Below are 72,089 nucleotides of genomic sequence, written 5' to 3' on the forward strand. Positions count from 1 at the left end.
TTAGGTTAGGTTCTTATTTTAATGAAGATATAGAGTATGTGGTTGAGGACTTAAGACCAAGTCATCCATTATAAGGTCTTGTTTTATATTCCAACTCTCCATCATTGTTTTCTTTCCATTCATCCAAATGGCAAAATGACCAAGTCAACCATTATAACATAGCCTCAATTTTCCATCTCCTTTGTCTTCTTCTAACAAATTGTCTACACTCATGTTTTATATGCTTGTCCAACACTAAGATATTATATAATTTAATTTGGAATATTATAAAGTGGAACAAATATATATAAAGGCTAAGCTAGTAGTACTACATAGAATAGAATCATATAACTAAAACTCTAAGAGGATCATGAGTCAAGCACTAGCAAGAAAGATATCATTCTCATGGGAAAAGAAACCAGGTATCTCTAAGGAAAGTTTTAGTACTCATGGTGAAAATATGATTATTCAAAGAGAGAAGGATTTGAAGGCTAAGTTACCACCTCCTCCAAGTTCATTAGATGGATCAAGTACTCCTAGGAATCTTGGTCATGATTTTCAAATTCCACTTCCTCCTTGTGCTTTTCAACCTCCTTATTATAGAACTTGTTCTAAAAAGGGACTTGATGATGATCCTTTTTTGGCAGCTTATAAAGAGTGTACCAAGAGTAAGAAAAGTGGTAAGAGGGACAAGAAGTTGAGTAAAGGTGGTGGTAGTTTTTGTGTATTTAGGTCTTTTTTCTCATGTAAGAGATCTTGTCATGTTTATGACAATAATTTGGGTAGAATCTCTCATCACTCCCCACAAAACATAGATTGAGGTTGACATGTATGGTTTAATTAATCACATATGTAGTTACTTTCATGAACTTGTGTTTTGTTTAGACTAGTCAAACAACTCTAGTGTTATGTTCTAGGGGTGTGAATAATAGTTTCTTAAAATGTTATAAATGATAGTACTTATGATGCCTCTAGTTAACAAGGTAAAAACCATTTCAATCTAACTTAGTTTTTGATTTTTGAACGAAAGGGGTGATATTTGGAGTTAAGCCAATTTAAGCCCCCTTAGACAAAAAGGTATGAAATTTCTTTACATTTCTCACACGCTTTTATTTATTTAAAAAACAAAATTGGTTTAGGATTCTAGAATTTAGGACGTAATTTTAGTTTTTAGAATATACAATTTGAGTATGACTAAAATCAAGAAAACAAGACATCATCATACACAGATTATTAACAGATTATTAAACAATAATATTTAATACATCAACAACAACAATATAAATATAAGGGTTAATAGTAGTTTACCCCCTGTAATATGAACGTGTTTTGATTTACCTCCACCGTTGTCAAAGGCAGGTTTTGGCAACAATTTTTTTGAAAAAACCGTTGCCAAAAGGTAGGGAGGGGGGAAAAGCAAAATTCGCTAACATTACAGGGGGTGAATTACTATTAACCCTAAATATAAATCAAATGATAGACGAACACAACTTATCTAGAGGGGTGAATAGATTCTTTGTTAAAAATGAACTAGTGAAAATGTTTAGATCAATTCCTCTAATCTAAACCGTTATCAAAAAACTCGGATATGCGTTAAACATACATTATATGCAATGATAATGATAAAACAATAGAGACAATATATTTCAACACGTTTAAATATGATTACACTAGTAATGTGTTTCCAATAAAATATAAAGCAACAAACACTAAGGCAAATTGTCAAACACTTGAGGTGAAATCAATGTTGATCAAATTTTTCTTATGGTTTTGTTGATTTGAAATTCAAATACAATCTTATAGATTGTAACAAATTCAACCAAACAGTTTTGAAACGATAACAATTTTATCTAATTGTGTCGATTGCACAATCAACAAATTCAACAATTTACAATTGAAAGTAAATGAGAGAGATGGATAGAGAGAGAACACAAGATTTGTTTAGGCAGTTCACAAATCATTCTCGTTATGACTCCGCCTGCCTTCAAATCCAAACAAAATTGAGATAATCAATCTTACTTTGCAAAAACCATTTACAGAGAATAGTAGCAATCCAATCCTACAAACCCTATGTTTGATGTTAATTCTAACTCGTTCACTTTCCTTGATCTTGAGCTCGATCAAGTCACCTAACAATACCAATTTGATCCTCCGATTACCGCTACTCCTTTGATTGAACCACCACTCTTCAAAGCTTTCATCCGGTTGAATCCAAATTGCGAATTGTTGTCATCCGATAATACCAACTGATCCTCCGGTTACCGATACTCCTTCGACAGTATCACCTTCTTCGAAGCTTTCACTCGGATGAATCCAATTGCAAACTATCATGACCCAGGATTTCCAAATGATCCTCCGGTTACCGTTACTCCTTCGATAAAACCACCTTCTTTAAAGCTTTTGGTCGGTTGAATCCAATTGCGAATTATCGTGATTCAAGATTTCCAAACGATCGTCCGGTTACAGTTACTCCTTCGATAAAACCACCTTCTTTAAAGCTTTCACTCAGATGAATCTGAATTGCGAAATCTTATGCAAAACCCCATATCAACACCTTGATCTTGGAGGACAAACCCTAACTGGTTTTCGCAATGAAACCCTCAAATATTCTTAACCCAATTTATAATTCAACAACCAAAATCAGACGTTATCAATCTGAATCTAGATGACACCTAACAATAATGATTATGTGTAATTATTGGGTGTATGCATAGATGAGAGATTGGAGATGAAGATAACTCTTTGTATGTTTATGGTTTTATCATGTTTGAAATGATGCATGTATGAGGTATTTATCTGTGTGCAAGACGGAGGCAAAAAGAAAACTAGAGGTTTAGAAAATATTACAGATTTTCAAAAAATTTAGCACATGTGTCAACAAATGTAAGTCATGTGTCGACTCATTTTGACACATGTGTCGACCTGTATAGGTCATGTGTCAACCCATGCATTACAGAGCCTACAGACTTTAAAAATCACCGGCATGTGCCGACTCATTATTTGTATGTGTCGATTCATAGAAGAATTTTTCTTCTATGTGTCAACCTGAAAAGCTTCATGTGTCGACACATGCATTACAGAAGCTACATGCTTTAAAAATCATCCACGTGTTGACATATATGGACATGTTTTTCACATAAAAATTGGTTTTTAATGCATAAAATCTTTTCTTAACGCACAAAACCTTTTCTAAACGTATTCTAAGATTCATAATACTAAGACGCACATTAAGACTCAGAGATACCATCCAATATACAAAAATGCTAAAGTTTTCCTAGTTTTGACATCATGCAAAACATCTCTAATGAGAATGTGCATTCACATACTCCCCCTTTTTGATGATGTCAAAACTTGCAACGATGCATTTTGTGTCTTCATGAACATGGGCGGATCTACTCTAAGCCATGGTGTGGCTATAGCCACACCATTTTTTTCCTTATATATATATATATATATATATATATATATATATATATATATATAGAGAGAGAGAGAGAGAGAGAGAGAGACTAATCTCTCATTTTTCTCTTTTAATGTTTTAAAAATTAGACTGATTATCAAATTCATGAGGATGAGTTGCTTATTTATTGATTAAATCATTGGGTTATCGGTCGAACCGCATGACTGAACTGAATAATTTAATTGAATAAACTGATCTCTATGATAAAATTATATAGTTATTAATTTGGTCAAACTAGATGACTCGATCTTTAAAAAAATCACGACACCTACCAAATTTCCAAATTTCAAAATATAATTTTACAAAGTCCTTCTTTAAATTCAAATTCTAAACATAATCATTACTCACAACAAAATAATACAAAATACAAATCAAAATAATTTTTGAACAAAGTCTAATTAGAACATAAACTAAATTAAAAAAAGTGTAATGTCTATAAATTTAATTTCAAAAAAAAAAGTTGTTCCAAATAAATTTTGAACAAACTCTACTTATTTTTTAACAAAATTTGACGTTGTTTTATCTGAGGAAATAAAAGCAAACATTTAATCCGTTGGTTTTTCGAAATCGCTGGTTGGATAATTTTTATAGGTTTTCGTCGATTTTTCAATCTCTCACTTGTTTAATAGCTTATCTGATCCAACATTCAAATCAGGCCGATGACCCTTCCGATTCACGATTCAACTGGTCGATCCGATATAATTTTTGAAACAATGTCATCACCTCTCAAGTTTCTCTCACTTTTATATTTGTTAATCCTTCATATTTGACACACAATTTTCATTATTAAATTATTGCTTTAAACACTATTATTTCTTATTTTAAATATAATTTAATTAATAATTTTTTTTATGTTTAGCCACACCAATATGTAATATCCTGATCGTGTCACACTAGTTTTCATCAGGTCAATTACAATTATGATCTCATGATCTTACCAGACTACTCTATCATCCGATCACGATCTAACCATTCGACCTACCAGAACAGTCGGAAATTTAAAACACCAGTAACAAAGTTAATCATGATGCAAACCACCCATATCTATGAAACTCCAACAAAGTACTCATTTATAAAAACACCACCAATATCTATAAACTTAACAACATGACTGTATTTTTTAGCACGCGCCTCTATCTTTAGTCTGATTTTGGATTAGTTGGTCGTAAAGACGGATACTAAGATTAAAAAAAATTGTGATAAATATAAAAGTGATTTTACCATATTTTATTATTTTTGAGTAAAATTAATTTTACTTTATTTTAAAAGATAAAATATAATATACTGAAAAGTCAATAAACGTTGTTTATTGTGTTTATCAGATTGAAATTTTTAAACTAATTGTATGAAATAATAATAGAATATTTTATACTCTGAGTATATTAAACTCTAAAATTAATTTTAATTTAAAATTAAAATTCATATAGTTAGTTGATTCTTCAACTCAAGTCACACAAATATCATTATCAAATATAACTCATTTTACTTTTAATAAAATTAATTTCCTTTCGAAGAAGACAATTCGTCACCGAAAAAACAAATAAAACCCTTTTTAAAAATAATTAAAAATTAAAACCCTAAAAACAAAATAGTCATCAGCTTCATCAAATCAAAACCCTGATTGTATCAGAAACAAACCTTCGATTTGAATCTCTCCCTTTCAACTCAAAGCCCTCCGTAACAACCAAAATCTCGCCGGAAAACGCAGCGGACTTGGTCGTTGTCCGCCACAAACAGTGCGAATCTCGTCCAACTCTTCATTTACATTTTCTTTCAATTTTTCACCGTCCGCAATTCTCTGTTGCATCTTGTCATCTCCGCCTTGCAAAAGAGAATTGCGTCTGCATCGTGATTGTATGCTAACTGATGCATCTTGTTGTTGATTTCAGGGATTGTTTGTGAAATTTTGATAGATTATATTTTATGGCCAATAATTCTCAACAACCCTCCGGCATTCAGGTAACCTATTTCGTTTTCAATTGTTATAATTTAATTGATGCAATTGTGTGTTTCAGTAACTTACTTTGCTTGAATCTGTAATAACTGTAATAATGACGACACTATAATTTGATTATATGGGGAATAACTAGTAGCTTATATTCAGATCAAAGTTACATAGCACCGACTCCTCTGGAAAAAGGTGTGTCAGTGTCTGTGTCCGAATCAAATGCTGACACTAGTAATTCCATTTAATTTATTCATTTTTTCAAATTATTTCCGGTGTCAATGTGTCGTGTTTCTGGTGTTTGTGTGTCTGAATCAAATGCCGACACTAGTAATTACGTTTAGTTTATTTTTTTTTCAAATTATTACCGGTGTCGACGCGTTGTGCTTCTGGTGTCTGTACTTCACAGGAACAAACTGTCAATTTAGTTGACGAACTATTACTCAAAACTGTTCCCTAAGATATAGATCGAGTGTTAGCAGGACAATTGATGCCACTCGAAATGTGCTTAGTGACGGAGGTCGAACTGTGCTAAGTGACGGAGGGACTAAATCAACGGATTCGAGAATAGTTTATAGACTAATCAGATGATGATTTGAAGAGTAGTTGACTGATTGTTTAGGTTGCTATAATTTAGGGATTAATTTAGTGAGAGTGATAGTTCAGGGACCAAATTGACGGATTATTCCTTATTTTCTGCACACGGTATTTTTTTCTTTCTTCCTATTCATCTTATACGAGTCAACGCAGTCCTGTTTCTATTTAATCTGCTGAATGTGGTAGCAAGTGTGATGACACCATGGTTGTCAAGATCTCGATCTAGATCTCAAAATCCTACGATTTTGCAACTTACTCACCCCTAACGATCCCGATCTTAAGTAGTATCATGTTTTGTAGCCAAATTGTGAAAAAAAAAATCCTTAAACCATTGATTATGTGCGATCTTGGCCAGTTCCGGTCATGATCGGCTGTTTTCCGGCCACCATCATTACAAGCCCAGAAGAATGGCAAGATGCGGAGGCGCAACAATTACGGTTCAACAAAGGCCATTTTCCCTAAAATACACTTGCCTACCAAAATATCATGTAAACAAAAAACTTCAAATATATAGTATTATTTGTTGTTTTAGTAATATCTTACGATTTTTGTTACGATCATATGTTTTACGATCTTGATACTCCCTCTTGATCTTACAAAACAATTGGGTAGGATCTTCTGATCTTAGTGACGATCTTATGTTTCACGATCTTACTATCCCCTTCTTTATGCAAGATCCTGATATTGACAACCTTGGATGACACCATAATATGTTCTGCTAATTCATTTAACTATGCGGTCCACTTCTGTTGTCAGATTATTAGCTTTCATTTCTGGTATATAATCCACTATGCGATGTGTATTTTGAATGACAATATTAGGATATGCGCTCAGTGATCTGGTTTTTTCTTTTATACTTTTCATTATAAGTTATTAATTGTTGATTGCCAACCATACGATTTTTTTTTTTTGTATATGATTCATATGCATTACCCCTTCTCACTTGTTTTTGGAGCCCTTTTGCTGGCTTCTATCTTCCGAACATGCTTCCTCATCAATCATACCATTCTTTTTTTCATTGTTTTTTGTTGGTGCTCTCTCACCCATTTCAATTTGTGCCAGTGTTCCCTCACTGAACCTGTCTTCTCTTCTACAGTCACGATAAGGGACATCAACCTTGTGTCTCAAGCACTCTGGAACCCCTTCAATCAGCTCTAGCCCTCAGCCTTTCTGCTGCCAAACCCTCCCGTTTTTCTTTACGAAACTGACTAGTTGGACTTTGTTTTGGGCCTCCATATGATATATATCCTCCAGTCTTTGTCATCTCTATAAATTGTGGAGCAACCATTTTTTCCTGTTTCATAACCACTATCAAATACAAATTAATTAATCATATTTTCAACATTTCATGTTTTTTAGATTTTACATTTTCAGCAGGATCTTATGATCCGTGTTACAATCACTCAACTTGTGACCTTTAATCTTCCTTTCATCCTAGGTTAACATAATCTTCTTTTAATCTTAGCCACACAATTAAAATCTAACGGCTACTATTTATTCTTTCTGTTCTCACATAAACAAGTCATTCTCACATATGCCCCCTATATTCTAGTATATGTTATTTATTTATCTTTGAACTAATCTATAAGCTATGTTGTCAATACCACGCTATAGCAGAATAACGTAGCGATGGTAGTGGTCCGCTAGCTACTGTCAACAATAGAGGATGTGTGGCAGCTATTTGCGTCCCCAAACTGCTACCGCAGCCGCTATTGAGCCCCGTATTAGAATTTTATGGATAAATTCCTCAAATTCATTTTTTTAAACTGTTTTTTTTAAGGTATAGATTTTAATTAGTAATTTTATGTTCTTGCTTCTCAAATACTCATGATGTTCTTATTCCTACTTTTACTTCAGTTCTATTTTATTCTTCTCCTCTGCTTAAGTTTTATTAATCTATAATTTATGCTTACTTTGTGTATTGTATGATGATCTTTAGTTTTGTGTACTAGTCTATTTTTGAGTATTTATGTTTGCTTTGTTCACGGGTTGTTAGTCTTTGCTATAGCGCCTATCCCGCTATCCGCTATACCGCCTACCCCCCTTCAGCTATACCGCCTACCCCCCTTTCAGCTATACCGCCATAACATTTTTAAGAGTCGGTGTTACGCAACGCTATCCGAGATCAACAACATAGTCTATATGGCCTCTTTTGACTTGATTGTTGGGTCCTCCAAAGTTTGGTTCTCCCTTATTTACGCAAGTTATTTCATTTTTCCCGTTCATGTTATTTATTGCTTTTTCATAGGGAATTATGGCTCATCTGATTCATGTAGCTAACTCTACTTAGTAGGACAGTGCTTGGTGGCGGTTGCTGTTGCAATTCCCTCTGCCCCTAATAATAAGCCTCCATTGCAAATTTTAATTATATTAAGAAAAGTTGTTGTATAGTTAATGCGTCCATTTTGCATGTGAGTTAGCAATATTAATTAGGGTTTTGTTTGGAAAAATATAATAATGCATCTAGTAATTTGAAAGGGGGCTTATATTTAGGGATGCATTATTTTCTAATGTGGGGTTATAATTAGAGATAGTGGGAGTATTAACTATTCTTTCACTTGAATATTTTGCAATCACTCACCTCTTTCTATCTGCAGTTTCGGCCAGTCATTCATGCGCAACAAGGGCAACCATTTGTTCCAATGACATCACAGCAATTTGGACATGCTGTTCCTTCGTCTAATATCGGGATGCCTGTTATTCAGGGTCAGCAATTGCAGTATTCTCAACAAATGCAACAGTTGCCTCCAAGACAAATTCAGCCCGGTCATCCCGTTTCTTCACCACAGGGTATACCTATGCCTTATATTCAAACAAACAGGCCGCTGACATCTGTTCCACAACATGCACAGCAAGCTGTTCCTCACTCAAACAATCATATGCCTGGTTTGGCTGTTTCAGGAGCACCTCCTCAATCTTCATATACTGTAAGGGTTGCCTTACTTTTTGAACTTTTTTCTCCTGTTGTAGATTACTAGATTTGTGTTTGAATTATGTATTACCTATATATACCTTTGCTTTGACACATCATTTACAATTTTTCAGTTCACACAATCTTATGGCCAGCAGCAAGACAATGCTAATGCGTTGCCCCAATACCAGAATCCACCTCAAATGCTTGCGCCTCCTGCTGGACAACCTTGGCAGTCCTCAGTACCTCAGAGTGCTGCAGCGGTTACATCAGTACAGCAGGCTGGAGTTCAATCATCTGGTACTGCATCAAGTGATACTGTAAGTGTTGTTCCCATACTTTTTGTTAAGGCATGTTTATGTTGTTTTAATTCATCTTTTTGAAATTTACATTGAAAGAGCTCTTGTTTATACAAACTGTAAATACAAGTTTGTTTCCTATGAAGTAATGTGTTTTAAATGCTAGAGTTCCATCATTATTTTTATATTATAATGTTACTTTTGATCATGGAATAAATATATTCCAATAGAATGGCCAAGATAGTGATTCTCTTGTATCATTATGGTATATAATATTTTTTTAGTTAATTTGTTTTGCCTTTTCTGGTTAATTTCACAAAAATTGTTAGGAATGTTTTTAATCAGTCCTCAGTTTGTTGCTTTGCTTGATTTTTGAAGGTTAAGTCTGCCAATTTGATCCACATTCAACGCCTAGGGGCTCTGGACTGCCCAAATGTAGTGGTATCCACAATCATAATACCTTATCCTTATAAATTATATTTAAATATACAAAGATATCTCTAAGTAGCATTTAATTTAACAAAGAAAATTTTCAAGGAAGGTTTCTTATAACTCACAAGTAGTGGTCAAAACTTAAGCTAATGATAGAAATTAGCTGCTCATAGTTTAAGGTCATTAAAGTTATAACATTAAAAACGAACAGACGACTTTGAGTTTTGGGATTATTTATTAACTAAATTATTTATTAATTAAGATAACTTTCTAATTAAATTAAAGGATTAATTATTAATTAGGAATTTTTTTTAGAAAGAAACCGAAAAAGAGACGAGTTCACACTGCACAAACTAAAACTTGAGGGACGGTTCCTGCAGGTCTGTGACTGAAGCATTACGAGTCAACTGGGAGGAAGAGTTTTAAATGTGTGAAATCGCAGGGTATTTGACAGAAACGAGATTGGTTGGTCAGATATGTTTGAGTCAGTGGAGGACTAAATTTGGTGAGAATAGAGTTACAGTTTGTGAGGATGGGGATAGTTGCGTGAGTGTCAGAGTTTGAGTTTCATATGTTGCGTAGCACAATGAGAGGGTCGGTCTCTGCCACAGATGTTGCATGAACAACGGAATGGGAAGATAGGAAAAATTAGGGTTCACTTTGGTGAGGATTCCTGGGTTGTTTGTGAACCCCAGCTTCATTGCATGTTTCTGGCTTGAAAAACATAGATCCATATTTTCTGTGATGTTTCATTGGTGATCTTACCATTATCCCATTATCCTACTTAGATGCGATCACTCCTTGAGTTGGGATTAAACACAGTGAGGACAGAGAAACTCCTAGTATAATTGCGATTGAACCACTGTTGTGAGATGATGAACAGAAATTGACAGAGGATTAAAGTTGAGAAAATTGATTCACCTTGAAGGGGATAGTGATATCTGCAGGTCGTCCAACTCAACTTATTAGTGTTGTGGGTTCCCAACTCTTGAATGATCATCGGTACCAATATAACGAGTTTTCTTAGTGACCCCTCTAGAAAACAAGTATATAAGCAATTTTGACAAACTTGGTAGCATCAATTAGAGGTTATGTAAAGATAATTTTTCTATTATTTGTCTTTACTTAGGGGTCTGTTTGGGAGTTGGATTTGGAGGGTTGCGTTTATATCTTGAAATGTGTTTGATATTTTTAAAAAGTTTAAAAAACAATATGATTTTATATGCTAATGTAGTATATTGTTTTTTAAACTTTTTAAAAATATCAAATACATTTCAAGATATAGATGGAGTACTCCAAGGCCTTCCCCTCCAAACCTCTCCAAAAACCAACTCTCAAACAGACCCTAGGGGTATGAGCAAGGATTATTTAGTTGTCATGCATATATCTTGGTAGAATGAAAGTGTAAAAGAATTGGGGACTTTGTTGTTAAGGTAATGATGTAGTTTGATGCAAATTCCTTAAGAGTAGCTATTTCAATCTTAATAGGTCATTAGTTTTTTTTTGCAATACTTCACATTATATGTGATTCAATGTATTAAAGGCGAGGTTGCCACTCTTTAAACTTTTTTTCCGGCCTTATCTATTCTATTTTCAACGTGAGACTAGAGTTTTCGCCAATACAATGGATTAAATTTATTCAATTGTGATGATATAATTCTGTTATATATTATCTTTTCTGAAATATTTAAGATTGAATAATTGTTGTTTTTTTGTTTTGACAAATTTTAGGCAGCTAGTACCACTAACCCGAACTCTGCATCTGATTGGGCAGAGCATGCTGCTGCTGATGGGAGAAGGTATTGGTTAATATAATTATATCTTGTTTTCTTAGCAAAACAAAATACCTTGTTCGGTATTTCAATTTTTGTTGATGATTTGCAAACTACTACTCTCATAATTTGCATTATTTTGAGGTGTAATAATTTTTTTGTTCTTTACCGAATTGAACCAGATACTACTACAACAAGACTACAAGGCAATCTAGTTGGGAAAAACCTTTGGAGTTGATGTCACCTCTTGAGGTGGGTTAACATTTCATGTTGTTGTTGTAATCAGATGTCATTTTTATTATCTGTTGGACATACTTTGAAAATGTTGTGTTCAATCCAACTGGTATCTAGTATGGATTTTGACCATTTCTACTATGTTTCCAATGATCATGAAAGGTTTACAATGTGGATATCCTTTTATTGTATGTACTTCCACTGATTTGTAGATATCATCGCAATTCAGGAGAAATTTTAACAACTGCTCTATATGGTCACTGTGAAGGCTGGGGCTGCACTTTCTCTAGTCAGGCAACAGTTTGCTATTTACGTTATTTGTTTATTTAAACCTAAAATGTGAGATTGGTATATAACTTTGGTTCTGCAATGCCATTAATTGATGGTTGACTGCACCCTTCCATTACCCTTCCTCTAGTGATTTTGTAGGATGATCTAATTAGGATGGGTGGGTGTAAGATATAAGCTGCTGTGCATTTCTATATGCTTATTTTCTTGCTTTATTTTCATTTCTCCATCTATTAGTTTCTTTTTCTCAGAATTTGGGTTGGGACCTAACTTATCCCTACAAAACCGGCTTGTAAGGTCAAGGTGAGGACTGCCCCCACTTATAAACACAACACATGCCATAGCTCTAAGCAATGTCGGACCAAATCCACCCCTTCAAAGCCAACCCAATGAAGGTGTTAGGCGTTGCGATGAGCCAAGCCAAAGTGCCGTAATTAAGGCGACTAGGGGCGGACCGCAAGTAAGGCGGAAAGTCCAACACACCCCCTCATGCTTGGGCCTCGATGAGCCCGAAGCGTGGACGATGCGGGAAGCCCGACAATGAATCTAGGATAGGCTCTGATACCATCTCAGAATTTGGGTTGGGTCTAACGCATCCCTATAAAACCGGCTTGTAAGGTGAGGATTACCCCCACTTATAAACACAACACATATCATATCTCTAAGCATTGTGGGACTAAATCCACCCCTTCAAAGCCAACACAATGAAGGTGTTAGGGGCTGCAATGAGGCAAGCCAAAGTGCCGCAATTAAGGCGACTAGGGGCGGACCGTAATTAAAGCGACTAGGGGGGACCGCAAGTAAGGCGGGAAGTCCATCACTTTTTTATTTTGCCCCTCTTACAAATGCAGTGTTTACATATATTGAATTATTTATGCGCAGGGATATATAAACTACTGTTTGTTGTCTCATTCTTATTAGTTTTGACTTTTGACAATATTATTGTATATCAATTGTTAGCCTCTTTAGGTACATTATCTTCTTTCTTTTATTAGCTTGCTGTTACATATTACTTATATAATAATCTTTCTTGAATGGTTTACTTTGAGCGTTTTCAAAACCTACTAATTCTGCTGGATGTGACAGAGGGCTGACGCATCAACTGTCTGGAAAGAGTTCACTGCTTCAGATGGAAGAAAGTATGTTTTGTCTAGTTATTATATAATATTATTTACAAAATGTACCATATCTTTTTTCTGTACCCTTCCCATGTCATTAGTTTGTAATAGTTAAATTAACTGTTTTATGTTTTGGCTGTGACTTGCTGCAGGTATTACTTCAATAAGATTACTCAGCAATCAACATGGACAATACCAGAAGACCTCAAGGTTTATGGTTAATGATGATGTTTGTAATTGTTTTTCATTATTTGCCCGACAATTTCTTACCTATTTGCAAAATTTTCATTCAGCTGGCTCGTGAGCAGGCACATAAAACTATTAGCCAGGGAATGGTGTCAAATGCAAGTGATACATCCAATGCTGCTGCCTCCTCTGCTGCAACACCAACACCAGCTAATGCAGCTAATTCCAACACTTTGACATCTAACGGTCTTGCTTCAAGCCCGTCTTCTATTACACCAATTATAGCCACTGATCATCAACGGTTGGTTTCTGGTTTATCGGGTTCGGTAGTTACTTCAAACACCACAGGAGTTGAACCAAGCACTGTTGTAACTGTGAGCACTGCACCCACAGCAGTCACAGGAAGCTCAGGAATAGCAGCCAACTCACTTGATTCAAAAATTCCATCCATGTATAAATTAATGTTCTGCGAGTTCAATGTTTTCTTATAACTTCATTTATCTCTTATGTCTGGTTGTTTTTTCAATGATAACTTATATGTTGAAAGTCTCGTGGTATAGTGTTGAAAATCAAGCAACTAATGATTCTACTTCTTCTGTCAATGGAGCTCCTCTTCAAGATGTGGAGGTATTTTCTTTCTATTATTTAGGATTATTGGAATTGTAATCACTCTAAAAGTATGGCCTGTTTGGAGATAGATACCAGCAGTGTATATTAATCCTAGCATACACATTCACACATGCCTGTAAAAACAAAGCAATTGATGAATAAGAAAAAATAAATACTTATAAAATTCTATTTGTAGTATTTTAATCCATAATTGTCTACTTTTGCAACTTGGTTCATTCATATAACACTAGGAGAATCTTAATTGGTTGTTGTTTATTATTCAAATTACCTTGCAACTCTTGTAGGAAGCCAAAAGAGGATTTCCTGTAGTTGGACAAACTAACATGACTCCTTCAGAAGAGAAAACCAATGATGGTGAAACTTTTGTATATGCAAATAAGCTGGTAAGGATTCTTTATGTCATGGATAATCTCCTCTATTAAAACTTGGTAGGTCTGTAAGTTATATCATTCTTCTCCATCATCTTTATCACCTCTTTACATTACTCTTTCAGGAAGCAAAAAATGCATTTAAAGCGCTTCTGGAATCTGCGAATGTTCATTCTGATTGGACGTGGGAACAGGTAGATGACACACCTTGAGTTTTTCCACTCATTCTTGTGTTTCAAATGATAATTATTATATTGAATTGTAATTCAGGCAATGAGAGAAATCATCAGTGATAAAAGATATAATGCCCTGAAAACGCTTGGTGAGCGAAAACAAGCATTCAATGAGGTGAGAGTCAAGCCTCATATGAGACTTTGCATATCTGACCTTACATCATACCCTTCAGTTTGCATCAAGTGAAATATTTCAGTGTCATTCTATTTGATTGGGCTTTTGACATTGGTCAATTTTATCATCCATTCAGTATTTGGGCCAAAGGAAGAAGCTAGAGGCTGAAGAGAGGCGCATAAAGCAGAAAAAAGCCCGTGAAGAATTCACGAAGATGTTAGAAGTATGTTGAACAGAATACATGATTAATTTGTGCTTTTACTAGTTACTCATTACAAACATTCTCTTTTCAGGAGTGCAAGGAGCTAAAATCGTCCACTAGATGGAGGTATAATTTTGCATGTTTGATGAATGATTTGTTTTTTATGTTCCCTTTTGGCTGAACTGACCCGTCTTAAAATTTCTAATTAACCATTTACTGAAATCAGCAAAGCTATTAGTATGCTTGAAAATGATGAACGATTCAATGCCGTTGAAAGACCCAGAGACCGGGAAGATTTATTTGAAAGCCACATGGTGGAACTTGAGAGAAAGGTGATACCTTGTTACTATATTTTTACGTATGAGCCTTTGTCAGCATGTCATGTCATTTAGGTCTGTTGTTGGTTGGTACTCAAGGAGGCACTGCATAAACATTTTTCTTTAGGGATGTGTGGATTTTCTTACAATGCTCAATTTGGGGATAGTCATCCTTTTGCTATAAAAGGATCTGTTGTGAGTCTTTTAGGCATCCGAGTTTTGAGTCTTAGAATTTGGAATACTCTATTTGCCAAACCTTGTAAGTATTTGCATAAAGAAAATCATTTAATCTCTTAAACAATACTTCCGCGTTTACTTTTACTCTTATTTTTACTATTATCTCCACTGTTATGTTTACTGTTATTATTATTATTACTATTATTATTATTATTATTATTATTATTATTATTATTATTATTATTATTATTATTATTATTATTATTATTATTATTATTATTATTATTATTATTATTATTATTATTATTATTATTATTATTATTATTATTATTATTATTATTATTATTATTATTATTATTATTATTATTATTATTATTATTATTATTATTATTATTATTATTATTATTATTATTATTATTATTATTATTATTATTATTATTATTATTATTATTATTATTATTATTATTATTATTATTATTATTATTATTATTATTATTATTATTATTATTATTATTATTATTATTATTATTATTATTATTATTATTATTATTATTATTATTATTATTATTATTATTATTATTATTATTATTATTATTATTATTATTATTATTATTATTATTATTATTATTATTATTATTATTATTATTATTATTATTATTATTATTATTATTATTATTATTATTATTATTATTATTATTATTATTATTATTATTATTATTATTATTATTATTATTATTATTATTATTATTATTATTATTATTATTATTATTATTATTATTATTATTATTATTATTATTATTATTATTATTATTATTATTATTATTATTATTATTATTATTATCACTGTTATCAGAATCGCGATCAGAATCGTAAAATCCATGGATTTTGCGATTTTGCTCACCCTAAACGATCTAAATCGTGAGTAGAATCCTAATCCAGAGCAAAATCCCAATAAAATTGCACAAAATCGCAGAATCGCAGCAAAATCCGCGATTTTATATGGATTCCACCGATTTTGGGCTTTTTTTATTGTGGGTAATTTTAGAGTGGGTAAAGGCGACCCGTTTAATAATTGATCTGTTCTGGGCTAATAATTGACTGTTCTGGGATAATAATTGTTTCTAATATGGACTATGGCTAACAGGTTAATCTGTATATATATAGTTATATAGTTATATACTATTATGAGTTGAATCCATCGATTTTGGTTGCGATTTTCGATTATGCGATCTTGATTTCCCCTTTCGATTCAACAAAACGATTTGAGTAGAATCCACCGATTTTGGTTGCGATTTACGATTTTTCGATCTTACTATACTCTTTCGATTCAAAGTAAACTCTCGATTCTGACAACCTTGATTATTATTATTATTATTATTATTATTATTATTATTATTATTATTATTATTATTAATTTTATTAACAAGAAATCCCAACCGTCCAACAAAAATGAAAGCAACTTGCTCAACTATTTTTTAAGTCGCAATATATAGGAATCATTTGTATAGCTACTATTTTTTGAATCGCAATATATAGGAATCATTTGTATAGCTAGATTAATCAGATAGCCCAGTCATAAGCCATACTGGCAAAACAAAGTCCAAGTCCATTGCCTATATAAAACGAGCAGTAAATCATAATGGCAAAAAGAGCAGCTTCTCTAATGTTATACAGATTAAATTCCTCTATTACCTTGTTGTTTTAGAATCCAGATGGCACCTATAGTAGCTTGATTGTCATTATTCTTTCAATTGTTGGGAAGTTGTCTAAAGTACTATAGCTCAATATCCAAATTCAACATCCCATTCAATTTATGGTGTCAGTTGGGTGTGAATCAAATGCAGGGAAAAGAGTCGTACTACCTATTTTGAGTTTAAACTTACTGTTTGAAACTATTTAGGGATTTTAGGGGAGGGCTGATGAGTTTGCCACTGATGTTTGTGATATCAGCATGTTACCTAGTTGGTGTTTAATTCCGAGTATTCATCTATTCCCCAAAATTTCTATGATGGCTGCTCATAATGTTAATGACTGACTAGTGACTACTTGATCCAGGTTACTGTTTATTCCAAAGAGTGAACAACAGGGCAGCCTGGCACTGTATATTGGGATGGAAAATCCCTGTTTAAAATAAAACGCAATAATGAGCATTAGCTGATTTAAATTCGAATTGCCCATTAAATTTAAATAGCTAGACTTTGCAATTAATAATAGTGTCAACCTGTCCATTCTTATTATTATCCTTTCTGTGTCAACTTCAGGAAAAGGAAAATGCTGCTGAGGAACACCGGCGGAACTTAGCAGAATATAGGAAGTTTCTTGAGTCCTGTGATTTTGTGAAGGTACATTTGAAAAAAATTTAAAAGGTGCACTTCTGTTGTAATTGTTGCTTTGTTCTCGAAGCCTTTTCTAATTATTTTCACATCATTTTAGGTGAACAGTCATTGGCGAAAAATCCAAGATCGGCTAGAGGATGATGATAGACACTTACTACTTGAAAAAATTGACCGTTTGCTTGTTTACCAGGTATATATGTGTTGGAATTTTCGCCTTAATTGTGGTTCACCCCTAGTCGCCTTAATTGTGGACCCGACACCTTCATTGTGTTGGGTTTGAAGGGGTGGATTTAGTCCCACATTGCTTAGAGATATGACCTGTGTTGTGTTTATAAGTGGGGGCAATCCTCACCCTACAAGCCGGTTTTGTAGGGATGAGTTAGGCCCAACTCAAATTCTAAGAATATGTTCTTTTAGTTGTTCATTTTTGGAAAAATATTCAAGTCCAACATTGGCTAGAGATATGGCCTATTTAGAGCTTATAAAAGGCAATTCTCAACTTGCAAGTTGGTTTTGTGGGCCCGAGTTGCTTGAGTTTTAATTAAAACCTGATAGTCATTTATGAGGGGTCTATGTGCTGATATTAACTTTGGCAGGATTATATTCGTGACTTGGAGAAGGAGGAAGAGGAACAGAAAAGGATACAGAAGGTAGAACATAAGTGTATGATTATCAGTTGTTTTTCAGGTCAATTTTGGTTTTGTCTATTCGTTCTAATGAGTATGATATAGGAACGACTCCGTCGGGGTGAAAGGAAAAACCGTGATGCATTTCGCAAGTTGCTGGAAGAACATATTGGGGATGGAGTTCTTACCGCTAAAACACAATGGCGAGATTATTGCTTGAAGGTAGTAAAACATTTAGCTGGTCCCAATGAAAGCTGACAAAACTTGGAAGGGAAACATTTTTATGCTCTCTATTTTGTAGGTGAAAGAGTTACCTCAATATCAAGCTGTTGCATCAAATACATCTGGTTCTACTCCGAGAGATTTATATGAGGATGTCTTTGAAGATCTTGAAAAGAAGGTTATCAAAATTCTGTTTGAAGTTTTTTTTAATGTTGTGAATGAGTTTGTTATAGATGTTTATCGCTGTGAAAACTAGAATGATATGTATTTTTTTTTTTTGAAAATACTCCCTCAGTTTCAAAATGAGTTTTTATGCACATAGATTAAAAATTACAATAAAGTTGTCAAAAGACTTTTTGCACTTTTACTAAATTAACCTTGTTAATATGTTGGAATACACAATAATAATAAAGAGCACAAATGGTAAAATAACAATGATTTCTACTTCGAAAAGTGAGAATGTTATTCATTTTGAAACAAAATTTATTTGCTAAAAAGGCACTCGTTTCGAAACAGAGGGGGAACTAGGATGATGTTATTAGTTTATTACGCTCTACGCAAGTAAGTCACTGGTTTACTGTTCGTAAACAATCTTTTATCAACCAAAAATACTCTTTCTTTGGAGTGACATCCCGTTCTGACTATGTCCTGCTTTCTTCTGAGTCCTAATGAGTTGCTCAATGGTCAAACGGAATGAAAGCAATTCCGGCCGTTTGTAATTAATGGTTATTGTTAGTTGACTTGATTTCAACTTATTTAGAAGTTCAAGAAAACAAGACTACTGTTGTATTTTTCCTTTAGCGTCTTGATTGAGTATTGTTGATCAGGAGTAATATAGTGATTTGCTAGACATATTTTATTAGATAGTGATATAATGTGGAAGTATTAAAATGGCTGCTGATTTCTATTTTTCACATGACTTGTTGATAGTATCATGAAGACAAGACACTCATAAAAGATACACTTAAGTCAGGCAAGGTAGGCATAAATTTTTTTTCCTTACGTTTTTATCTGTAGCTTATATTTATTGATAAACTCTGCTAACCCCAGCTTCCTTTCCTATTCGAGTAGATCACAGTAGTGACCTCATCAGTATATGAGGACTTCAAGTCTTCTGTATTAGAAGAAGCTGATTGCCAAACGATATCAGAGATCAATTTGAAGGTAATAAATTTTGGTTGTAATCTGTCCATTTCAATTCCTTTTTTTGCTCCTAATCTGTCCATTTCAATTCCTTTTTTTGCTCCGGAAACATAATCTGTCCCACAATATAATATAAATCATTATAGGCAAAAAAGTTATCTTGTGTCATTTTATAATACATGAAGTATTAATGTTATTTTTCTATTATACCTCTTAATATTTATTACTCTTTTTCCTAATTCCTGTAATTTCTCTATCTCATACCATTAACAAATATTTTTTAATTTTTGTAATTCTTGTAGTTCCTATACAAAATTAACTATGTTTCTTAATTCGTGTCATTTGCTAAAGTGACAAATTTTGAGACGGAGGGAGTTCAAGGCAAAACAATGCAGGGCAATTATTGCTATTTGTCTTGATGTCTCTAATTAACTTTCACAGCAACATATAATTAAAATCGGCCATTTATTAAGCTCTAGTATTATATATCAAGAAAGAAGAAGTGAAGAACAAGTGCATATACCTTCGACTTCTGTTGGTTCATTTTACATACAATTGTTGATGCATTTTCACATGTTATTGATATAATCTATTATAGAACATACAATCAATAGTTATGTTTATTGGGCCAGCTGCCCTATTTAGTATTGCTTATTTGCTTGCAACATGGATCATCAGAAATTGATACTTTGTTTTTCTTTTAAAGCTTTTATATGAAGAATTATTAGAGAGAGCTAAGGAGAAGGAGGAGAAAGAAGCTAAGAAACGCCAACGCCTTGCTGACGACTTTACTAACCTATTATATTCGTTCAAGGTAGATGAAGATTCAACCAATGATCTGGTTCATATTTCACAATATTTGGCTAAATAATTTGCTACTAAGCATAATACAACATCATATCTTATTTTTGTAGGATATTACTACTACTTCAATATGGGAGGATTGCAAGCCACTTTTTGAGGAGGCACAAGAGTACAAGTATAATTATTATTTTTTTAATGTAGATGGAGCAGTTGTAGGTCGTTATGTCTTCACGATGGAAGAATTTTTGCTTGATGTTTGTTACCCTGTATTTCCTTTTATAGGTCAATTGGGGATGAAAGCTACAGTAGAGAGATTTTTGAGGAATACATTACGTACTTAAAGGAAAAAGTTAAAGAGAAGGAACGCAAGCGTGAAGAGGAAAAGGTGCATAATTTTGTTTGTTGCGGCTTTTGATTTCGTAATATCTACATATGTTTAATATGGTTGTCGAGACAATCTGGTTTGATATGCTTGAGTTTGAGAGATGCTCGAATTTCCATTTCCACCATTGTTGAGCTCTTGTGCTCATCTTTTCATTTCCACCATTGTTGAGCTCTTGTGCTCATCTTTTCCATTGATAATATGCAGTTTCTTTACCCTACTTTATCTGGGGTCATCATTTTATTTAATAAACAATAAGTATTTTTTTGTAGGCCAAGAAGGAGAAAGAAAGAGAAGAGAAAGAGAAACGGAAAGAGAAGGAGAAAAAAGAGAAGGAAAGAGAACGTGAGAAAGAGAAGTCTAAGGAACGACATAAAAAAGATGACACAGATAGTGATAATCCAGACATATCTGACAGCCATGGTTATAGAGAGGAGAAGAAAAAAGACAAGGATAAGGAAAGAAAACATCGGAGAAGACATCAGAGTAGTTTAGAAGACGTGGATTCTGAAAAAGACGAGAAGGAAGAATCTAGAAAATCACGAAGACATGGAAGTGAACGAAAGAAGTCTAGGAAGGTATGAATATTACTGCATCTTGCAAAAACTTGATTCAAAGTCTTACAACTTAGAATATGTATCTGAAATGACTATATTCTTGCAGCATGCAAACTCTGAGTCAGACAATGAAACTCGGCATAAAAAACACAAGAGGGATCACGGGGATGGTTCCAGGAAAACTGGATGGAATGAGGAGCTTGAAGATGGGGAGCTCGGCGATGATGTAGAGGTTTAGCTCTGCGTCCCTAACCTTTTTGCAATGATGAATGTTAACCTTTTTGCAATGATGAAGGTTAACCTTTTTGCAATGATGAGATATATAATCTAACCTGTTTTGGGGATTATTGATTTTTCGTTGTGCAACAACCTTGTTACTTTTCATCTCGGGACGCACCTGTCAATTTAGGATTATGTAAGAATGAAATCTTTCGGTTTCTGTTGTAGATTTATCAAATTTTATGTACACTATTTTTGTACACTATCTTTATATTATGTATACTTTTTACACAATATTTGTAGATTATGTTCTGACAAATGCTGAATTGGTGAACTGTTGCCATTTTACCAGAATAACTAAGCTATGTTTTATGTGTTTGATCATTTGTCCTCGATGAAGTAACTTAACGATGTGTTGAAGGAGTAATTTAGTGATGATGTGTTGAGACTTGAGACACCATGTAGGGCTCAATCTTAGTAAAAATCATTGTATTTCAAATACATAAACATGGGCTATGTTTATCACATTTTCATCAGACTCTTAAATTCTATAATTGCTCATCAGACCTGTGAAATTTATTTAATTAGTATTGATAATTAGTGTAGTTTAAAGAAATAACTTAGAATATAGTAGTATAAATGTTTTCTTAATTGTGTTTCTTATTTATTTTGTTAATTTTTTTTTTTAGTAATATAAGATTGTTAAAAAATATAATATAAATATATTGTTAAAAAAAAAGTAAAGTGTCTCACTAAAAGGTAAAAATGATTAAAAAAGTAGACTAAATATATTCGTTAAAAAAATATTTCTAAGAAAAGGTAAATAAAATGATTAAAAAAGTAGACTGAATAGTTGGTGGAAAAAATTATGATTTTTTTATTAGTTTGAAGGAGAAATATTAATTTTTACCAAGTAATAAAAAAAATAAACTGTTAAATAAATATAAAAGTTACCAAATTAACATTGATTTATATGAAAAATTCTTAAGTTAATTTTTGATTTAAGCGTCAAAATTTCTTTCAATACTCTAATAAATTTTTATATTTTAACAATATTTATATATAAGATGTTGGATTTCAAGTAATAATGTGCATAATATTAAATTGTCAATAAATAAAACTATTATAAAAAGAAACTAAAAAAGAATATTTACTTGATGGATAAGTAAGACTAAGAACTAAAGTTAACTTGACTTATATGCATAAATATTTACATGACTACTGCATAAAATAAAATTAAAGAACTCATAATGATTTGAAATTAAGGTGGTAAAGTTCCAATCATTTCTAATGCAATTTCGTTGCTGATAATATCCAAAATTGCATCAGTAATCTCAAAGCTAATGTCCCTAACTTCTTGTTCAAACTTATTCCATTCCATTATTGAATCCAAGTAATCAATAGTGAATAAAGACATTAAGCCATCTTCACTATATTGTCTCCATTCTCTTGTTCCTTTACAAGTCAGTTTCTCAAACTCTATAGGCCCCATTGATTTTCTGCAAACTTGCTTTCTGACCTCTTTTGTTGGAAGTGTTATTGTGATATCTTTAACACAATCAAATAGAAGCTTTTTTAACTTGCGTGATGCCTTTTTGGATTTTAATACTTGAGAAACATTAGGCTTAGGAATATACTCTTGCAACTGGTTACTGCAATCTTCTTTCTTTATTGATGCACCAAGTAAATTCAATATAGCAGCTGATAATAGTGAGTCCCCTGTCATTTTCTTAGGCATGCTTGTTCTTCTCTGTTGCATTTTCCCAACATCCTTGTCCACTGTTTTATAAGCACAAAACACTCGAACACTAAGGCATCCATAATACCAACAATAATAATAATAATAATAATAATAAGCAGTATTCACGTTGCGGTTTGAATATTATATATATATATATATATATATATATATATATATATATATATATATATATATATATATATATATATATATATATATATATATATATATATAAAATAATTCATTTTTGAAAATGACATCCAAATCAAAACGAATGTATGTTTTTTTGTTTAGTTTTGAAAATTCAATTTAAAATTTAACATTATATGAACCGTTTTTATAAAATAACATCCAAATACAATAATAACTTTTCGACTTTGTACAATTTAATTTTTTTTAAAAATTATTTTGTAATTTTGATTTAGAACAGTTTGAATTTGAATAAGTGTGATAAAACCATGTTGATCCTTAGTTAATAACAAACTTAAATAATTAAATTTAAAACATATACATTGTTGTTGTGCAAATTAAAACGTTTAATTTTGATTATAATCATTTCCAAAGTGTTTCATAAGAAGAAAATACTATCGATTCCTCATTCAAGCGTAAAACCATGTTGAACCTATAAGCTTGAATAGCTGAGATTTAATTCAAATACATTTCTAATCATAATAACTTTTGAAGCGACACATATGATTAATTGTAATTAGTCAATAGTGTTGTAACTTACCATTGGAATCACTTTCTAGAGGTATCTTTCCCTCTATGCATCTCTGTCTCTCCCATCTATTTTTAGCAAGAGCAACACAACAAATTAGTAATTCTTTCAAACAATTGGTTAATTAAATATATGTAAAATTTTATAGTTCTTACCTCATGTTGCATTCTTTGCAAGCTTGATGAATATGGGAAGAACATAATTGGTGATCTTTATGTGATGATATTGAAGTTCCTTCTTCATCAACATTTGAGCATGAGTTGAACATAGTAGAGTTGCTACTAGCTGATGAAATTTGAACATTGCAACTTGCATGTTTTTTTCTTTGACCATTGTCTCTACCTTGGCTATGAAAAACTAGCTTGTTAACTATAGGTGCTAGAAATTTGGAAAATGGTAATAAAACCTTTTTCTTTCTCTTTTTGAATGAATCTTCATTTAAGTATCCTCTTTCTACAAGGTATAGCTCTAGCATGAAAGGTTCTTGATGCTCATTAAGAAATTCTCCTAGTCTTTTTTGGGGTGAAGCCATTTGAATTGAGGAACTATGTTGAAGGGTTAGGAATTCAAAATAAAAGATGATAGGTATAGGACAACATATTTGAAACCACCCATAAAGGATGCTTTTGTAGTTTATGACCTCATTTTTACTAGGATACAAAAATTACAAAATTTTAAAATTTGATAAAAACACCCATTTTAAAATAAAAAATTAACATCTCAAAGTAACTTTTTTTTATGAAGACATAGTAGCTTTTCTCAATTGTTTATTTTTGTGGTAGTTTACCAAATAAGTGTAGTAGATGGTTAAATTGGATTTGACATTTGTATGATGCTAACCAATGTTTTAAAGTTGTTAGCATCATATATTATTTAAAAATATAGGTATTGAAAAAAATTCAAGTTGCAAGTAGATTTAATATAAGATCCTTTAACATACGTTGATTTTAATAAAATTTAACATAAATTTTTAGTGTAAATTGATTTAAATTATTTGTCATTTATATTCACTTTCAAAGCTCAATATTATTGGATGTGGGAGTCTAATTCTTACCTTAAATCCAATTAATTACCTTTATATTTTAAAATATAATATTCTTATTTTTGATTTGTTAGTTCAGTGACTGAAATTTTAACTCTTAACAATATATAAATGAGATATAACCTTTATTTCAAAATCAGATGTCTCTACATAATTATACATAATTATGATTAAATTAATTTAATGTGACATTTTAAAGAATATTTTAAAAGACCAATAACATGTTACATAGTAACTAAATTGATGTAGCCATATAAGTTGAAACACCAAATTAGGTATATTTATTTGAAAAATAATTTGTTCATGTGCGACTTGTGAGTTAGTTTAGATTTGGTTGTCAGCCAATTGTACAATTGTACAGTTTGGTTGTTGAATTTTATTTTAACTCTCTTCTTCAATAAATAATATGGACCCAACACAAACCTCTCTATCTTTCTTATCTACTTTCACAATTTTCATTGCTTTATCTAAGATTTTTACTTCAATAATAATGCAATCAAAATTGAACAAAACTTGCTAAATCCTTGTACTTTTCCATACAATCTTTGTTAACTAGTGAAGGCTTAATTCTATTTTTGTTTCTTAACACCCCATGTGACCTTTAATGTTTTTAATATAATTCTTTTTCTAAGGATGTAAAAGGATATTTTTATCTAAACATCTATCACTTTTGGTGGGAGATAAAGAGTAATCATGAAAAAGACTCATATATAAATTTCACATATGGAATTTATCAAGAAAAAAAAATTGAGTGCTATTAAAAAATATTAAAGTTTTTATTTTATTTTATATGTAAAATTTGTTGAGGATATATTGCAAGTGTTAGTATTGGGGAAATAGTCCTACATAAAAATATAGTGACTTAGACATTTATAAATAGGAAAACCCATTCACCTGTCACCTTAAGGTTTTGGATGAATAAGTGACGTGTCTCTCACAAAAATGTCTAGATCCTACACTATGTATTAATGTCTATAGTGAAAAATTCCCCCAACAAATAGTATCATGAACTTTTGGTTCGAGAAAGGGACTGACTTACTTGTATCAAAAAATCAACGGCACTAACACTACAAGAGTGGTGAGTAAGAAACATTTCAAAAAAACAAAGGTCCCTAGTCCTAGTCCTACACTATGTATCAATGTTTCCTAATAAAAAATTACTCAAACAAAAAAATTACCCACAACGAATTAGATAAAAATCTATAAAATAGATAGGAGCATGAGCACAAATTACTCACCCCGTTCCATACATGAATTTTGTTAAATATATCAACTCAATCATAATATCCTTGATTCTTTTTAATATTATTAAATTTTTAAATGAGATAATAAATTATAATTGATCGATAATTTTTTAAAAATACGAGTAAACGAATATGAGTATAGGTATTTAAATATCTATAAAATACGAATATAAATACAAATATTAGTGATCATGTAAATTCAAAGTATTTTTTTAAAACGCGAGTATAGAGACAAGTATTATAGTATTTAGTCCAAATCATACCCATTAGCACCTATATAAACATTCGATATAACATTTTTTATACTTCTAATTATAAAATTATTAAAAGTAATAACTTTATTTTCAAATATCTAACTTATTGATTCTTTAATATTTTTTTACTATTAAAAAAAAGGTGAACATTAAATTCTTATAGTAATATCTACTGCTCCCTCCGTTTTTTATTATAAGTCGTTTTGGAAAAATATTTTGTATTTTAATATAAGTCGCTTTACAATTCCAATGACTAATTAATGCTCTTTTTTCTATTATATCCTTAAATATTTATTATTCTCTCTCATTTCAATTATATAAACTTATCTTCTACATGCCATTAATGAAGGATAATATTGTAAAAATCTTTTTAATTTCTCATTTTCATACAACAATTATAATTTTTCTTAATCTGTGTGAAAAATCTAAAACGACTTATAATAAAAAACGGATGGAGTAATATGTTAGAGTTAGAGTACTATGTAAAAAAATGTACCTATCATCGCTTTAATTTCAATTACGTGTGATATGGGTTTAGTTATTTATTACTAAAAAAATTTAAAAATGAAGAGTGGACTTGTTTGATTAAAAGTGGCACCTAGACAAAAGACAATGCAACTTTAAAGATAGATACATCCACTAATTTTGTATTATCTGCCTAATTATCAAACCCTAATCTTAGACCTTTATCTCTACCATAACCTATTAATATTATCATTCTCACTTTTCTTTGTATAGCTCATCGACACTTGACAACACTTCAAGAAGTGTCATGAATCAAAATATCAAAGCTTACACATTTTCTTGTAAGGTTTTTTTTTTGTGTGTGGTTATATTTATTGTAAATTCTCTAATGAATGTAAATTATCGGGAACAATATTTCATACTAAGAGAAAAAACATATTAACCTAATGTCATCAATTATGTTCCAAGTACAACATGAGAGACCCCTACCATAGCTAGGGGGCTGAGCTAAGGGAGAGGTTTCAGGGTTGAGGCAGTGACCCCTACCAAGTTTTTCATTTTTATTCAATTTCAATTTCATCAGTAAATTAAATTTTATTGTCATCTATTAATATCCAAAGAGTTTTAACATATATTTCTCATAATTATAATTTCTTTTCATAATTATTATTAAATTAAATAATTAATATATTTAGTAGATCAAATATATTAGTTATTTAATGAATTAAAATTAATTTCTTAATAATAGAGACTAGAGAGTATTTGATTTTTTTTTTGTAAAATTGAAAGTATAAAATAAAAATAAAAATGAAGTTATAAATTTAGAAGCTATTTGAAATATTTATTTAAAATATAAACTAGTATAACAAATTATATGCTCTTAAATAAAGCTGTTGTGAAACATCTATTGTAGTCATATGATACAATAAGTTATCTACTATAAGTCAACATTTGATAATATCAAACAAAACTAAAATGTTATTTTATTCACCAATTCCTAAACTATTGAAATTTTTTAAATAGATCTATTAACTAAAAAGCTTATAATTAGGTCTTTGAACAATACATTTTTGTTTTGTAACTAAGTCTATTAGCTAGACTTTATTGGTCTTTGCACTAACACATTTTTGTTTTGTAATTAAGCCTATTGGTTAGACTTTATTAGAGACCGTTTGGTGTGGTAAATGGAGAGGAGAAAGATTTTTAGTTATGTGTGTTTAATTATTTTTTTTAGAAGGGAAAGAGAGGAGAGAAAAAGAGATCAAAATTTCTCACAAATTGAAGGGGAGGAGAAAGAAGGAAAAAATCGTATTTATAATCTAATTGCACTTCCCACGTTATTCTTATTTTTATTTTAAAATATCAAAATTATTCTTAATGAAAATTTTAAAATTAAATTACATGTTTTTTATTTTTTATTTAAAAACTCCATTAATATATTTTGTCTCCATTAGTTATATCATTATTTTTTTCATGTCTCATCGAACAAGCAAGTAGGAATCAGCACTTACGTGATCATGATGAGAGTTTAAGGAATGTGATTGGAGTGAAAATATAAAGAAGGATTCAATGAGAATCTTACGTGAAGAACCAACAAGTAAAATTGAAAGAGAAGTTCGACAAGAAGAAGTTAGAGGTCAAGCAAGCACAAGCAGACATCAAAGAACAAGACACATGCCTGCAAGGCTGCAGGAATGTGTGATTACATCAGATGATGTGGTTGATGAAGAAGGTGAGCTGGTACACTATGCTTTATATGCAGATGTCGAACCAATCAATGCAACTGAGGCATTGAAGGATTCGAAGTGGATGACTATGAATGAGGAACTGAAGTCCATTGAAGTCAACAACACTTGGTCACTTGTTGAATTGCCTCAAGACAAGAAGGAAATCGATGTGAAATGAGTATACAAGGTGAAGGTGAATCCCAAAGGAGAAGTAACTCGATACAAGGAAAAACTTGTGGCGAAAGGATTTCTTTAGAAAGAAGGAATCGACTTCGACGAATTCTTTGCACCTGTTGCTAGAATAGAAACAATCAGGTTGGTTGTTGGTCTAACAAACATGAACAATTGATACATATGGAAAATGAATGTGAAATATGCATTCTTGAATGACCCCTTAGATGAAGATGTTTATGTTAAACAACCAGTTGGGTTTGTGAAACAAGGTGGAGAAAGAAAGGTGTACTGACTGCATAAAGTCCTGTATGGACTCAAACAAGCTCAAAGATCTAGGAATAAGAAGATAGAATGTTTTCTAAGAGAGAAGGAATTTATAAAGTGCACAACTGAGCACGAAGTATATGTAAGAAGAAGCAAGAGTGAATTGCTTATACTATGTCTTTATGTCGATGACTTGTTGATAACAAGTAGTTATAAGAAAGAGATCGAAGACTTCAAAGGTGAACTTAGCAAGGAATTCGAAATATGTGATCTAGGGGAGATTTCATATTTCCTTGGCATAGAAATCTACAAGAGTAGTAGAGGCTTGATGATGCATCAAAGAAGATATTCAAGTGAAATACTCAAGATATTTGAGATGGAAGGATGCAACTCGACTTCGACACCTGCTGAACCAAGACTGCAACTGTCAAAAGACTCAGATAAAGATGGTGTCGAGCCAACACAATACAGATCTAGCATACACTGTGGGTATGGTGAGTAGATTCATACAAAATGCAAAGGTATCACATTTAGCAACGACGAAGAATATACTAAGGTATCTCAAAGGAACTATCGACTATGGCATTCTGTTTCCTACAGTTGATAAAGGAAAGGAATGCAAGCTAGTGGATTACACTGACTCAAGTTGGTGTAGTGATGTTGAGGATAGAAAATTCACAGCTGGTTATGTGTTTATGTTATGTGGTGCACTAGTTGTTTGGAATTAAACAAAAGAACCAATAGTAGCACTATCTTCGTGTGAAGCATATAACACAACCGCTTCTCTTTGTTCATGTCAAGCAACATGGATGGTGAATTTGTTCGAAAAGATTACAACAAAGAATTATGGAGCAATTACCATGAATATGGACAACATATCTGCTCTCAATCTAGCCAAAAATCCGATAGCACATGGAAGAGGCAAACACATCGAGATGAGGTTTCATTATCTTCGAGAGCAAGTAGCAAAAAGGGAGGCTGAACATGGAACACTGCAAAATTGAGAATCTGATTGTAGACACCATGAAAAGGGTGTGCAGGTCGAAGTCTTCAGAAGATTAAGAATAATCATGAATGTAAATAGTTTAGACACAATGAATTAGGTGATGTGTTGAGAATGTAATTCTTTGTGTCAAAACATCATTTCGACAAAGGCTATTGTTGTCGAAATATTTAATGTGTCAAAATTGTATAGTTGTCGAAATGTCGAAGAAGTGTATCTAGACAGAAATTTAGACTTAGCTATGTTTCGTGTTTTTAGCTAAGTTAGGTTAGTTGGAGATTGCTTGGTGTGTAAACAATCTCAGCCAATAAATATAGAGGTACCCTATCATTGTAAGAGTGCAGTTTTATAGAGAAAAAATTAAGTAAAATCTCAGTTGTGAGCAGAGAGAAACTCTGCAAAAATATTCTTGTTCATCCCCCTTTTTCTTAAGCCCTAATTTCTTTTCTTCCCCAATTTATCTTTCTATCTTCTCATAATTTATGTTTAGTGGAATCATCTTGCAACCAAGGTGTGGTTGATTCACTCAAGTGAAGAGTGATGAACAAGAGGCGAAATCAATCGGAGAAATTAATTCTTGTTCATCAAGATTGATTCACAATTCTCCTAGTTTCGGGTGTAATTCCAACATGAACTTGTGAAATTATGATATTTTGAAATTTTGTAGATGTCGTAATGTTTTAGAAATAGAGTTATCCAATTTGATCAGTTTAATAACTATACATTTTTATTATAGAGATCGAATTATTCAATTGAATCATCCGATTTAATCATATTTACTCATGTAGTTTGACTAATAAACTAGTGACCGAATACTCTCACCATTATTTGTTTTCTAGTATAACATCGTGTGCCTAGCACAATGTATCTATCATATTGATCCCAGGCTTTGTATATTTATACATATAAAATGAGTGAATAACCATACAATTTTTTTATCATTCTTTCTTCCTGAACTCTATTGGAATCAAGTCCCTAAACTAATATATATTTTTTAATTAAATCCTTCTATTACAGTTTGCCTAAGGAAAATATAACAAAAAGAACATCATTAGAAAATAAATATAATACAAGTCCATATAATCATAATTATAAGCTAAGAGAGTATTTTAAAATCTATTATATGTAAAAATAACTATTGTTGACTTATTTAATGCTATTATTCCTACTATACCATTTATTTAATTAAAAAATATTCATTGATAAGCAAGAACAATTTAATAGGTTTGTCTTATGTTTTACATGAAATTTTAAAAATTAATTTCACTTAATTATACTCCCTCCGTTTTTTATTATAAGTCGTTTTAGACTTTTCACACAGATTAAGAAAAATAATAATTGTTGTATGAAAATGAGAAATTATGAAGGTTTTTGCAAAATTATCCTTCATTAATGACACGTAGAAGATAAATTTATATAATTGAAATGAGAGAGAATAATAAATATTTAAGGATATAATAGGAAAAATAACATTAATTATTCATTGAAATTGTAAAACGACTTTTATTAAAATACAAAGTATTTTTCCAAAACGACTTATAATAAAAAACGGAGGGAGTATTTCTTAATTTCCTTAGAAATAGATGTTTTTTTTAGAGTATGTTTAACATTCTATAGAATCGTATTTTCAAAATTATTATTCTTAGGATTAATATTTCTATCTATGTGTTTGATCAAAATTTAAATTACCGAAAATATTTATAAATTTTATTTAATTTAAAATTATAAGAAAATATAAAAATAAAAATAAATGCGAATAGTAGTGAAAAATTAAAATATTAAAATTATAAATTTCATTGCAGAGCACAGCAGCATTATGGTTTCACTATGCCTTGTTAGCCACACCAACAAACACACTTCATAGACTCAAAAATTGCTCCCAAATTTCTTCCCTTTTCTCTCTCTCACACACAACACTAACATGATTTCCATTTCCAAATGACAATTGTTTCTATAACAAATGAGGCTAGAATCCAATCAATGTAGAATAATGATATGTAACTAAATACTAGTATAATAATAATACATAAGCAATGCAACGCATTAAGATGTTCATAGCTTACAACATATCTAATCGTGACACACAAAACACTTGGGCATTTAAATTGGTGTTTGAGCTCTCCAATTCTCTATTTTGGTCTTAAGATCACTACGCAATGAAATAAGTGATTGCTGACGACGGACAAAAGCTGCAGTAAACTGCTTAACCTCCCCTTCTAGATTTTTTCTTCTCTGTACTTCAGTATTTAAATCTTTCAATGCATCTTCCTTTTGGTTTGAAACCATTGCAAATTTATCAGACGATTCAGATAACTTCTGTAGCAAGGAATCTCTTTCGTTCTTCAATAGTAGTAACTCCTTTTCGAGGCTTTCATTTAAAGCATCCTTTGAGTAAGCAGTTTCTGTTTCTCCTCTCAAACCACAGCCCTTTTGTCACAAAAATTTAGTTTAGGATAATTCAGAAACTCTCCTAACTACTTTTTCAAGTAAAGCTCAATATCAACTTCATTTGAAAGATTTTTAGAAGGAAAATGATGACATCTATAAATAAATCAGCTATCATATAATTTAAGCTTTTTATAATTTGAAGTGCATGTAATACAAAGAGACAATGAGAGATTAGTATAACACATTTCATTTCTTACAAATTCTAATCCTTATATGACACACATATTCAACAAATACAAATAGAGTGAACACGGATTTTGACGATTTTGTAATGGTATATAATCACACAAAAACTACTATATCTATATATATATATTTTTAATTATTTGTTCAATTTCAGCTTTGAACAAATGCTAGTCAAGACTTTTAGTTACTAAGCGGTATTAATGACAAGTTTTGAAAAAAGACATAAGATATCCTAAAAATAAGACACAGAATAAAACCATGATTGATGATTGATATCTTGATATTTGAGGCGAGACAACTACCTTGTGTTCGCAGCTGCACAAAGGAGGCCTCTCTTCATTTCCTGTTGTTGAGCTTTCTGATAACTCCAGTGATGTAATTATGTTATTCATCCTCTTATGAAACTCTTTTCGTTGTTCTTGGATTATAGCGTTGTTTCCGGTGGAAGACCTTTCACCATTTCTATACATTGTAAAGTGACCTTCCAACGTTGAAAATAGCTGTGCACCAATTTCACTCATGGTTGAAAGCATCTTTTCGGTTGAGAATTTTCCATCCAAAGCAAATTTCTGTTTAGAATACAAGAAAAAGAAGTTAGTTTACTGTTTCTTGGAATGATCATTGCAAATAAAACTGATATGGTGCACTCATTCAACCTGCATTACTGATAAAACCTCCTCAAAGCTATCTTTGTAGTTTTCCACGGATTCCGTTAACCTCAGAGGCAAATCTTGAATAAGTTGTGTTTCTTGTTGATTGTCTAGGCTCTTGCCTATTAATTGCTTGCTTGATGGTACTTCATCTGAATGCTTTCTCTGGATTAATATGCCAAGCCATGCATATTGAGAGTCCGATTTATAAGAGGGGGCGAAAAAGGCAAAAACTTGTAGTACATAGCATCAAGTATATTGTATACTAACCTCGAGTTCATTTATCTTTTCATGAGCAAGCTCTAGTTGTCTTCTCAAAGCTTGAACCTCCTGTTCGTACTTTTCAATTTGATTTATACAACCCTTACAAACATCAGCCAAACAAAAAAAAAAAAAACTATAAAAAACAGCACACATACTCAAAAAAAAGAAAGATTAATATGGTATTACTCGGTTAAAAGAAACACATTTGTTATACAATGCTATTAGAAGTACTTTGCGAGTAAGCAAGAGTATGGTCTGCACAAATCTTAGTTTTGGTGAAATCTAAATACAAAAATCATCGAATGGTGGGTGTATTGGTCAGATATAGTGAAACTGGTGAAACCAACAAGAATTGCTCAACAATGGAGGAAAATTTTCAACAGTTCACTAACCAATGATGCTATATATATTGCTACCTTCCTTTACCTGTTGCCACTTTTGGGGAAGCAGTGGATGGAATATGGAGGCAAAATAAAAATGCAAGAGAAAGACAAAAAAGAACATTCCTTTTAAAAAATAGAATGAACAGATATGAACTTACAGGAGTTGTATCGTTTGGTGGGAATGATTGATAATTTCGAGGGGGAGTCAATTGAAGAGAATCAAGGTCCGCAACAAAACCATTGTTCATTTTCAACCACATATCTTCATCTGCCACATTGCTGAAAGCATCTGGAAGAGGACTACTATCTGGCGGACTACTATCTAGCAACGTTGAATTCTTTGACCGCTTGACAACAAAAGCACTTGCTTCTTTTAAACAGGGAGATTTAAATATATCTCCTTGAGACGCACCGTTAATGTCACTGTACTCTTCCATAAATCCCTGTCTCCTCGAATATCTAGGAGCCTAACAGTACACGAGAATTATTGTAACAACAAAATGGAGCAAAAATGTCAAAGAAAAGAGTGGAAAAGAAAAGCAAGTTAACTAAAAGTCTGAAAAGCAACATAAAAAGGAAAACTATGAATTGTTCAGAAGAACAAATATGTTCATGCATATATACACACAAATGACAAAGTTGTGTAAGGAAATCTTATATTAAAATTAGAAAGTATTTAGCATTTAGCTTCATATGGCCTTATTAGTTCATTTCTGATGAGGTGTACCTGGTTGTCATTCGTCCCACCGTTTGAGATTGAGAACGATGTAGTATTGGAATTTTCAATTTTCATCCGTTCCTCTTTCATCCATTGATTACGCGATTTTCTCTCCTCTTCCAGTTCCATTTCAAGCTTCCCACGCTCCATTTCATACTAAATAGTGGAATATGAATACATAATTAACACAACAACGTAAAAGAGATTTCAATTAATGCTTTAGCATGAATTATTTGTAACACTGCAGAGTGCAGAAAAACTTGAAAAGTAAAACCTGCCTTGAGCAAATCGTTCCTGAGTTTAAGAACCTCTTGCTCGAGCACCCCAGCATGGGATCCCTAAACAGAAAATAGTAGTATTAAGATTTTCAGACATGAGGTGTAAACAAAAACTATCATTATAAGACAATTACCTCAAGTTTCTTACGAAGCTCTTCAATCTCTAACTGCTGCCGCTTTAACAATGCTGCATCAGTCAGAATCTGTACAATTCCAACCATTAAGAAATTTGATTTACAAAAAAAAAACTTAAGTAACATCATGCAAATAGAGTCAAATATTTCCTGACAAAAACAAGTAAAATGTAGAAAAAATTTCAGGCTTATTCCATTTTCTTGGCCTTAGTTAGCTTCCTAATATGATTCTCCTAATTTGTCTCCCATTTTTTTCTTCAATAGATAGTTTAGTTATATACAATGATTATTCAAGTAAATCAACTGATGTTAGACAGCACAACATGCAACCAGTACAAGCCAAGTCTTGTCAATAAATCGTTTTAAAGTTTCTTCAATTTTTGGCAAATTTCAAAAGAAAAAAATAACTTACAAACATTTCACAATTCTAGAAATATGAGTGACAACACAAGCTTCCACAAAACTAAACAAAGTAACCTCTATATCATAGTGAAAGTCAAATAGGAAAATATTAAACAATGTGAAACATTAAATAGGGTAACAAATACATACCTCATTCACTTGAACACAATTGGTTATGCGACTGGCTCTACTAGCAAACTGAAGAGTTCCCTTTGTTTCTTCAATGTGAACCTAATTGATATTAAAAATATTGGAGTTATGAAATCATATACTAATCATCAAACAAGAAGGAAAAAAGAGACACAACAAAAAGCACGGCATCTACCTCTTCTGGTGCTACGGTACAAATAATGGACGTTTTGGCATTTCCACCAAGAGCGGGTTGGAGTATTCGTGTTAACTTACTATCACGATATGGGATATGCCCCCTACAATTAGATGTAATATATCCAACATTATTGACTAAAAGAGCTATAAAATTAGAATAATATACACAAAACAGAGCCGAAAAATTTATACTTTTGTTTTGAGCCATCACTTAGTTTATTAATCACATTTCCTAGAATCATCAAGCTCTTGTTAATATATTTTCCTTCTTTCAAACGTACTCCATCAGCTCCGGTCTTTGCGATCCTTTCAGATCCAGCAAGATCTACTAAATTCTAATCCCACAAACTCAACTGTATAAGTATGCAACTTTGTAAGAAATTCTAATATAAAAGTAATATAGAAGGAAATGAAATAAATAGTACAAACCAAGACTGAAACTCGAACAATGTCATTCGAAGAATCATCAGAAGAATTGAAATCCTTCCCCTTGCTTTCAATCACCTACATATTTGATTAAGAGTTATTTGGTTAGTACTATTTTGATAAAAAAAAACAATATTATGTAAAAAGAATATGTATTACAAAATTTAAAAAGAATTGAGGAAATACCATTCTAAATATGGTATGTGATCTGCTACTTCTAACATTCATATTTGTCTCACCAAAGTGCCTATTCTCTGCAAAATCAAAAGAATAATCTAACTTCTAATATAAAAGCAAAAAGAATCAAGCCGTAGAACTACATACCTTCCCCTGCTTTGATGAGATTTAGCACTTGTTCAGCATTATTGACAATTTCCTCTCTGAGTCCTGCAACAAATACTCCCCGCTGGAAAATAAATAAATAAAATCAGTACATTTTCTTTACACAACTACTATATATATTTCACACACCAACATTAAGTGGCAAGTAACCAACCTCCAGACTCTCGTGAATTTGTAATTTCTGGTTTTCAACAACAAGAAGGTCATTAATCTCCTCATTATAAATCTCCATGTAGGAAACACGAATTAAAAACTCCCGTTTAGACATCTGAAAAACAATCAAACAACGCATAAGCATATCAAGAACAACACAATAACTCGCCATCAAGGTTAAAATCAAAAGAACTTCCCCTACCGTCTCTATTGTTGCAAATATGTCTTTAACTGCCAGAGGAATCACTCCCGGGTCAGTTTCACAACCATTCATCGTGAAAGTCTTCCCACTACTTGTCTGTCCATAAGCAAATGCAGTCCCTAACCATATCGTATAACTATTGTCATAATTTCATTAAATTCACATTTATATCCAAATCCAACATAAAGTAACTGTTGTCTCACCCTAAAACAACATAAAATAACTATTTTTTGTTTAATTTAAAAAAAACATACATTCATTGATCTGGTTCCCTTAAGTATTAAAAGCATGCAGTCTCAAACATTAATTGAATAAATTAATTTTAAGCAAATCTCAATAACTGCCTTGATCCCTTCCCTAAAAAATTAAGATCAATTAAAAATCAAGGTCAGCAATTGGAAAACCCTATACTTCAATTTTGGACTGTTATCCGGATAGAGAGAATTCAACTCCATCATTTCACACCAAAACTATGGTTACCGAATTGAATTTTTCATGAGCTCATTTGTTTGCATTACAACTTGAATCAAGCTAAGGTTAAATCTTCAATTAATAGTTTAAAAAATTGAATAAAAAAACAGTATAATAGTTTGAATTTGGATACCGTTGAAGCCATTGAGTGCAGCGAGAATGATATCCTTAGTGAGAAGCTCATAGACACTTGAATTCGTGCTAGATTCATCGAATATATGATCTGAGAAAATTTCAAAATTGAAGATGAAAAAAACAGAAGAACGCGAAATTGATAATGATAATAGAATTGAATTATATATACCGAAAGCATATGAAGAGCCGGAAAATGGAGTTCCGTGAATCCTGTGAAGAGATATACGGTTATCTTCAACTTTCCAGAAGCTTCCATTGACGGAATCTTCGGAAACCAGAGGACGAACTCTAACGGCTACGCAGATCTTCTCCATTTGCTTTTTTTTTTGTTCTTGCAGTTGGGAGCGGGATTTGCTAGTTCCTTTTTCTTTGCGGAATTTGAATTGGATGTTTCTTTATTGACGGAAATGCCCTCGGTCAAACGGAAATGCCCTCACTATTTCCAATTCAAAATACTACACCATAAATAATTCGACATTAACACAGAATTTTAACGTGAAAACTCTAAAATCGGAGAAAAAATCACAGCCGTTGTCAATAGACAACCAAAAAATAAGACTATGTGAAAATTGTTACAACGCATAATATACCTTCAAATACCCCAGGCCACCAGTACACCCACACCCTCCAAAACAAATATTTAACTACATCTCAAAACACTCTAATACAAGAATATAAGAGAATAAAGAAAGTCAAATATAAATTTAAAGTGTTTTTGACTGATGCATCTTGTAACGAAAAACTTGAATCCTTTATATAGCCTTAGATTCCATCTTCCTTCACAAAACTAAGCGATGCGAGACTTCTTCAAACATGTATATTTCCAATCAACCCCCAACACATGATGCATATCTCATATCTCTAGTGGGGTGTTCTCTACTTAATGTATGATAGTGCTTTGATTTGCGCATTCGTGGAAAGGTGGAACAAAGAGACCATCTATTTTCACCTATCATATTGAGAGATGACAATCACAATAGACAACGTCTCAACTTTGTTGTATTTTTATTTTGCTTGCTAGGGAGTTATATACCTCTCTATTGTTGTTGTATTTTTATTTTGCTTGCTAGGGAGTTATATACCTCTCTATTGTTGAGTCATAAGCTTGCATTCATAACCATCCATGTACATTTGAAGGTGACTCTAGGAAGGTAGCTTATGGTGAGATTACCAAAAAATACAAGCTTTTATTTTCTACTTGCTTGGTTTGAGAAGTCTAACAACAACTTGTCATGGAGGTCATGTTTTAGTTTATGGCTTAAACATATTTGTTGCACTTGGTTGGGTGCACCATACAAACAAACAAGTCACATCACTTGATAATTACAAAGTCTAAGTCTAACGTTCCCTAGTGTTACAAGACCAGAGCATGACCGACACGACTGGATTAACTCTACGAGCTATCCTCACCAAGGTAAATAAGCCGCTACTCTTCAATCTGAAAATATCAACATGTAAGGGTGAGTCTCATTCACAATTCATAAATATTATGCACTCATAAGCAACAAAACATCATAATATATCATTCACTCAATTTACAATATATTCAGATTTTCAATTATCATTCATCAACCACAACAAATACATCACCCAACATAACACTGAAATCCATTCAATCATGTTATGACAAAACGCATATGAGCCAACTGACACTATGCATGTGGTACCAATAAGCCGTGGAAATAATCCATCTGACCGATCTAAACATCACCGATATACGGCCCTACCGACACAAATTCCACACAATGGGAATTATGACCACCATTGATCCAAACATCACCGGGATCCATCACCAAAATGATTTATGAATTTATGACATACTTACACACCACCGATCCGATGAAATACATCGTCTCACCATAACTCACCATTATCATCACCAACAAGTATGCACATGCCTCCGCAATCATTCAATCATTTACACATTTATCACAATCAACTTAGTAATAATCACAATTCATCCATCACTACACCAATACATTGTCATACTCACAAAATCACATATATGCACAATGTTCATTTCACCAAAGCAATTAAATCGAGTTTTAAAATAAAATCGGGCCACTTCCCATCTCAGCAAATTATCATATAAAATATTTAATTATATTTGCAACGCCCAAAACGGCACCTAAAATGGATACACGGATCAAAAGATATGTTGTTTCAAAGTTCAGAAATTTCTTGCACCGCAGGGTCTGTTTAGCTACGTTGTGACCTCCGCTTAGCGGGCTAGGTCCGTTTAGCGAGCTCAATTAATTTTTGAAAAACAAACAACATCCACGTTAGCGAGCCAGAGGCCGCTTAGCGGACGTGCGATTGTGCAGAAATTCACCTCTGTGACAGACCTGTGAAATCCAACATCCCTCACTCAAAACTCAGTCTAAACATTGATTAGGCACATATTAACATAATTTCAATCATCATCTAACCTCAATACCAATTAAAATCATACTTTCAATTACCCTAACCATAAACTCCCAAACCTAACAATCCCAAACCCTCACATATCCAATTGAAGCAAACAATATTTAATCAATCCTATCACCTATAAAACACATAAGAGAAACTAATAGGAAGAGTCCCCTCTTACCTTGATTCAAAACTTGATTCTTCCTCTTCCTCTTTCTATGCTATTCTTCCTCTCTTTCACGTTCTTTTCTTTTTCTCTTCTATTTTCCAATTTCCTTATTTTATGAAAATAGAGTATAACTTTAGTAAAAAGGCCTAACAATCACACCCCCTCTTTACTAACCACGACTTTGGCCCAATTACATCAATCCTCAATTTCTCCACTTAATTCAATTAAAATATTAAACACTTCCAATCAATTAATTTAAATCTTAATTAAATTAATATAGAGAAAATATGGGGTGTTACATCATGTCTTAGGAACAGAAGAAAATCATGATCCTTTATCTCTACTAAGTCATTAATTGATAGCGTATTATTGTTTTTAACTTTTCGAGGTTTTCAAAAGACAAAATTAATTAAATTTGTTGGTTATTTGAACCAAATATTTTTGAATGCCTTTCACTCTTCTTTTTTTTCCTATTTAAACTCTTCTTTTGCCCTCTCAGTCTTTTACTCTCTCTTTCATTTCATTTTACTCCTTTTCTCATTGTTTCTCCCACACTTTCAAAATGTTTGTCAAAACCTTTCTGGGTGATGAAGAACTCCTTTTTGTGATCACTGAAAAGACTATCAATTTCACTGAGTTGAAAGAACATGGACTTGATCTGGTAAAAATAGTTCTTTGGATGTTTGTCTTGTGGATCATTAATTTTTTTCTAGGGCAAATATGTCCACAACTAGGTCAAATATGTTTGTCTTAGGCATGCTTGTTTTTCTCTGGTGCATTTTCCCAACATCCTCGTCCACTGTTTTATAAGTTCAAAACACTCAAACACTAAGGCATCCTTAATACCAACAATAATAATAATAATAATAATAATAATAATAATAATAATAATAATAATAATAATAATAATAATAATAAAAAACAGTATTCACGTTGCGGTTTGAATATTATATATATATATATATATATATATATATATATATATATATATATATATATATATATATATATATATATATATATATATATATATATATAAAATAATTCATTTTTGAAAATGACATCCAAATCAAAACGAATGTATGTTTTTTTGTTTAGTTTTGAAAATTCAATTTAAAATTTAACATTATATGAACCGTTTTTATAAAATAACATCCAAATACAATAATAACTTTTCGACTTTGTACAATTTAATTTTTTTTAAAAATTATTTTGTAATTTTGATTTAGAACAGTTTGAATTTGAATAAGTGTGATAAAACCATGTTGATCCTTAGTTAATAACAAACTTAAATAATTAAATTTAAAACATATACATTGTTGTTGTGCAAATTAAAACGTTTAATTTTGATTATAATCATTTCCAAAGTGTTTCATAAGAAGAAAATACTATCGATTCCTCATTCAAGCGTAAAACCATGTTGAACCTATAAGCTTGAATAGCTGAGATTTAATTCAAATACATTTCTAATCATAATAACTTTTGAAGCGACACATATGATTAATTGTAATTAGTCAATAGTGTTGTAACTTACCATTGGAATCACTTTCTAGAGGTATCTTTCCCTCTATGCATCTCTGTCTCTCCCATCTATTTTTAGCAAGAGCAACACAACAAATTAGTAATTCTTTCAAACAATTGGTTAATTAAATATATGTAAAATTTTATAGTTCTTACCTCATGTTGCATTCTTTGCAAGCTTGATGAATATGGGAAGAACATAATTGGTGATCTTTATGTGATGATATTGAAGTTCCTTCTTCATCAACATTTGAGCATGAGTTGAACATAGTAGAGTTGCTACTAGCTGATGAAATTTGAACATTGCAACTTGCATGTTTTTTTCTTTGACCATTGTCTCTACCTTGGCTATGAAAAACTAGCTTGTTAACTATAGGTGCTAGAAATTTGGAAAATGGTAATAAAACCTTTTTCTTTCTCTTTTTGAATGAATCTTCATTTAAGTATCCTCTTTCTACAAGGTATAGCTCTAGCATGAAAGGTTCTTGATGCTCATTAAGAAATTCTCCTAGTCTTTTTTGGGGTGAAGCCATTTGAATTGAGGAACTATGTTGAAGGGTTAGGAATTCAAAATAAAAGATGATAGGTATAGGACAACATATTTGAAACCACCCATAAAGGATGCTTTTGTAGTTTATGACCTCATTTTTACTAGGATACAAAAATTACAAAATTTTAAAATTTGATAAAAACACCCATTTTAAAATAAAAAATTAACATCTCAAAGTAACTTTTTTTTATGAAGACATAGTAGCTTTTCTCAATTGTTTATTTTTGTGGTAGTTTACCAAATAAGTGTAGTAGATGGTTAAATTGGATTTGACATTTGTATGATGCTAACCAATGTTTTAAAGTTGTTAGCATCATATATTATTTAAAAATATAGGTATTGAAAAAAATTCAAGTTGCAAGTAGATTTAATATAAGATCCTTTAACATACGTTGATTTTAATAAAATTTAACATAAATTTTTAGTGTAAATTGATTTAAATTATTTGTCATTTATATTCACTTTCAAAGCTCAATATTATTGGATGTGGGAGTCTAATTCTTACCTTAAATCCAATTAATTACCTTTATATTTTAAAATATAATATTCTTATTTTTGATTTGTTAGTTCAGTGACTGAAATTTTAACTCTTAACAATATATAAATGAGATATAACCTTTATTTCAAAATCAGATGTCTCTACATAATTATACATAATTATGATTAAATTAATTTAATGTGACATTTTAAAGAATATTTTAAAAGACCAATAACATGTTACATAGTAACTAAATTGATGTAGCCATATAAGTTGAAACACCAAATTAGGTATATTTATTTGAAAAATAATTTGTTCATGTGCGACTTGTGAGTTAGTTTAGATTTGGTTGTCAGCCAATTGTACAATTGTACAGTTTGGTTGTTGAATTTTATTTTAACTCTCTTCTTCAATAAATAATATGGACCCAACACAAACCTCTCTATCTTTCTTATCTACTTTCACAATTTTCATTGCTTTATCTAAGATTTTTACTTCAATAATAATGCAATCAAAATTGAACAAAACTTGCTAAATCCTTGTACTTTTCCATACAATCTTTGTTAACTAGTGAAGGCTTAATTCTATTTTTGTTTCTTAACACCCCATGTGACCTTTAATGTTTTTAATATAATTCTTTTTCTAAGGATGTAAAAGGATATTTTTATCTAAACATCTATCACTTTTGGTGGGAGATAAAGAGTAATCATGAAAAAGACTCATATATAAATTTCACATATGGAATTTATCAAGAAAAAAAAATTGAGTGCTATTAAAAAATATTAAAGTTTTTATTTTATTTTATATGTAAAATTTGTTGAGGATATATTGCAAGTGTTAGTATTGGGGAAATAGTCCTACATAAAAATATAGTGACTTAGACATTTATAAATAGGAAAACCCATTCACCTGTCACCTTAAGGTTTTGGATGAATAAGTGACGTGTCTCTCACAAAAATGTCTAGATCCTACACTATGTATTAATGTCTATAGTGAAAAATTCCCCCAACAAATAGTATCATGAACTTTTGGTTCGAGAAAGGGACTGACTTACTTGTATCAAAAAATCAACGGCACTAACACTACAAGAGTGGTGAGTAAGAAACATTTCAAAAAAACAAAGGTCCCTAGTCCTAGTCCTACACTATGTATCAATGTTTCCTAATAAAAAATTACTCAAACAAAAAAATTACCCACAACGAATTAGATAAAAATCTATAAAATAGATAGGAGCATGAGCACAAATTACTCACCCCGTTCCATACATGAATTTTGTTAAATATATCAACTCAATCATAATATCCTTGATTCTTTTTAATATTATTAAATTTTTAAATGAGATAATAAATTATAATTGATCGATAATTTTTTAAAAATACGAGTAAACGAATATGAGTATAGGTATTTAAATATCTATAAAATACGAATATAAATACAAATATTAGTGATCATGTAAATTCAAAGTATTTTTTTAAAACGCGAGTATAGAGACAAGTATTATAGTATTTAGTCCAAATCATACCCATTAGCACCTATATAAACATTCGATATAACATTTTTTATACTTCTAATTATAAAATTATTAAAAGTAATAACTTTATTTTCAAATATCTAACTTATTGATTCTTTAATATTTTTTTACTATTAAAAAAAAGGTGAACATTAAATTCTTATAGTAATATCTACTGCTCCCTCCGTTTTTTATTATAAGTCGTTTTGGAAAAATATTTTGTATTTTAATATAAGTCGCTTTACAATTCCAATGACTAATTAATGCTCTTTTTTCTATTATATCCTTAAATATTTATTATTCTCTCTCATTTCAATTATATAAACTTATCTTCTACATGCCATTAATGAAGGATAATATTGTAAAAATCTTTTTAATTTCTCATTTTCATACAACAATTATAATTTTTCTTAATCTGTGTGAAAAATCTAAAACGACTTATAATAAAAAACGGATGGAGTAATATGTTAGAGTTAGAGTACTATGTAAAAAAATGTACCTATCATCGCTTTAATTTCAATTACGTGTGATATGGGTTTAGTTATTTATTACTAAAAAAATTTAAAAATGAAGAGTGGACTTGTTTGATTAAAAGTGGCACCTAGACAAAAGACAATGCAACTTTAAAGATAGATACATCCACTAATTTTGTATTATCTGCCTAATTATCAAACCCTAATCTTAGACCTTTATCTCTACCATAACCTATTAATATTATCATTCTCACTTTTCTTTGTATAGCTCATCGACACTTGACAACACTTCAAGAAGTGTCATGAATCAAAATATCAAAGCTTACACATTTTCTTGTAAGGTTTTTTTTTTGTGTGTGGTTATATTTATTGTAAATTCTCTAATGAATGTAAATTATCGGGAACAATATTTCATACTAAGAGAAAAAACATATTAACCTAATGTCATCAATTATGTTCCAAGTACAACATGAGAGACCCCTACCATAGCTAGGGGGCTGAGCTAAGGGAGAGGTTTCAGGGTTGAGGCAGTGACCCCTACCAAGTTTTTCATTTTTATTCAATTTCAATTTCATCAGTAAATTAAATTTTATTGTCATCTATTAATATCCAAAGAGTTTTAACATATATTTCTCATAATTATAATTTCTTTTCATAATTATTATTAAATTAAATAATTAATATATTTAGTAGATCAAATATATTAGTTATTTAATGAATTAAAATTAATTTCTTAATAATAGAGACTAGAGAGTATTTGATTTTTTTTTTGTAAAATTGAAAGTATAAAATAAAAATAAAAATGAAGTTATAAATTTAGAAGCTATTTGAAATATTTATTTAAAATATAAACTAGTATAACAAATTATATGCTCTTAAATAAAGCTGTTGTGAAACATCTATTGTAGTCATATGATACAATAAGTTATCTACTATAAGTCAACATTTGATAATATCAAACAAAACTAAAATGTTATTTTATTCACCAATTCCTAAACTATTGAAATTTTTTAAATAGATCTATTAACTAAAAAGCTTATAATTAGGTCTTTGAACAATACATTTTTGTTTTGTAACTAAGTCTATTAGCTAGACTTTATTGGTCTTTGCACTAACACATTTTTGTTTTGTAATTAAGCCTATTGGTTAGACTTTATTAGAGACCGTTTGGTGTGGTAAATGGAGAGGAGAAAGATTTTTAGTTATGTGTGTTTAATTATTTTTTTTAGAAGGGAAAGAGAGGAGAGAAAAAGAGATCAAAATTTCTCACAAATTGAAGGGGAGGAGAAAGAAGGAAAAAATCGTATTTATAATCTAATTGCACTTCCCACGTTATTCTTATTTTTATTTTAAAATATCAAAATTATTCTTAATGAAAATTTTAAAATTAAATTACATGTTTTTTATTTTTTATTTAAAAACTCCATTAATATATTTTGTCTCCATTAGTTATATCATTATTTTTTTCATGTCTCATCGAACAAGCAAGTAGGAATCAGCACTTACGTGATCATGATGAGAGTTTAAGGAATGTGATTGGAGTGAAAATATAAAGAAGGATTCAATGAGAATCTTACGTGAAGAACCAACAAGTAAAATTGAAAGAGAAGTTCGACAAGAAGAAGTTAGAGGTCAAGCAAGCACAAGCAGACATCAAAGAACAAGACACATGCCTGCAAGGCTGCAGGAATGTGTGATTACATCAGATGATGTGGTTGATGAAGAAGGTGAGCTGGTACACTATGCTTTATATGCAGATGTCGAACCAATCAATGCAACTGAGGCATTGAAGGATTCGAAGTGGATGACTATGAATGAGGAACTGAAGTCCATTGAAGTCAACAACACTTGGTCACTTGTTGAATTGCCTCAAGACAAGAAGGAAATCGATGTGAAATGGGTATACAAGGTGAAGGTGAATCCCAAAGGAGAAGTAACTCGATACAAGGAAAAACTTGTGGCGAAAGGATTTCTTTAGAAAGAAGGAATCGACTTCGACGAATTCTTTGCACCTGTTGCTAGAATAGAAACAATCAGGTTGGTTGTTGGTCTAACAAACATGAACAATTGATACATATGGAAAATGAATGTGAAATATGCATTCTTGAATGACCCCTTAGATGAAGATGTTTATGTTAAACAACCAGTTGGGTTTGTGAAACAAGGTGGAGAAAGAAAGGTGTACTGACTGCATAAAGTCCTGTATGGACTCAAACAAGCTCAAAGATCTAGGAATAAGAAGATAGAATGTTTTCTAAGAGAGAAGGAATTTATAAAGTGCACAACTGAGCACGAAGTATATGTAAGAAGAAGCAAGAGTGAATTGCTTATACTATGTCTTTATGTCGATGACTTGTTGATAACAAGTAGTTATAAGAAAGAGATCGAAGACTTCAAAGGTGAACTTAGCAAGGAATTCGAAATATGTGATCTAGGGGAGATTTCATATTTCCTTGGCATAGAAATCTACAAGAGTAGTAGAGGCTTGATGATGCATCAAAGAAGATATTCAAGTGAAATACTCAAGATATTTGAGATGGAAGGATGCAACTCGACTTCGACACCTGCTGAACCAAGACTGCAACTGTCAAAAGACTCAGATAAAGATGGTGTCGAGCCAACACAATACAGATCTAGCATACACTGTGGGTATGGTGAGTAGATTCATACAAAATGCAAAGGTATCACATTTAGCAACGACGAAGAATATACTAAGGTATCTCAAAGGAACTATCGACTATGGCATTCTGTTTCCTACAGTTGATAAAGGAAAGGAATGCAAGCTAGTGGATTACACTGACTCAAGTTGGTGTAGTGATGTTGAGGATAGAAAATTCACAGCTGGTTATGTGTTTATGTTATGTGGTGCACTAGTTGTTTGGAATTAAACAAAAGAACCAATAGTAGCACTATCTTCGTGTGAAGCATATAACACAACCGCTTCTCTTTGTTCATGTCAAGCAACATGGATGGTGAATTTGTTCGAAAAGATTACAACAAAGAATTATGGAGCAATTACCATGAATATGGACAACATATCTGCTCTCAATCTAGCCAAAAATCCGATAGCACATGGAAGAGGCAAACACATCGAGATGAGGTTTCATTATCTTCGAGAGCAAGTAGCAAAAAGGGAGGCTGAACATGGAACACTGCAAAATTGAGAATCTGATTGTAGACACCATGAAAAGGGTGTGCAGGTCGAAGTCTTCAGAAGATTAAGAATAATCATGAATGTAAATAGTTTAGACACAATGAATTAGGTGATGTGTTGAGAATGTAATTCTTTGTGTCAAAACATCATTTCGACAAAGGCTATTGTTGTCGAAATATTTAATGTGTCAAAATTGTATAGTTGTCGAAATGTCGAAGAAGTGTATCTAGACAGAAATTTAGACTTAGCTATGTTTCGTGTTTTTAGCTAAGTTAGGTTAGTTGGAGATTGCTTGGTGTGTAAACAATCTCAGCCAATAAATATAGAGGTACCCTATCATTGTAAGAGTGCAGTTTTATAGAGAAAAAATTAAGTAAAATCTCAGTTGTGAGCAGAGAGAAACTCTGCAAAAATATTCTTGTTCATCCCCCTTTTTCTTAAGCCCTAATTTCTTTTCTTCCCCAATTTATCTTTCTATCTTCTCATAATTTATGTTTAGTGGAATCATCTTGCAACCAAGGTGTGGTTGATTCACTCAAGTGAAGAGTGATGAACAAGAGGCGAAATCAATCGGAGAAATTAATTCTTGTTCATCAAGATTGATTCACAATTCTCCTAGTTTCGGGTGTAATTCCAACATGAACTTGTGAAATTATGATATTTTGAAATTTTGTAGATGTCGTAATGTTTTAGAAATAGAGTTATCCAATTTGATCAGTTTAATAACTATACATTTTTATTATAGAGATCGAATTATTCAATTGAATCATCCGATTTAATCATATTTACTCATGTAGTTTGACTAATAAACTAGTGACCGAATACTCTCACCATTATTTGTTTTCTAGTATAACATCGTGTGCCTAGCACAATGTATCTATCATATTGATCCCAGGCTTTGTATATTTATACATATAAAATGAGTGAATAACCATACAATTTTTTTATCATTCTTTCTTCCTGAACTCTATTGGAATCAAGTCCCTAAACTAATATATATTTTTTAATTAAATCCTTCTATTACAGTTTGCCTAAGGAAAATATAACAAAAAGAACATCATTAGAAAATAAATATAATACAAGTCCATATAATCATAATTATAAGCTAAGAGAGTATTTTAAAATCTATTATATGTAAAAATAACTATTGTTGACTTATTTAATGCTATTATTCCTACTATACCATTTATTTAATTAAAAAATATTCATTGATAAGCAAGAACAATTTAATAGGTTTGTCTTATGTTTTACATGAAATTTTAAAAATTAATTTCACTTAATTATACTCCCTCCGTTTTTTATTATAAGTCGTTTTAGACTTTTCACACAGATTAAGAAAAATAATAATTGTTGTATGAAAATGAGAAATTATGAAGGTTTTTGCAAAATTATCCTTCATTAATGACACGTAGAAGATAAATTTATATAATTGAAATGAGAGAGAATAATAAATATTTAAGGATATAATAGGAAAAATAACATTAATTATTCATTGAAATTGTAAAACGACTTTTATTAAAATACAAAGTATTTTTCCAAAACGACTTATAATAAAAAACGGAGGGAGTATTTCTTAATTTCCTTAGAAATAGATGTTTTTTTTAGAGTATGTTTAACATTCTATAGAATCGTATTTTCAAAATTATTATTCTTAGGATTAATATTTCTATCTATGTGTTTGATCAAAATTTAAATTACCGAAAATATTTATAAATTTTATTTAATTTAAAATTATAAGAAAATATAAAAATAAAAATAAATGCGAATAGTAGTGAAAAATTAAAATATTAAAATTATAAATTTCATTGCAGAGCACAGCAGCATTATGGTTTCACTATGCCTTGTTAGCCACACCAACAAACACACTTCATAGACTCAAAAATTGCTCCCAAATTTCTTCCCTTTTCTCTCTCTCACACACAACACTAACATGATTTCCATTTCCAAATGACAATTGTTTCTATAACAAATGAGGCTAGAATCCAATCAATGTAGAATAATGATATGTAACTAAATACTAGTATAATAATAATACATAAGCAATGCAACGCATTAAGATGTTCATAGCTTACAACATATCTAATCGTGACACACAAAACACTTGGGCATTTAAATTGGTGTTTGAGCTCTCCAATTCTCTATTTTGGTCTTAAGATCACTACGCAATGAAATAAGTGATTGCTGACGACGGACAAAAGCTGCAGTAAACTGCTTAACCTCCCCTTCTAGATTTTTTCTTCTCTGTACTTCAGTATTTAAATCTTTCAATGCATCTTCCTTTTGGTTTGAAACCATTGCAAATTTATCAGACGATTCAGATAACTTCTGTAGCAAGGAATCTCTTTCGTTCTTCAATAGTAGTAACTCCTTTTCGAGGCTTTCATTTAAAGCATCCTTTGAGTAAGCAGTTTCTGTTTCTCCTCTCAAACCACAGCCCTTTTGTCACAAAAATTTAGTTTAGGATAATTCAGAAACTCTCCTAACTACTTTTTCAAGTAAAGCTCAATATCAACTTCATTTGAAAGATTTTTAGAAGGAAAATGATGACATCTATAAATAAATCAGCTATCATATAATTTAAGCTTTTTATAATTTGAAGTGCATGTAATACAAAGAGACAATGAGAGATTAGTATAACACATTTCATTTCTTACAAATTCTAATCCTTATATGACACACATATTCAACAAATACAAATAGAGTGAACACGGATTTTGACGATTTTGTAATGGTATATAATCACACAAAAACTACTATATCTATATATATATATTTTTAATTATTTGTTCAATTTCAGCTTTGAACAAATGCTAGTCAAGACTTTTAGTTACTAAGCGGTATTAATGACAAGTTTTGAAAAAAGACATAAGATATCCTAAAAATAAGACACAGAATAAAACCATGATTGATGATTGATATCTTGATATTTGAGGCGAGACAACTACCTTGTGTTCGCAGCTGCACAAAGGAGGCCTCTCTTCATTTCCTGTTGTTGAGCTTTCTGATAACTCCAGTGATGTAATTATGTTATTCATCCTCTTATGAAACTCTTTTCGTTGTTCTTGGATTATAGCGTTGTTTCCGGTGGAAGACCTTTCACCATTTCTATACATTGTAAAGTGACCTTCCAACGTTGAAAATAGCTGTGCACCAATTTCACTCATGGTTGAAAGCATCTTTTCGGTTGAGAATTTTCCATCCAAAGCAAATTTCTGTTTAGAATACAAGAAAAAGAAGTTAGTTTACTGTTTCTTGGAATGATCATTGCAAATAAAACTGATATGGTGCACTCATTCAACCTGCATTACTGATAAAACCTCCTCAAAGCTATCTTTGTAGTTTTCCACGGATTCCGTTAACCTCAGAGGCAAATCTTGAATAAGTTGTGTTTCTTGTTGATTGTCTAGGCTCTTGCCTATTAATTGCTTGCTTGATGGTACTTCATCTGAATGCTTTCTCTGGATTAATATGCCAAGCCATGCATATTGAGAGTCCGATTTATAAGAGGGGGCGAAAAAGGCAAAAACTTGTAGTACATAGCATCAAGTATATTGTATACTAACCTCGAGTTCATTTATCTTTTCATGAGCAAGCTCTAGTTGTCTTCTCAAAGCTTGAACCTCCTGTTCGTACTTTTCAATTTGATTTATACAACCCTTACAAACATCAGCCAAACAAAAAAAAAAAAAACTATAAAAAACAGCACACATACTCAAAAAAAAGAAAGATTAATATGGTATTACTCGGTTAAAAGAAACACATTTGTTATACAATGCTATTAGAAGTACTTTGCGAGTAAGCAAGAGTATGGTCTGCACAAATCTTAGTTTTGGTGAAATCTAAATACAAAAATCATCGAATGGTGGGTGTATTGGTCAGATATAGTGAAACTGGTGAAACCAACAAGAATTGCTCAACAATGGAGGAAAATTTTCAACAGTTCACTAACCAATGATGCTATATATATTGCTACCTTCCTTTACCTGTTGCCACTTTTGGGGAAGCAGTGGATGGAATATGGAGGCAAAATAAAAATGCAAGAGAAAGACAAAAAAGAACATTCCTTTTAAAAAATAGAATGAACAGATATGAACTTACAGGAGTTGTATCGTTTGGTGGGAATGATTGATAATTTCGAGGGGGAGTCAATTGAAGAGAATCAAGGTCCGCAACAAAACCATTGTTCATTTTCAACCACATATCTTCATCTGCCACATTGCTGAAAGCATCTGGAAGAGGACTACTATCTGGCGGACTACTATCTAGCAACGTTGAATTCTTTGACCGCTTGACAACAAAAGCACTTGCTTCTTTTAAACAGGGAGATTTAAATATATCTCCTTGAGACGCACCGTTAATGTCACTGTACTCTTCCATAAATCCCTGTCTCCTCGAATATCTAGGAGCCTAACAGTACACGAGAATTATTGTAACAACAAAATGGAGCAAAAATGTCAAAGAAAAGAGTGGAAAAGAAAAGCAAGTTAACTAAAAGTCTGAAAAGCAACATAAAAAGGAAAACTATGAATTGTTCAGAAGAACAAATATGTTCATGCATATATACACACAAATGACAAAGTTGTGTAAGGAAATCTTATATTAAAATTAGAAAGTATTTAGCATTTAGCTTCATATGGCCTTATTAGTTCATTTCTGATGAGGTGTACCTGGTTGTCATTCGTCCCACCGTTTGAGATTGAGAACGATGTAGTATTGGAATTTTCAATTTTCATCCGTTCCTCTTTCATCCATTGATTACGCGATTTTCTCTCCTCTTCCAGTTCCATTTCAAGCTTCCCACGCTCCATTTCATACTAAATAGTGGAATATGAATACATAATTAACACAACAACGTAAAAGAGATTTCAATTAATGCTTTAGCATGAATTATTTGTAACACTGCAGAGTGCAGAAAAACTTGAAAAGTAAAACCTGCCTTGAGCAAATCGTTCCTGAGTTTAAGAACCTCTTGCTCGAGCACCCCAGCATGGGATCCCTAAACAGAAAATAGTAGTATTAAGATTTTCAGACATGAGGTGTAAACAAAAACTATCATTATAAGACAATTACCTCAAGTTTCTTACGAAGCTCTTCAATCTCTAACTGCTGCCGCTTTAACAATGCTGCATCAGTCAGAATCTGTACAATTCCAACCATTAAGAAATTTGATTTACAAAAAAAAAACTTAAGTAACATCATGCAAATAGAGTCAAATATTTCCTGACAAAAACAAGTAAAATGTAGAAAAAATTTCAGGCTTATTCCATTTTCTTGGCCTTAGTTAGCTTCCTAATATGATTCTCCTAATTTGTCTCCCATTTTTTTCTTCAATAGATAGTTTAGTTATATACAATGATTATTCAAGTAAATCAACTGATGTTAGACAGCACAACATGCAACCAGTACAAGCCAAGTCTTGTCAATAAATCGTTTTAAAGTTTCTTCAATTTTTGGCAAATTTCAAAAGAAAAAAATAACTTACAAACATTTCACAATTCTAGAAATATGAGTGACAACACAAGCTTCCACAAAACTAAACAAAGTAACCTCTATATCATAGTGAAAGTCAAATAGGAAAATATTAAACAATGTGAAACATTAAATAGGGTAACAAATACATACCTCATTCACTTGAACACAATTGGTTATGCGACTGGCTCTACTAGCAAACTGAAGAGTTCCCTTTGTTTCTTCAATGTGAACCTAATTGATATTAAAAATATTGGAGTTATGAAATCATATACTAATCATCAAACAAGAAGGAAAAAAGAGACACAACAAAAAGCACGGCATCTACCTCTTCTGGTGCTACGGTACAAATAATGGACGTTTTGGCATTTCCACCAAGAGCGGGTTGGAGTATTCGTGTTAACTTACTATCACGATATGGGATATGCCCCCTACAATTAGATGTAATATATCCAACATTATTGACTAAAAGAGCTATAAAATTAGAATAATATACACAAAACAGAGCCGAAAAATTTATACTTTTGTTTTGAGCCATCACTTAGTTTATTAATCACATTTCCTAGAATCATCAAGCTCTTGTTAATATATTTTCCTTCTTTCAAACGTACTCCATCAGCTCCGGTCTTTGCGATCCTTTCAGATCCAGCAAGATCTACTAAATTCTAATCCCACAAACTCAACTGTATAAGTATGCAACTTTGTAAGAAATTCTAATATAAAAGTAATATAGAAGGAAATGAAATAAATAGTACAAACCAAGACTGAAACTCGAACAATGTCATTCGAAGAATCATCAGAAGAATTGAAATCCTTCCCCTTGCTTTCAATCACCTACATATTTGATTAAGAGTTATTTGGTTAGTACTATTTTGATAAAAAAAAACAATATTATGTAAAAAGAATATGTATTACAAAATTTAAAAAGAATTGAGGAAATACCATTCTAAATATGGTATGTGATCTGCTACTTCTAACATTCATATTTGTCTCACCAAAGTGCCTATTCTCTGCAAAATCAAAAGAATAATCTAACTTCTAATATAAAAGCAAAAAGAATCAAGCCGTAGAACTACATACCTTCCCCTGCTTTGATGAGATTTAGCACTTGTTCAGCATTATTGACAATTTCCTCTCTGAGTCCTGCAACAAATACTCCCCGCTGGAAAATAAATAAATAAAATCAGTACATTTTCTTTACACAACTACTATATATATTTCACACACCAACATTAAGTGGCAAGTAACCAACCTCCAGACTCTCGTGAATTTGTAATTTCTGGTTTTCAACAACAAGAAGGTCATTAATCTCCTCATTATAAATCTCCATGTAGGAAACACGAATTAAAAACTCCCGTTTAGACATCTGAAAAACAATCAAACAACGCATAAGCATATCAAGAACAACACAATAACTCGCCATCAAGGTTAAAATCAAAAGAACTTCCCCTACCGTCTCTAGGGATGTTCAAATAAACCGGTTATTGGATTTATCCATATCCATATCCATAACCGGTTATTAAAAACCGGTTAATTATCAATATGGTTTTAACCAAATCCATATTTTGGATATATTATTAATATGGTTTTAACCAAATCCATATTTTGGATAACCATATCCAACATAAAAATTTAATTGGTCTATTATTTTTAAATCACAAAAAAATATAAATTTTAAAAATATTTTGCAGAAAGAAAAAAAAACATAAAAATGAAAAATCGAGTTTTTCAAAAGTTCGAAAAAATCGAATTTTTTGAAAATACCAAAAAAATGAGTTTTTCGGAAATACGAAAAATCGAGTTTTTTTGAAAAATTGAAAAATCGAGTTTTTTTGAAAAATTGAAAAATCAATTTTTTTTTAAAATACGAAAAAATCGATTTTTTCGGAAATACGAATAAATTCAGTTTTTTGGAAATACGAAAAAATTGAGTTTTTCTAAAATAGATGATAAATCGAGTTTTTTTCGAAAAAAAAAATGAAAAATTGAGTTTTCGGAAACACGAATAATTGAGTTTTTCAGAAATATGAAAGAACGAGTTTTTTTTTGAAAAAAATGAAAAATCGAGTTTTTTTGAAAAGTCAAAAAAATCTAGTTTTTTCGGAAACACAAAAAAATTGAGTTTTTTTTCGGAAACACGAAAAAAATCGAGTTTTTTTTTTCCGTAAAAACAAAAAATCGAGTATTTTGAAAAAAACGAAAAATTCGATTTTTTTTGAAAAATCGTGTCTTTAAAAAAATATGAAAAGTCGATTTTCCAAAAAAAAATTATTTTAATAACTTCATTTTAAATTAAATTTTTAAAATGAAATTTTTAAATTTAAAACCGGTTATTAAATCTGGTTATGGATATAACCGGTTTATAACCGGTTTTGCAAAAATAAATCCGGTTATGACAATTGGTTTTAAAATCCGGTTATGCTAAATGGATAATATATGGATATGGACTGGTTATGGATAATAACCGTCCATGAGCACCCCTAACCGTCTCTATTGTTGCAAATATGTCTTTAACTGCCAGAGGAATCACTCCCGGGTCAGTTTCACAACCATTCATCGTGAAAGTCTTCCCACTACTTGTCTGTCCATAAGCAAATGCAGTCCCTAACCATATCGTATAACTATTGTCATAATTTCATTAAATTCACATTTATATCCAAATCCAACATAAAGTAACTGTTGTCTCACCCTAAAACAACATAAAATAACTATTTTTTGTTTAATTTAAAAAAAACATACATTCATTGATCTGGTTCCCTTAAGTATTAAAAGCATGCAGTCTCAAACATTAATTGAATAAATTAATTTTAAGCAAATCTCAATAACTGCCTTGATCCCTTCCCTAAAAAATTAAGATGAATTCAAAATCAAGGTCAGCAATTGGAAAACCCTAGACTTCAATTTTGTACTAATTACACAGAATGAGAGAGAATCTCACTCCATCATTTCACACCAAAACTATGATTAAGGAATTGAATTTTTCATGAGCTTTTAGTTTGCATTACAACTTGAACTAAGCTAAGATTAAATCTTCAATTGATAGTTTAAGAAATTAAATCAAAATAGAGTATATAATAGTTTGAATTTGGATACCGTTGAAGCCATTGAGTGCAGCGAGAATGATATCCTTAGTGAGAAGCTCATAGACACTTGAATTGGTGCTAGATTCATCGAATATATGATCTGAGAAAATTTGAAAACTGAAGATGAAAAAACCGAAGAACACGAAATTGATAATGATGATTGAATTGAATTATATGTACCGAAAGCATATGAAGAGCCGGAAAATGGAGTTCCGTGAATCTTGTGAAGCGAGATACGGTTATCTTCGACTTTCCAGAAGCTTCCATTGACGGAATCTTCGGAGACCAGAGGACGAACTCGAACGGCTACGCAGATCTTCTCCATTTGCTTTTTTTTTTTTTTTCTTGCAGTTGGGAGCGGGATTTGAAAGTTCCCTTTTTCTTTGCGGAATTTGAATTGGATGTATCTTTATTGACTAAAATGCCCTCGGCCAGACGCATATTTGTTTTAGAATCGAGGAGCCCGCGTCTATACCTACTCGCTACTCCCGATTCGAATGAAAAGACAAATTGATTTATTTATTTTTGTTAAATATATAAAATTTCTCTCAGTGTTTTAAAAATCGGACCGAATCGGTTGATTGGACCGGTTGAACCGATAACCGAACAGGTAATCGATTTGGTTCAATAGCTGGATCGAAAATGCCATTGAATCGGTGTGAACCGGTTAAAACTGGTGTAAACTGCTAAATTCGGGAAAATTAGCGATTTTTGTGAATTGGCGGTTTAAATGCATTTTTTAAATTTCAAAAAATTAAAACAACATCGTTTTGACTATTTTAATTAAAAATTAAAACTAAAAAATTAAAAAAAAAATGTTGCAAATGCGGTTGATTTTGTTACCGATGGTTTTGATATTGAAGAAGGAGATCCCAACATTGAAACAATTTTTCTTTTATTGAAATTATATCTAGTAGACAATGAAATTATTTTGTTATAAATTATTCAATTAGATTATGTTGCGATTAAACTTTTGTTTGCAATTGTATTTTATAATTATGTACTATTTTATTGTGTGTGATACCTATGTGTAAAATTTGAATTTAAATTATGAATTTGTGAATTTTTTTATAATATGATATTTTCAAAAAATTTAAGTGCTAGTTATTTTTTGTAGAGACTGAATCACCCGGTTCGACATATTTTATACCTATATAATTTTGTTATAACGACCGGTCTATTCAACCGAGTTATCTGGTTTAGTCATGCGGTTCGACCAGTGACCCAAGTGGTTCGATCAATAAAACACTGATTTCTCTAGAATATTAGCGAGATTCGCACGGTAAAAGTGTTAAACCCCTATCTGAGTCCAGATTTCTTTTTTGAATGAATTTTTAAAAGCCACGTGAAATTACTTATTTATTTTATTTAATTTTTTTACTTTTTTTCATATTATGTATTTTCTATATTTATATTAATTTTTTATTTCTTAAATTATTTTTATTGATATTTTTTTTGAAAATTTATTTATAAATTAATTATTTGGGTCTTTAAGACACATGACCCAATGACACTTCCATCTCAGCCCTTTATTCTCAATCTATATTCAAGTCATTAATGACCATGTGTTTTTGCATTATATACACGGAAAATTGTTTATTACAAATCGATGTGGGACTATGAGCCATAAGCAAACTGATGTTTTCAGCTTATGAAGAGCTTAAGCTAATTTTTACTTGATTATCGAAACAGATATGCAAAGCTTATATACAGGTTATACGATAATCACTTATTGAATAAACACTTAATTATGTTGAAAACCATACATCCAGCTTATTGAATAAGCACTTATGAAGCTTGTTCCATATAAGATTGTCAACGAGGATGGAAAACCATACATTCAGGTCAGAGTAAAGGATGGTGAGACCAAAGTCTTCAATCCCGAGGAAGCCAGTGCTATAATTTTGACTAAGGGTATGTTTGGATTGGCGGTGAACAGAATTGATTCTACCAGAATTGAGTTTGGTAGAATTGAGTTTACCATAATTGATTTATGTTTGGATACATTTATAGAAAAGTGAGTTGAACCATAAATTTCAGTGTAAAAATTACCCATAATCAATTCTGGAGATAGAAGCTACAAATTCTAGCTTATAGTAGAATCAATTCTGGAGGCAGAATCAATTATACTTTTGATAAAACAAACAACTCAAAATCACCTAAAATCAATTCTACACCTCTAGAATTGATTCTGGGTCTTCCAAAAGCCAATCTAAACATGCTATAAGATGAAGGAAATTGTCGAAGCATTCCTCGAAAAGTCAATTTGTGATGATGTCGTTACTGTCCCAGGTGAATAAGCCAACTACATTGTTCCTCATGTAATCTTGATAATTTCTTTTGCCTTTTGTTTCTAATCTAATGGTTATCGTTTTCTTTTGAAATGTATAGCTTATTTCAATGATGCTTAGAGATAGGCCACCAAGGATGCCGGTGTCATTGTCGGTCTCAATGTTGCTAGAATCATTAATAAACCCACAGCTGCTACCATTGCTTATGGATTGGACAAGAAAGGTGAAGAGAAGAACATTCTTGTCTTTGATCTTGGGTGGTACTTTTGATGTCAGTGTCTTGACAATTGAGAATGGTGTATATGGTCTTATGTCTAATCATTTCCAGGACCTCTGCCTTTGTGATAAAGCTGGATGCCATTCCATTACTCGTGCTCTCCTTCACATGCTATCACTACCTACACTCTTTGCTTTGATTTTTATCATTATTTCGTGGACTATAACTTGTCTTATAGTTTTTTGTGTCAACTGTTGTGTCACTGCAAATGGGTGGTATGTTGTTGTAATGTTAAGGAGTTCCACATCGACTAGTATTTAAAACATATTAGTGTTTATAATCTTAGTTCACTCAAGAATAAATGAATTGAAATCAGGTATAGTAAATGGACTACTCTTGTAATATCAGCCTTCAAAGGCCTATATAGATAGAATGAGATTTTAATGTACATTTGAGCTAAATAGGCGGAAGCTGATCCTAGCTTTAAGGTAACCCCTCTTTGAAATATCCCCAGCAAAGAAGTGTAGTGTGTGTTTAGAAAAAGATTTGAATAAGGACTTTAAAATAAGCGTAGCCTTTTTGAAAATAATTTGAAAAGGAGTGGGACAAATATTTATATCCCCAGCAGAGTCGCCAGTTCACTTGTTTGTTTGAATTGTTTGAAAAGAAGTGTAGTGTGTGTTTAGAAAAAGATTTGAATAAGGACTTTAAAATAAGCGTAGCCTTTTTGAAAATAATTTGAAAAGGAGTGGGACAAATATTTTTGATTTGAATTTGAATAGAGCAAGCATTTAAGAGCACCTACCCTATGAGTGAATCTTTCTTGTTCTTTAAGACTTTCGTTTGAAAGGGCTATCCATACCAATTGTTAGGCAGGTAGTCTTTTCATTGGATGTTTAAGGGTCATCGAGAATTATCGTTCGCCATAAGGCTATCCATACCATAAAGGGTAGGAAGTCTTTTGGGAAGGATGGAATAGTCATTAAGACAACCAGTGAGGATACCCTAGCATTCAAAGGGACAATCATCATTTAACCGAGGCAACATCGAGGGACAAGATCATTTTTGTTTAGGCAACTTCAAAGGGACTTATGATCCTTTTTATTAAGATTATGAACTGAGGGCAACATTTGCTAAGGTATCCCCACGCTCGAGGGACTTGACTATTTTATATTGAAGGCAGCATAAGAAGGGTTACCATTAAAGGTGCGTGGGTGCAACAATCATGTGCTTCAATTCAGATATTTTATCTTATAAAGTTAGTGATCTAAATTAATTAACAGGCTTATCACTCCCTAAATTACTAACCACGCAATTAAAATAAAGGCAGAAATATAAATGTTCCTACGCTATTACAAGGCTTCGGGTGGGGGATTACATAGCCAAAAACCCAGAAAGAAAGGCAGAAAACTTTTTAAATGCGGAAAATAGACCTAAGCTATTATAAGGCTTTGGGGCAGTTACAATAAAATGAACAGATAAAAAATTAAAATTGTTACAACCTCGGAGCAGATACAAAACTATGAATAATTTAGGCAAACAATAAAAAGGCAAGGCAAAAGTCAAACCCCGAACGGGGAAAAGTTAACCATGGTTAATAAAAAGAAATAGGTCAAAAAACCTAGACTAGGGTTAGTACTAATTATCTTGATCAAAGCCCTTAATTAATTAATTATTGGTTGGGAACCTAATTAATTAGAAAACCCTAATCCTTATTAAATTATTTAACCCTAATCCTGATTAAATTAACCTAAAATTAATTAACCCAATTCTAATTAATTATCCTAAAATTACTAATTAAATTAATTATCTAATTATCCTAAATTAATTAACCTAAAATTAATCTATACCCTAATTAGTAAAATAACTAATCCTAATTATTAATCTAAACCCTAATTATTAAAATAACTAATCCTAATTATTAAAATTATAAATTAAACCTAATTGTTTAACCTAATTTACTTTTATTTAATTAATTAATCAAAGTAAATAAAATACTAATCCTAATTTCTAAGATGGTTAGACTAGTTAAGCTAAATACTTCAACCTAATTAAAATGGATTACCCTATGTTAATTAATTAATACTAGAGAAAAAAACAAGAACAAAATGAAGGATAAAGTGGAGAGCTTTAAAACAAAAAAGAAAAGAAAAAATGGCATACCGCCTCCGGGATCGAACCCAGGTATTTCCATACATCCGCCAGTACCTTGGGCCACTTGTGCTGCAAACGTTGTTTGTCAATAAAATGCTCGCTGGTTAAAATATATGAAAACACTTTTATTTAGACTGGAACACGCGCGCTGGCTGGGATTCTTTGAATTGCACCAACAAGATCTTGCCACGTACTCGTCTTCCTTGCTGAAACACCCAAACTTTTACCTACAGACATGTTTCGTGGCAATAGCTTTCACTAACGGTTTCCTCCATAGCTATAGACCTGCACAAATCAAACTCATAAATCACCGCAAATAAATTTCAGAGAAAACCATGGATCGATAGGAAATTGTCTCCCGAGTTCGATGGTGCCCTTAATTTGGGCTAATTTCGCCTCTAATTATGATCCCCCAAATTGGACCTTCGGAACCCTAGCAATGGTGACTCCTTCAACCTACAACAAAACTCAAATCAAACGGCACAGGAAGCTTGCAAACAAGATTCTAAACGTAAACATGTATCCAAACACGGTTTATGATAAGCGTATGGACGAATTCAGATTACAAAATTTTGAAGCGAAAACGTGGCCGTTGGGATGCATTTTAATGCGTTTTGACCAATAAAAAACAATCCAATTACGCCCAGGAAGACCTAAAGAATTGATTGTGATGCCTCTCCTAGCCTGAATCCACCTGCGTTTTTATCTCCTCCTTCCTCTTGGTACACGATTTTTGCTTTGGAATAGGGTTCTGTAGACTACCCAAATTCGTCCTCTAGCTTCTGATTAGGTCCAACATATATATGTGAAGGATTTAGGTTAACAATTTGGATCAGAATCAAGGTAAATGGAATGATTGAGATTTGATTTTCAATCATTCATAAATCCCTCTAAATTTTCTCAACCATGTTCCAATCTTCTTCAATCACTTGTTTTGGTTCACAAATACTCAATCTCTGATTAATTGTGATTGAGAAATCAAGCTTATTGCGCCTCCTTTCAATTATTTGATATTTTTAGGTGTTTTATTTTGATTTAATTTGAACTTAAATGGATAAAAATTCAAAATAAATAAAATAAATATTGAAAAAAAGAATGGATGGGCCTAGAGGTCGTGGACCAGGTTAGAAACACATTCCAAGCATAAAAAGATAAGCCCATTTGGAAAAAAGACAATTTTGCTCAACATTTACTTTGTGCACTTTCTCAAAATTGGTCAACTTCAGCAAGCCATAACTCTCTCAATTTTTATGGTATGGAAGTGATCTAGGACTTTGGAAATCCTAAGATAATCTCTACAAGTCACATTGGAAACTTTTTTGCATTTGAGGATTTTATCTTGAAGATATGGCTCCTGACAAAAAACAGCTTTTTGCGAGCTTCTAGAAAGACCTGTAATGTTTTGGCTCATATCTCCAAAATGAAGCATTTTTGACCTTGGCTTTAGAGAGACAAAGTTGTAGAGAACTCAATTTCCTTAAAAATAGGCTTTGGTTGGGAAATTTATGATGCTCTATGTGAAAGTTATGGCTGGTCAAAGTTCAGTTGACTTTTAGGTCCAAAACCCTAATATAGAAACTTTGAGTTTTGTTGATTTCTGAACTTTCCTCGATGAATCATGATCAACCTTTTATCAAATGATGAATTTTACTTCAAAATGTTGACGTTGACCAAAAATCAGGAATTTTGACTATATGATGACCACAGTTGACTTTTAGGTCAAACTGGTCGACTGTTGGCCATTTGAACTGTTGACTGAGCAATCTTATGAATCCGAGCTTGAAACTTGGCATGAGTATGCTTTAAAGCATATGGGAGACCAGGAAGTCCAATTGAGATATCAGAAGTTGATTTCTCCTTGGGAGAGAGAAAGCCCTAGTTGAAGGCTTGTTGCTTAGGAGACAAGTAAGTGAGCCCAAATCTTGTATAGTCTTGAGCAGTTGAAAGTCATGTGAGCCAAAATGTGGTGGGAAAATTTTGGGGTATGACAGATGTACATCCACAAATACCATATAAACAATACATCACAACATCGTCTAAACCACCATTGAACATTATCAATTAAATGTCAAACTTTAACAACAAAAATAATCATCATTCATAAGAATGCATCACTTCACAATCACGTCGCTATGTTGCACACATCATACAACAATACATCGCTTCGCAATCACGTCGCTATGTCATATCATCATACAACATTAATTCAATTCACAATGCATCACAATACAACTTATCAACATTGACCATATGGTCCACAACAACAACGAAAAATTCATCATGTTACGGCAACAACAATTCAAAATATTATAACAACAAATCCCTCATATTACAACAACAACAACAAATTCATCATGTTACAACAACAACAAACATCAACATTTCATCTTATTAACAACAACATTAACACATTCATCATATTCCTTAATTTAAGTAATCATCATAACACGTTATATTCAACTTCATATATATTGTTAATTCATCACATGGCATCATCATCGACTCATACATATCAAATACGCACAATTAATCGCATATAGCATACAACATCTTTATTGACTCGTACATATCAATATGTACAATAGCAACACCAATAACCTATTATTACTATTCATAGTAAGGCATTGCATCTCATCTACATCTTTACGGCATACAAACATACATAAAGCATTCATCATCACAAAACATCATTAAATCAATATCATACAATTCAAGTAACGACATAACATGATTAGTTCAACTTCTTAATTAAAGCATATTTTTTTATTATTTTATCACAATACATCATTGTCTCATCATAAGGAAAGTACATATCATCATCTCAATAGAATTGTATCATCATAAGAAAAAGATACATCAAGTTATACCACAACATGGTTATGTCAATTCATTACAAAGAGCATACTTCGCATGTTAACACAACATAGTTCATCACTTAATCCTAATAAACATAATAGGAGACTAAATCATATTAATAATTTTATTGCATCATGGTATTGTTTATTGCTTTAGCTTTCCAATGCTTCGAACGACGCATAAAACGGAGTTACGGATCAAAAGTTATGGTCTATACAAAATCTGCCAAAAAATGGAAATCTGCGGGTCGACGCAAAGGATTCATAGGTCGACGCATGGATGCTTTCTACCCCCCTCGGTTTAGCTCAGGTCGACTCATGAGTCGATGTAAAGGATTCTCTAGGTCGACTCACATAATTCATGGGTCGACGCGTGTTGAAGGAAAGTGGATTTTCTGCCTTTTTGGGTTGCTCAGGTCGACCCAGACTTCTGTGTAGGTCGACTCATGCTGCGTGAAAACTCAGAAATCACCATTTTTCTTCCCTAATCCCCTCATACAACACCCACTAACCCATACACCATTTATGCATCAATTGAAAGCAAATTACCACACAAGTAAAGTTCTTAAACATGTTTCTAACCATGGGTTCATACACAAACATCAACAACATGATAATGGAACAATTTCATGGATTCTATCATAAACCCTAACAATTTCAAACTCACACATCCATGGAGAATAACATACAATCTAACCCACCATACACATCATCATGACAACCCTTAGAGAGTAATAACCTCACCCTTACCTTAGCAAAAACTTCACCTTCTTCAATGGAGTTCTTCTCCTTCATGCCATAACTTTCCTCTTTCTTCCCTTCTTTCTCTTCTTTCTCTTCTTTCTCCAAATGAGTTATGTCTCTAAAACCCTAACTCTCTTACTATCATTCTTTTCGTAATTGGGCTTAACCCACAATCCAATCTCATATTCTATATAGGCCAAATTCATAACATTCCTCTAATTACTCAATTAGGCCAAATAACACACATAATTGAATAATCACATAACATAACGAATATTATTCCCAATAATATTCCCCAACTACAATTTCTCCATAACCTAATTAATACCAACTCGCGATTATATTTCTCTGACTAATCTGACTAATTAATCCGACCATAAGCTTAACTGCTCAAATCAACATATTAATCCAATCGTGCCTTTCGAATAGTATCGATAAATCTCAACCTCGACTAATTCCAGCGAATAAATCCTTGATTTAATTTAATTAAATAATTAATAAAATTCGAGGCGTTACATGATTTCCTCCCTGGCTTGGTAGCCCCCAGAGTAGGTGTTGTTGTACACCGAACTGGGTAAATAAACATCTGTGTTCTTTACTGTGTTTTTTTACTTCTGCAAAGTTTTTAATATCTGTGTCTTAGTGGATGTCATAACATCCGATAAGACATTGACTGACTGGTACTAGGATATTCAAACTCCATAACTGCCTAGATCCTTTCCCTAAAAAATTAAGATCAATTCAAAATCAAGGTCACCAATTGGAAAACCCTAGACTTCAATTTTGGACTGTTACCCAGATAGAGAGAATCCACCTCCATCATTTTACACCAAAACTATGATAACCGAATTAATTTTTTAATAGCTGTTAGTTTGCATTACAACTTGAGCTAAGCTAAGATTAAATCTTCAATTGATTGTTTAAGAAATAAAATCAAAATAGAGTATAATAGTTTGAATTGGGATACCGTTGAAGCCATTGAGCGCAGCGAGAATGATATCCTTAATAAGAAGCTCATAGACACTTGAATTCATGCTAGATTCATCGAATATATGATTTGAGAAAATTTGAAAATTGAAGATGGAAAAATCGAAAAACACAAATTGACAATCATAATTTAATTGAATTATCTACTTTTAATATATTAATATAATAAAACTCTGATTATATAGAAAATTCCTTAATTAACCTTATGAGAACTAATTTGAGAGTGATTTTAAGGCACCTAAATGTCATTACATTAACCTTAATTATTACTTAACTTTTTTTTTAATTATTATTAATTCTAAATAATTGCATCCAATTTAATTAACATATTTTATTTAATTTTCATTGACCTATTGTTTTTTCCCATACACGCTTTCACGCATGAGGGAGAATTTTTTTTGTCATTACATCACGGAAGTTGTAAAGTCTCAATATTTTTCCAATGCAGCCTTTATAATAAGAACACACATGAAGAGATCAAATCATTCTCCAATTCTTTTTCATTGTTTTTCGGTTTTGTTTTTAGGGTTTTAAGTTCTTCTTCCTTTTAATCAGTTTTTTCATAATAGTGTTGTTGATTTCTTCATTTTATCAGTTTCTTTGCATCAAAATTTGCATCATGTGCTATAAGAATGAACTAGATGAACAACTTTCCTCATCTTCCAATGTTGAACAATAAGTTCCTTTTTTCCGTGTGAAACTATTGCATTCAATACAAAAATGCAGCAGCTTCTTCTTCGATTTTCCAACAACTTTTATATTCAATTTTTTTTCGGTTTTATTTTTAGGGTTGTATTTTCTTCTTTGTGTTCATCGGTTTTTTCATAAGTATTGTTGTTGTTATTCTTCCTTTTATTGTTTCTGTTTGCATCAGCTTATAGCATGATTCCCCTGCAACTTTTTAAAATGTTTTTGTTTATTTTTTTCGGTTATATTATTATTGTTATAAGTATTGTTGTTGTTGTTTTTCATCTCGCTTTGTTCTGCATCTCGCCGTCGCTAACGAACCCTACATCTTGAATCATTTTTTACAGTTATGGCTGAAACCGTCAATGTCGTTTCCATCGCAATCGAAGTTAAACCCAACAGATGGAGCTTTAATCTTCATGTCTTCTATTGAACTCTTTCCCAAATTTGATTTCTTCATGTATATAGGTTTAAATTTCATATTTTTATGTTTGTTTTAACCTCATTTGAAAATGATTAATCACTATATTAGTTTTAAGTATTTCTGTTTATTTGTTGTGTTGTTATTGGAGTTTTAAATCTAAGAATCTGATAAATCACTGGAGTTTTTTTGTTTAGTTTATTTAGTGTAGAGAATTTGAGTTTTGTCTATTGTATTGTAACAATAAAAAATAAAGTATACTTTATTACAATGTCCATTAAATTTCTATTGATTTTTAAGTTCTTTCCATTACATATTATTTGTCTTTTAGGTTTAATATATATTGATTTAATTTTAAATTTTAATATATTGATTTAATTTAATTTCCTTAAATAAATGCATTATTTGTTTTTAATGTATATTGATTTATTTTTATGTTTTGAATTCTACTATTATCTCCTATCATTTATTATTTTAATAAGGAAATTAACATCCACCAAATTAAAAAAAAAAATCGAAAAAATGGTTAACCAACAAAATATATTGATTTAATTTTAAGTTTTAATGTATTGATTTAATGTTAGGATTAAATAAGTTTTTGATCCTTATAAATATTGCATTTTCATTTTTAGTCTCTCCTTTCCTTCAGGCAACGGTTTTACGGTTTTAACTGGTTTTGACAATGGTTTTTTTGTAAAAACCGTTGCCTAAAGGCAGGGAGGGACTAAAAATAAAAACGCAATATTTATAGGGACCAAAAACTTATTTAACCCTCATTGTTTTTAATCTATATTGATTTATTTTTATGTTTTTTATTTTACAATTATGTACTATTTAGGGGTAGGAATAGGCCAGACCGACTAACAGGGGCCTACGACCTAGCCTACACATGCCCAGGACAGGCTTTTTTTTCAAATAGAAAAGACCTAGGCTTTTTTAAAAGCCTATTTAGCTAAAAAGGCTAGGCCGTAGCCCATACAAAAAGCCTTTTAAGCCTAATAGACTGGCCTATTTAAATATATATGAATAATTTAATTATTATTATTATAATATTGTGTTATACTTTGAATTAAAATACAAAAAGCAAGCTTAGTCATTTTGATGAACGAATGAAAATTAACTGCAAAAACTTTATAAACAATGTCATAAGTTGTTTTCTTAAGTTCTTTCAAATAAATAGTATCAAAAAATTAATGTTAATAGGTAAACTTGAATAAATCAACGCAAATAAGCATTTAGTCTTGTTGATCTTTTAATTTGTTAGTCTATTTAAACATTAGTTAAATTTTTTATTTACAAATGCTCAAATAAAATAGGTTTTTGTGTAGGCTCTTAGGCCAAACAAGCCTTCGAAAAGGTCAGACTTAGGCCTAAAAATAAGCATTTGATAGGCCATAGGCTAGGCTTGGCATTAAAATTTTTGACAGGCCAGACTCAGACTTGGCAAAACTTAACTCGGCCCAGCCTATTCCCACCCCTTACACGTTTTTTTATATGACGAGGGCAAATAATTATGACTTTTACTTGGAAAATAGTTAACCAAAAAAATAGTTTATTTCTTCTATTACCAATGCAAAAACTCTCTCTTACCGATACAAATGCATTGACTCTAAATATTAACTCTTGCTTTAATGCCTAAAAATTTGACAAAGTTATAAAAAAATTCAAAAACTAAAAACATCATTACATTTATGGCATGATTAATAGTATGATTTATTTCTATTTTATTGTTTCTCATACATATATTATTTTATTTTATGACTCTCAGGATTCCTATTTTTCTTAATTTTGTCGTTCATTGTTGTTCTTAAACGTGAAAAACTATATATATTTTTCAACACCATTCATTTTATTTTTATTAAATGTTTCCTTATTAATTGAATTACACTTTATGACATTTTATTACTAAGTTAAATCATTATATATGAATTCGAAAATAAATTATCTTATATTTTTTATTGTAAATAATAAATTATAAAAAAATATTTTACTAAATAAATAATTATTATGCTCTTTCATTATTAAAATTAATTATTAATATTATTTATTATTCCCTCATTTCTATATTATTTTTCTTTTCATTTTTATAACTTTTTTAAATAACAATTCATTAATATTATGACTTCTCAATCCCAAATTATTAAATATTGTCATAACTCATATGCCAAAAGATACATTGAAAATTGTTTGTTTGTTTTACGTGAAAATAAGTTTCTTCCTGATGGAACCACTTGATGTCATAACTCGCCCCCGAACCGGACTAAACCGGTGGTATAAAGCCAAAAAAAATAAGTTTCTCCCTCCCAATAATTAAAATTTCTCACCAAAATTTTTATTCTATAAATTTTCAATTAAGTTGATAATGGACATTCAATATTATGCAAAGACCAATATAAAAAATCTCCAAAAAGAAATAGCCATCAATATGTTAATCCGTCCACTTAAATAGTGTATATATATTTTTTTGAAGAGGACTTAAATAGTGTATATTAATTTGCGATTTTATTGTTATTTTGAACTATTGGCTTACCCAATATTTTGTTACACGTGAAATATTACACAGACGTCGTTTACCTGACGTACTTATCGGATACCGCACGTGTACATGAGTACAACTGGGGAGCAGCTACACTGGCGTACACCTACCACATACTTGGAGAGGGATGCCTGTGGAAGGAAAGGACTGTGGCTGGAAGCTGTACCCTCTTAGTGGTAACAATCTTATATCCTTCTACATTTTCTCAAAGTTTATTATATATTTGTGATAGTATGTTTGATCACCATGTTTTTTTTTTCTATGTTGGATACTACAGCACTTCCTTGAAATTATTAGCTGGGGAGAGATGTCGGGTTACACTGAGGCCATGCCGCGTGCTAGAGCCTTCGCCCCCCCTCAGAGGGAACCAGGTGCCGGATCCTTACAGGAGCTGTCTTGACCGCATGGCCGCTGAGAACGTCCGATATGACTACTTTGATGATCACCGTGAGACATTTTCGTGGGATGACATCACTTTATATTCTGGATGGTTGGCTGTCAGTTCGACCACTATTGTTCTTTATCTTCTGCAACGCGTCATGCATCAGTTTGGCTACCAGCAGACGATACCCCGTCATCCTTTTGACTCCGCTCTTATCGTCATGACTCGTCAACAGCTAGATGAGGTCTTTGCAGACTGGGAGCACCACATGGTTCTTGCTGAGGCTTGGGCGACCAGATCAGAGGTAGATTGGAGCTACGTCGACGTGTATATCACCTAGTACTACAGAGTGTCACACCTATACATGATTCCCACTGCACCTGGATCACCGTGCAGGATGATGTCCGACACACATTAGTGATGCCTGTGATTTTTTTGATATCAATATTTTGATTTTATTTTATATAATGTTACTTTGATTATGTATTCAACATTATTGGCTGACGATATATACAATGTATTTTTTTGGTGTATTATTTACTATCGCCTTTAAATTGCATTACTTTAATATCCTATAATTTGATTTTTCATTTTTGTTATAAAAATTGAGTTTTTGAGTGAAATGTACGTGACTTTAAAATATAACAGACTGTTCCGTAGATACATCTACGAAACACTCTGTTTTAACACGTTCCGTAAATGTAGCTACGGAAAGAAACAATTTTTTTTTTATAAAAAAAGTACTTTCAGATGCGCATCTACGAAAATAAGAGGAATAATTGAAATTTCGTCATGTGACTAAAAGATTCACGGAATGAATTGAAATTTTCTCTTAGATTTTACATAAATGTGCCGTAACATTGAATTTTCAGTGATTGATAAATAGTGCGGATTTTTTTTTTTTAAGATCATTTGTAAATTACTTTCATATGTTTAAAAATGCTTCCTCTGCCTTTGTATTATTCTACACATTTTGATTATGATCCACATATTTTGTTTTCTTAAGAGATATAAACACTATTTTGTTTTTTATGATAAGAAGTAAAAAAATTGAATGGTGAAAATTAAAGCGCATTTTTTATTTTGTAAAATTTTTAGGAGTGAGAGATACAAATGGGGTTCTAGATTAATTGCTCTATTTTTACTTATGATGATTGACTTTCATGGGCATGTTAAATCTTAATTTGATGGGGCTCTACTTGGGCTCAAAATGTTTATATATCTAGCTATTTTAAAGATTAAGAAAATCTGTTGACTCATATAATCTCCTCCTACACTTTTTTTCTTTCTTTTTTAGTTTGCATATTTTCATTTTAATTGGAATCGTTGAGTTACATCTTAGGTGAGATTATGTGACCAAACATTAGGTGGGACTAAAAAGGTTGATTGATGAATCATGATGTGTTCAATAAACTGATTGGTTTTGGATCAATATTTGACCTAAAGAATATTGACAATGACTTAAACTTTACTTGCCTAGTTTTTTTTTTTGAACCCACTTTAATTAAAGGTTTTGCTTTCACAATACATTCATAGAGTGTCTCAATGCAATGACATATGCATGACTCCAATTCACCAGGTGCAAAGTATATATATATATATATATATATATATATATATATATATATATATATATATATATATATATATATATATATATATATATATATATATACTTTTCTGCATTGTTGCAACTTTCTTTAACAATATTCACTAATTCTAATTTTTCTTTAAAAAGTCTAATGACAAAAAACAATATACCACACATAGAAAAGTAGAGAATCACAGTTTCAAGCCGACATATAAGCATATAAAAATTTCAAACTTTTTACCATCTTTATCCAAATGTTTAGTCACAAACTCACAATAAAAATTTTAAGCCTCTCCTCAAAAAACAAACAACGTAAGCACAATAACCTAGTCGACAGATTCATTGGATTTTTTTGCTAGCTAGATTGACAAGATGTTAGTTTACTTTTAAAAAAAAAAAACTATAACTGTTGAGATGTGTCATCTATGAAATTAAAACAACTGTTTTAGATGAAGTTAAATTAGAAAAAAGGTTTAGAAAGGAACATGATTGGTGCATGATAATTTGTCTACCAAACTCAATCTCATGCACAGAAAAAAATGAGAAATATGAGACATCCTAACCGACAGTAAAAGTAGTAAAATAGTATTGTCTTATCCATTGTTAGAAAAGAAAAGAAAAGAAAAAAGATTAATATCAAATCAATATCTGTTACTATTGATAATCCTTTTTCTTTTTGAATTAAAGTTTAGTGTTACATATCAA

At 31.4% G+C, this 72,089-nt stretch overlaps 6 protein-coding genes across 9 annotated transcripts; 2 read left to right on the forward strand and 4 right to left on the reverse strand.

Annotated features, from left to right (window-relative positions):
- Positions 1-293: 293 nt before the first annotated feature.
- Positions 294-1,072, forward strand: LOC131600588 (uncharacterized). Its single transcript, XM_058872726.1, has one exon. The coding sequence runs from the start codon at positions 350-352 to the stop codon at positions 797-799; it is 450 nt and encodes a 149-aa protein (XP_058728709.1). The 5' UTR covers positions 294-349; the 3' UTR covers positions 800-1,072.
- A 3,917-nt stretch (positions 1,073-4,989) lies between these two features.
- LOC131596460 (pre-mRNA-processing protein 40A) lies at positions 4,990-21,871 on the forward strand. Of its 2 annotated transcripts, XM_058869111.1 has the most exons (29): positions 4,990-5,175; positions 5,329-5,398; positions 8,579-8,908; positions 9,027-9,212; positions 9,570-9,632; positions 11,355-11,422; positions 11,578-11,647; positions 13,004-13,056; positions 13,188-13,245; positions 13,329-13,672; positions 13,782-13,848; positions 14,136-14,234; positions 14,345-14,413; positions 14,490-14,567; positions 14,704-14,790; positions 14,861-14,895; positions 14,996-15,101; positions 17,525-17,605; positions 17,697-17,789; positions 18,196-18,249; positions 18,331-18,447; positions 18,527-18,625; positions 19,378-19,425; positions 19,519-19,611; positions 20,297-20,404; positions 20,505-20,569; positions 20,677-20,779; positions 21,049-21,354; positions 21,440-21,871. In XM_058869111.1, the coding sequence occupies exons 2-29, from the start codon at positions 5,363-5,365 to the stop codon at positions 21,569-21,571; spliced, it is 3,048 nt and encodes a 1,015-aa protein (XP_058725094.1). In that variant the 5' UTR covers positions 4,990-5,175; positions 5,329-5,362; the 3' UTR covers positions 21,572-21,871. The 2 variants fall into 2 exon arrangements, with proteins under 2 accessions (XP_058725094.1, XP_058725095.1); XM_058869112.1 differs by lacking the exon at positions 9,570-9,632 and having other exon boundaries at positions 4,991-5,175.
- A 700-nt stretch (positions 21,872-22,571) lies between these two features.
- LOC131596461 (uncharacterized) lies at positions 22,572-24,630 on the reverse strand. Its single transcript, XM_058869113.1, has 3 exons — positions 24,167-24,630; positions 24,024-24,079; positions 22,572-23,331 (listed from the first exon to the last, which is right to left on the reverse strand). Exons 1-3 carry the CDS (start codon positions 24,541-24,543, stop codon positions 22,814-22,816), a joined length of 951 nt encoding a protein of 316 aa, XP_058725096.1. The 5' UTR covers positions 24,544-24,630; the 3' UTR covers positions 22,572-22,813.
- A 7,342-nt stretch (positions 24,631-31,972) lies between these two features.
- LOC131596462 (kinesin-like protein KIN-7N) lies at positions 31,973-38,144 on the reverse strand. The gene is made up of 18 exons (XM_058869114.1): positions 37,873-38,144; positions 37,702-37,791; positions 37,098-37,216; positions 36,897-37,010; positions 36,725-36,806; positions 36,587-36,654; positions 36,404-36,478; positions 36,167-36,309; positions 35,973-36,075; positions 35,798-35,878; positions 35,246-35,314; positions 35,112-35,171; positions 34,843-34,989; positions 34,274-34,582; positions 33,739-33,831; positions 33,475-33,633; positions 33,121-33,387; positions 31,973-32,611 (listed from the first exon to the last, which is right to left on the reverse strand). Exons 1-18 carry the CDS (start codon positions 38,015-38,017, stop codon positions 32,285-32,287), a joined length of 2,451 nt encoding a protein of 816 aa, XP_058725097.1. The 5' UTR covers positions 38,018-38,144; the 3' UTR covers positions 31,973-32,284.
- A 121-nt stretch (positions 38,145-38,265) lies between these two features.
- LOC131596463 (uncharacterized) lies at positions 38,266-42,436 on the reverse strand. Of its 2 annotated transcripts, none has more exons than XM_058869117.1 (3): positions 41,959-42,435; positions 41,816-41,871; positions 38,266-39,141 (listed from the first exon to the last, which is right to left on the reverse strand). In XM_058869117.1, exons 1-3 carry the CDS (start codon positions 42,333-42,335, stop codon positions 39,137-39,139), a joined length of 438 nt encoding a protein of 145 aa, XP_058725100.1. In that variant the 5' UTR covers positions 42,336-42,435; the 3' UTR covers positions 38,266-39,136. The 2 variants fall into 2 exon arrangements, with proteins under 2 accessions (XP_058725100.1, XP_058725099.1); XM_058869116.1 differs by lacking the exon at positions 38,266-39,141 and adding an exon at positions 40,318-41,080 and having other exon boundaries at positions 41,959-42,436.
- A 7,326-nt stretch (positions 42,437-49,762) lies between these two features.
- Positions 49,763-56,963, reverse strand: LOC131596464 (kinesin-like protein KIN-7N). 2 transcript variants are annotated; one of them, XM_058869118.1, is made up of 18 exons: positions 56,700-56,963; positions 56,530-56,619; positions 55,922-56,040; positions 54,689-54,802; positions 54,517-54,598; positions 54,379-54,446; positions 54,196-54,270; positions 53,959-54,101; positions 53,765-53,867; positions 53,590-53,670; positions 53,038-53,106; positions 52,904-52,963; positions 52,635-52,781; positions 52,066-52,374; positions 51,531-51,623; positions 51,267-51,425; positions 50,913-51,179; positions 49,763-50,403 (listed from the first exon to the last, which is right to left on the reverse strand). In XM_058869118.1, exons 1-18 carry the CDS (start codon positions 56,842-56,844, stop codon positions 50,077-50,079), a joined length of 2,451 nt encoding a protein of 816 aa, XP_058725101.1. In that variant the 5' UTR covers positions 56,845-56,963; the 3' UTR covers positions 49,763-50,076. The 2 variants fall into 2 exon arrangements, with proteins under 2 accessions (XP_058725101.1, XP_058725102.1); XM_058869119.1 differs by lacking the exons at positions 55,922-56,040; positions 56,530-56,619; positions 56,700-56,963 and adding an exon at positions 54,890-55,066 and having other exon boundaries at positions 49,767-50,403.
- Positions 56,964-72,089: the final 15,126 nt, after the last annotated feature.

Source organism: Vicia villosa, linkage group LG4 (genome assembly GCF_029867415.1).
Source record: "Vicia villosa cultivar HV-30 ecotype Madison, WI linkage group LG4, Vvil1.0, whole genome shotgun sequence".
In the NCBI taxonomy this organism is placed as follows: Eukaryota; Viridiplantae; Streptophyta; class Magnoliopsida; order Fabales; family Fabaceae; genus Vicia; species Vicia villosa.

Coding starts and splice junctions, on each gene's coding strand:
- LOC131596460 (XM_058869111.1), top strand. CDS start 5,363: ATGGCCAATAATTCTCAACAACCCTCCGGCATTCAG. Junction 8,909..9,026: donor CTCCTCAATCTTCATATACT/GTAAGGGTTGCC, acceptor ACAATTTTTCAG/TTCACACAATCTTATGGCCA. Junction 11,648..13,003: donor AGTTGATGTCACCTCTTGAG/GTGGGTTAACAT, acceptor TGGATGTGACAG/AGGGCTGACGCATCAACTGT.
- LOC131596461 (XM_058869113.1), bottom strand. CDS start 24,543: ATGGCTTCACCCCAAAAAAGACTAGGAGAATTTCTTAATGAGCATCAA. Junction 24,080..24,166: donor TGCAAAGAATGCAACATGAG/GTAAGAACTATA, acceptor TGCTAAAAATAG/ATGGGAGAGACAGAGATGCA. Junction 23,332..24,023: donor TCTAGAAAGTGATTCCAATG/GTAAGTTACAAC, acceptor CTTATAAAACAG/TGGACAAGGATGTTGGGAAA.
- LOC131596463 (XM_058869116.1), bottom strand. CDS start 42,335: ATGGCTTCACCCCAAAAAAGACTAGGAGAATTTCTTAATGAGCATCAA. Junction 41,872..41,958: donor TGCAAAGAATGCAACATGAG/GTAAGAACTATA, acceptor TGCTAAAAATAG/ATGGGAGAGACAGAGATGCA. Junction 41,081..41,815: donor TCTAGAAAGTGATTCCAATG/GTAAGTTACAAC, acceptor CTTATAAAACAG/TGGACGAGGATGTTGGGAAA.
- LOC131596464 (XM_058869118.1), bottom strand. CDS start 56,844: ATGGAGAAGATCTGCGTAGCCGTTCGAGTTCGTCCTCTGGTCTCCGAA. Junction 54,447..54,516: donor TCTCATCAAAGCAGGGGAAG/GTATGTAGTTCT, acceptor TTGATTTTGCAG/AGAATAGGCACTTTGGTGAG. Junction 51,180..51,266: donor AGGTTTTATCAGTAATGCAG/GTTGAATGAGTG, acceptor TATTCTAAACAG/AAATTTGCTTTGGATGGAAA.
- LOC131600588 (XM_058872726.1), top strand. CDS start 350: ATGAGTCAAGCACTAGCAAGAAAGATATCATTCTCATGGGAAAAGAAA.
- LOC131596462 (XM_058869114.1), bottom strand. CDS start 38,017: ATGGAGAAGATCTGCGTAGCCGTTAGAGTTCGTCCTCTGGTTTCCGAA. Junction 36,479..36,586: donor CACATACCATATTTAGAATG/GTATTTCCTCAA, acceptor TCAAATATGTAG/GTGATTGAAAGCAAGGGGAA. Junction 35,315..35,797: donor ATTGTGTTCAAGTGAATGAG/GTATGTATTTGT, acceptor GGAATTGTACAG/ATTCTGACTGATGCAGCATT.